Below are 72,089 nucleotides of genomic sequence, written 5' to 3' on the forward strand. Positions count from 1 at the left end.
GCGCAGTGAACCGTTATCCCGTTGTTTAAAGCACTTATGTAATCTCTGGGTGGAGAAGGACAAATGAATTCCAAATGTAGCACTTCATCAGTACATTCTTTTTATATTGACAACACTCAAACGACCCATCCAGAAAACAACACACTCCCGATAGCTCCCGAAGAGGTTTCAGTAATGCACTGGAAAAGGCCTTCAAATCCAGTAAGTCTTACAGTTCAAGTCTTACAGTAACTCGTTTCCTTTTCTTTGATTGCGGATCAAAATACTTCGGACTAATTGGACTATAATAACTAAACCATAACTGAAAGACTGGCTAATTATGTGGCTATGGAAATGAGTAAAGTGTTAAGAAGCCATTTTCTTCATGTCAAATAAAGAGAGTGCCTCATTGGTGTGGTGTGGTTACATCAATGAATTAATCTCTAACAAATCAATGAGGTGAATTCCATTATAGAAAATAACAGACAGTCACGCAAAGCTCATGTCAAAATATAAGTGTCACATATCTCTCTTATGCATCTTTTATTAGTCACACTTACTGTCACTGTAATTAAGCGGTACCTCACAAAAATAAACTGATCCACAGTCATGTTGTCAAAGTGGAAGGATGGACAGAAACAGTGGATTTATTCAGATAAGGAATTTATACCCCTCTATGTGACGCTTACTTTTGGCATTGGGCATGGTGACCTTAGTCTGGTCTTGCAGCTGCTCTACAGCAACCTGTTCAATTGGCAATGCATTTCTATGTTGTGTAACTAATTATAAAGCTGCTATTTCTTTAAGCAAAACTGGACAGCAGCATTTAACAATATACAGGCCCTATTATTGTGTTTGTTAAATTAAGAAACTTAAGTAAATAATTCAAATGTGCATGTGTGCATGTGTATATGGGAATTAACCAGCCCCACCTTGAGCAGTTTATTTTCCCAGGTTTTCACCATTTATTTTCCTCTTTTCTTGTCCTCTACTTCCACTGTAGCCATGAAAAATAAACAGTTCAGACACACAGATCCGCACGCTCATGCAGTGGCCTGACATCTGACTCCTTTTCCTTGGTTGGTCCTTTCACTGATAATGCAAAACAAAAAAATATGACAAGGTAAATGGCTAAGACATAACAGACGTTCAGTACGTTTAAACTATAGCAACTTATAGCACATCTGTTTTTAAGTTTATTAACTTTAGGACACCAGTGTTCATCCAAATCAAATTTCATAGTTTAGTATAAAGTATAAACTCACACTTTGTTTTGTAGCTTTGAAAACAGTAAACAATACATTTATTTTTAACTTCCCCAGAAGCTGGACCAGGCCTTTTTGTCTGGTTTGGACAGCTGTGGTTTGACCAGTTTCAATTTACAAGCTTTTGATGGTGGGTTAAAAGCTATAGACTGGGGCAAAACCTTGAAAAGCCTCTTAGAGTTTTGCGAAAAAAGGGAACATCACTGAACATCAGAACAGAATTTAAAGCCCTATTCAGACGGGATTCATTTTAAATGTCGAGGTGGAGTAACATAATCATTACCACAGTTTCTCAGTGATTTTAGTTCCCGTCCAAATATGCCAGGTCATTTTTAAGGACTGTGCACTCCAGCAAGTCAGTAAAGATTCCGGAGCCTGTTACCTTCTGTAAAACGAGCCGTAAAAAATAACTTCAGGTTATATTAATCCCATGTATCACACATGTAGGTAAATATTTGTCATATTTTGTGGAAAAGGAGTTTTTTGTGGCTTTAAATATGGAGGCTCTCCAGGAGGAATTTAGTTTTGTTGTGCGTGGCACAGATACCCCGCGCCATTCAAGTCTGTGGCAAACCTCAGTCAAACCCAGAAGATGCATGACGCTTCTGGCAGCTTTAGGTAAGTCATTGTGTAACGTAGCCTATAGTCTACATATGTGTTATGAACATGTAGATGCTAATGTTTTACACTAAAATGTCAGTACAGAAAATCTTTAGTGTGATTTGAAGACAGCAGTTGCTGCACACAAACCCAGAAACATTAGTAAACTGGAGGCCATTGCCCATGAGGAATGGGTCAAAATTCCTCAGGAACACTGCCAGAAGCTGGTGTCTGGCTAAGCATCATGTTTGCAGCAGGTCAGAACAGTAAAAGGGTTCTCTACTACGTACTGAAGATGCTCATCATGAAAGGGTCAAATCATTTTGAGAAGTCATCAGTCAAGTGGCATTTTTGTGTAGACTTTGCAGAGACCAGTTGTTTCATCAGTTGTATTGAGTTATTTAAATTGTTCCTGTTTGTTTGGTTTATTGCAAACAGCTGAAAGTTTCTTACAAACTTCATTTGTAATGGGGTTTTTGGATTTTTTATTGCAACTATATCATTCATATGTCCCAAACATTATGATGCCCTGAAATGAGGAGGACTATTTAAAGATGTGTGGCAATTTTAACAAAGTCAGACCAAAATGTTTGTAAATACCCCTACATTTTACAATAAATAACAATAAATGAAGGAAAGGGTCTTATTCCAAACATCATGTAGGGCACTGTGTGCCTCATCATTCCTAAGCATTGATAATAAAGTCCACAGTGCTTAAGATGCTTAAAACCTCTTTGTTTACATGCAAAAGAGCAGTCCACACTGGACAAAAACAAATTTTGTTCCTATGTATCATTGTCTGGCTGCAATACAGACCCACCAGGGTGCCATTTACAGCGCACAAGTGTGAGGCTGTCTCACACACACTAGCTAGCTTCCACATGCACTCTAACTTCAATAAAACACCTATGCTTACTTCTGGATGAAGTCAAAAACATCTTACTTCCAGAATGTCATCTATAGCAATGCAACATCCCGCCCAATCTTTAATTACTTCATATTAGGCCTATATCTGGCTCTGAATATTATATTTTCCAAAAGCTCCCTTAAGCTCCATATTATTAAGCCACACTTTCATGGTAAGTCATGGTGTATAAAATACTGATTATGCATTGTAATGTTTTCAAATCATTGCTGATTTATCCGAGTTACGCACCTCATGATATGTACATATTTGTGCTAAGCAGAATCATGAGGACTGGCAAGTGTCCTCATACAGTCATGTTGTGGCCTATTATTAGTGTGCCAGGAAACATGTTCTGACACCTGCATCTTTTATTTTGACTCTGACAGATTCTGAGGGCTGTTGAAACAAGCTAGCATATTTCACAACAGAAATCCAGGGTGGAATAGGAAAGCAAGCCTAGAGCTAAGCATTCTTCTCCTCACATTAATGAGGTCAAAGTGATAAAGTTTAAAATGAGGCTTGACACGAGCATAAAGAGCCTCTCACCTTGCACCAGGCAGAGTGTGTTGGGAACAGGGTGATTTACAAGTCACCCTGGCAGGAAGAGAATGGGGTGAGAAAGGTTGCACCTTTTGAGCAGGGTCGTCAAATTTAGAGACGTTGTTCAGAGACTGCCCCGCCTGTGTAACGCACCTACATTTTAATCAACAAACCCAGCAGCTGCTAAGCAGTAGCCATAACAAATGAGTTATCTACCACAGCTGTCCTCCAAAAGCAAGTGAAATGTACTTTTTTCAAGGTAAAAGAAGGCAGTCTGTCAAAAAGACTTCTAGGAACGTCTTTACTTGAACTCTCTAGAATTTCTTTTTTGGTATTATAGGAATATTAAGAGTTTATAGTGAGTATCATGATAAGAATTACTGGATTAATAGATATATGGTCATGTAAAATATTAGGACATTTCAGTTGAACAGTACTGGGTAATACAACTAATTAGGGATGTACCGATTTGATACTAGATCAGCTATTGCTCCTGATACCAATGAAATGAGCTGGATTGGGTATCAGATAATTAGGCAGATCCATGGGACCAATCCATGCAGTGAACCCAATTTCCATACTTAGGATTAGAGTAACCTACAAACATGGTACACATATCATAGCAAACAGCTTACTAGATCTAACTTACTACCTATACTTACCTCATCTAAGCAGCGTGGTGCCTTGACGTCAATTATTACTAGAGAGTAATCCAGCTCGGAAAAACAGCTAAAATCCACTTTCAGCAGCCTGCTCTGTTTACTCAAGAGTCTAAGAACACAAACACAAGACACATTCAACAAACAAAACCCTTTCAGTACAAATGAGGCACCAGTAATAATTGCCACACGACGAGTACATTTCACACAATTGGATTTCAGTCTGACTAACCAGAGACATGTAAATGCATATGAATTAAGGCTTACGTATGTTATGCATATGACTTAAATTCCGTAAGTTTGGGGGATTTGGGGATTTAGAGACCTCTCTGGTGAAAGTGTGTAATTGCACTGAGCCATTGAAGCCATTGGATTTTAACATTGGACGTTTACATTTAGTAGGTTTCTTTGGTTTGACAGTTTGTAAATAAGCAAATGAAGACCAAGATGCCGTTCTGATGTCTCCACGTTTGCAGTAGCCGTCCTGTTTGTTTCAGCAATATTAGCAGGATCCTATTTTTAGAGACTGTGCATATGACGCAAGTAAGTAAAAGCCTGACATGGTCAGGAAAACTCCCAGAAACCTACCAGACCACTCTACGTTTTTTTTTTAATGAACTAAGGCTGTCGAAGTTAACCTGATAATAACGCATTAATGTGATCTCAATTTAGGATTAAAAAATGCCGTTAGTCCTGCGAGTCATCCGTAGTTCATGTTGAGACTTGACCGTGCACGTTTTTGTTTTTTTTGTTTTTTATGCGATTAATCGTGATTAACTATATGAAATTCTTAAATTAATTGTGATTCATTTTGACAGCTCTAGAATGTATATATTAGGCTCCTGCAGGGATGGTCGCGCATACCATTTATTACAATATTTTCGACCCTCCCCACTCAGAAAGACTGCCACTCTCAACTGAAAGATAATCCTAAGGACTGCTGCTTTAAATGTTATTAGGATACAATGCATAACCCCCCGTAAGTGGGGTTCATCAACTTTTTTTTCTTTTCACTCAGTAAAGCAAAATATGTTGAAAATCCCCTAAATTTAATGAAATGCACCACAGACATCACTACTGCTACTTTTCTCATGTTTTCTCTGATTATAGCATTACTAATAAGGTCCACTCAAAAAGTGATACCAAATAAGCATTCGATGGAAGAAAATGAGCAACTGTGCAACTACATCATTATTCAATATATATGCAACATGCTGGAAATGCTGTCAAAAATATACATCCAATAAGATAGGAATTCCAGCAGGTTCTCCACTACAGAAGTACCGCATTACTTTTTTCTCCCTTCAAGGAAACATTTTAAGGGCACACTAAATAAGCACGTCAGTAATGTACTCTAATGTAACGTGACCCGTCAACTCACTGCAACTTCAGAGTTGTGTTATCCTTTGTAGCTTCATCACGTTTAGGTCCTTTATTCCTCAAATGTTATTTATGTCACTGAACCTACTACGGACGCCGTTGCCTCTCGTACAGGACACATATCTAGTGGTTTTAAGTTAAGTGATGACATGGCCTATTTTACTAGCTTGCTCTTGTGCCCGAGCTCTTAACTGCCCTTATCTTTAGGACGAGGCTTTCAAAGAACATGAAACCTAAAAACCAGCAACTTAAAAAGCAAAGCCCAGACCTATATCTTCAGGAATTCCGGCAAACGTATAAACACACGCCCATCAAGGGACCGCAGTTGACTTAACTAATCTAATGTTAGATGGCCGTCAGAGATTTTGGACCATCAGTGCTATCTGATGTGTCATTGGGAGGAAATACCAGAAGTATACGTTGACCTACCAATGCATACAGTTCTTCAGTTCAGTCTGTAACAACATCCGATGAATAAGACAATCTTTCCTTTACCACTCGCCTTTCTTCCTTCTTCCTAGCTGTGCAGAACGTTTTACCTTGTATTAGATCTGTAAGAGCTTGCTTTCCCACATTGTTCTTGCTCTGAAACGAGGAAGGAGAAATTAAAAAAGCATTTGTCACTTGAATGACAATATAACAAGATTTTATTCCAAGTAAATTTACATAAAGGTTATTGTAATGATCTTTGTTGGAGACGTTGAATGGGGAATTCTCTAGATTTCTAAAATTTCTGCATAAAAAACTTTATAAAGTGGTTTTTCAAAGTGGTTTGACATGCATTGCTCCTTTCCGGAGAAGCTCAGAAATGTTCACAGTGACAGGAACCAGACATATGAAGCCCTAATAACAACATTAGGTAGATGCTCTTATCTAGAGTCACTCACAATGTAATCACAAGTGAGGCGAATGTTGTTTTAGGACTCCTGCCCACACACTCTTATTGGTATTGCTGTGGCTGTGAGGAATCAAACCCCAGTCTGCCAAATGGAGGGCAGAGGTGTTAGCCACTAGGTTTGGGCATTTTTTTATTTAATTGTTTTTCATATCGTCATAGGTATTGCTGTGGTATACGGTATTCCGGAGGGGCTGTAAGTTGTGCAAACAGTGCAATGGTTCTACATTTACGTCTTTTCTGTACCACCTCAACCGGCCTTATTTTAAAGCTGAAAAATTATCCGATTCAAAGTTCAGTTTGCTCACTGGGTGATAAACTAAGTGGGCAAGCACAAGTTTATATCTAAGTGTTAATATGTTGAAAATTGTCAGTCTGACAACAACTGCAAACGTTAAACTGCTCTGAATCAGGAGAGGGAAGCTGGTTGGCATTAGCTTTGTTAGAAGTACAACAGAACAAATTCTAGTCTGTCTGACAGAAAACACACTTCTAAATGTTTAGAGGAGAATGACTCAGATGGAGCGACTGCTGTTGAAGGTTTTTCTACGTGGTTTTGGATCTTTAGCTCACTTAATAAGCTAGTCCTTGCTGAGCTAGCTCAACTACAGCTCCACCGAGTCTCAGACAGCTCGGTTCAGCTGCTGTTGACGAACTGCTGAGCTCCCGACATACAAGAGTTAAGAATAAAAACTTGGGTCTGAGAGTAAAGACGAGCAACTGGTGATGGGAGAAACTTAAAAAGGCAAACTGAAAGTCTGGTTCTGTAGTGTTTGGACTAGTAGTCAGTTCAAGCACTCTATAGCTATATTTAGAGAAGTTAGCTAACACGCTAAACACCACCTCACAGTCCGTGTTTCAGCTAACTGAGGCTCAAATCATACATGTAAAGGACAAAGCAGCATATCTGAGTTGAGGGAATGGTCTTAGGAGTGTTTTCCACTGTTTTCAGACACATTTATAAACAAACTCTGCGTGACGTTAACTCACAACTATGGTGGGCTTCTTTTTTCCCACCTGTTTTCAGAGTGTGACATCACCAATCAGAACTAGACACAGAACAGAAATCTAACACGTCAGACACATCCCAATACTTTTGACCATACAGTGTGTGTGTAATTATTTCTATTCTAATTGACTTGAATTATTTGATCATTTTTGGATTATGATTAAATTCGTCTTGTAATGACATCAGATAATAAAGTAGCAAAAGGGTGTATCCAAATTGGTAGTTAATGCACGTCAGCTGGCCAACAATGAAAGTCTTAATAGGGAACATTCAGGGCTTCCTGATCACATCCTCATCAAATTCTGTCCAACCTTTTGTCTCCATCCATCACTTCCTAATTAGTGAGTGGTTGCCCAGGCTAAGTGCCCAGGCTAGCATTTTGGTACTCAAAGCAATGTTTCAAACAAAGGAATACAACTCTAACAGCTAACAGGATTAATGAGAACCATCTCAATGAGGTAACGGTCATTGTGAGCTCTGAACTATGGAGGAGAGCGGGGAGTACAATCTGACTAAAATCCCCCATTTTAAATAAAACTTGGATCTGTCACAAAAAGTCTGTGGCCACACTGAAAAGCTAAGAGTTTTGTCATTTAAACCCAAAACCCTACAAACAACTACTGACAAGTAAAAATATTCTGCACTATTTGTAGATAAATTAATTTGAAGCAAATTAACAAGGAATAACAAGGTAATTACACTGGGCATATATATATATATATATATATATATATATATATATATATATATATATATATATATATATATAAAATACTATGGTGAAATGTTTTAGATATAATGTAATCGGAAGTAATAAGCTTTAGCTTTTGCTACTGCTAAGTGAACCAGTTGTGAATATCCATCACAAACATTTACGAATGGGGCAAAACAATACTGAGCTATTTCTGTGATACACAATGTTAACCACCTTTCCAGTAGGAACAAGACAACAATCTCATTCCTTTTCATGCCTTTCAACATTGCAAGGTCTCTCCACCAACTCCTCTCACCCTCGCCTGATCTAAGAATCTTTTGTTCCGCTTTTGTTGTTGTTGTTCTCTTTACATTTTGTTCATCAGATCTTGTCCTTTTGGATTGTTTCTCAGCAATCTATCCATTATAATGCGTATTGTTCAACATGTAGCTAGCAAGCGCCAGGTACACAGTCTCCCCTGCCTGTCTTCTGTGCACTGATTGGCACGGACGCCACATTCCTGACTGGCATTGTGTGTTTTGTGGCTCAACCTGATCCACCTCCTTTGTTTCCCATTTACAACATCAAGACTAAAGTATGAACACCATTCCTACTTTTTTCCTAGCACGCAAACAGGGCTAGCAAACTGTGAAAAAAGATACGTTGAATTTTACAGAGTGTATAGATTTGTATTAGTATACAGCACCTTTAAGGTAAAGTTGATGTTTTTCTAACCTGTTAATTCCAGCATTAATTTAATAAGTATACATCCAAATGTGCCCCAATTGTCCCAGGCTATCAACATTAACGTCAGCAACTTTCTTCAAAAGGATGTGTCCACTATGAGGTCATTTTGAATCACAGATCCTCTCAGTGAGTCTACTTTTAGACACTCACCACTGGCTTGTAACAATGGCTGTAGAAAAAAAAATGTTGTACAAATAAAACATATTTGCAATGGATTAAAAAGATAAGGCCGCATCGGAAATCATGGTTTTGGTTTTCACTTATCTTTTTCCACTCTAAACTTTTATGTTCTCCCAAAGTCCTGTGAGAGGTCACGGATATCAAGTTCAGCACAGTTGTATCTTATCAAGCAAAATGCAATGTAGCCACATAAATGGCTTATCGACTTGTTCCTACGCCTGCAACCATGCCCTCTGTCATATACGAATTCCCTATTGCAAATTACAGTCCATCTTAGATTCACATTAGGCATGTCATTTACTGAATGGAGTTGATTCACCCAGAGAGCTTTGCCCCCTCTGGCTTGCCATATGTTGATGTAATCCCCACTTCGGCACATGTGTTTCATTTCGTAGCACTGCAGGCCAAAGAAAACCACAGTTGTTTGATTTCAGATGAGTTAACCTCCTTTTTTGTTTCTAGCTACATTGCTGATGCAGCTTCTTGGCTTTAGCAACCTCAGATATTCCACAAAGTCGTCAAGGAGTAGAGTGAACAAGTGCCAAAGCAAAAATAGGTCTTCCAAAGATGTTTTCTTTCCAAAGGAGCTCAAGTCTTGGAGTAATAGGTTCACTCTTGCCATTCTTTATCCATGACATTGTGTTTAATTCTGTTTCTTTTGGTCAGACATCCTGATGGGAAACACCTATGGTGGTAGAGCCTACCTAGCGTATTGGATTTGGCTGATGTGGACGAGCAGAGAACTTCCACTCTGCATATTTCTGCACAATCTGATTTGTCAACAGTTTATGTTCAAGAACAGTTTAACCATGTACAGGAACACAGTGAAGCCAAATAACATTCCTCCGGGACCATGGACCAAGACTACATAAAGTACTCACTGAAGGCCCCATTCAGTTCACATGGGTCAGTGCTATAATAATGCATGGCGGTAAACACACAAGGTTAATGAAATGGACTATCAGCAGCAAGAAGTAACAACAGATTAGTACAGTTCCTTCAGTGTGTAGGAACAAGCACCTTCCTTAGGTCTTACCACACAGATTGGCGCTCCAGCTGATCCGGTGGTGCCAGTGTCTGGAGTGAAGTCTTAAATCTCATGCTGTCATGATAGTCCAGTTTAGTGTCCAGGGAGCAGACATTGAAAAGCAGGATGGATGGGACAGCTGGGTAGCCAGTGTTAGCTTTTAGCAATGCCATGGACTGGAGGCCTGGTCCATGTAGCAAGCCTAGCGCTCATATACAATATATCCAAATGTTTCTAATGAATGCATTCAGCTACTTTGAGTTGCACCCTTTGCTGACACAGATGTACAAATGCACACACACAGCGTGTTCACCCCTGTAGAGAAGTACTGCCAATAGAATCAGACTCTCTGGAGTAGATTAACATGACCCTACTGACACAGTGTCAATAGTGTGGGAGGTGTGGGAGAGGGGTATAGAGCCTACCCAGGACAATAAAGACAGTTATTCCAACAAAAGCTGTTTTAACGCCCTTGATTTTGGAAGAAGTACTGAATGAGCAGGTGTCCCAATACTTTGGCCATATAGTGTCGGTTCTCCAGTACTAATCAAAATAATAAAGCGATAAAAAACAACTACCACTAGATAAAACACACTGTGAAGGGAGGGGGGGCGGCTGTTTGGCTTAGCTAACCCTAGCTAATACAATTGAAGGGAGATTTGCTTGACTGGCTAACCAGTAGCATGATAGCTAGAAAAACTCTACTTCTCTTTCTGGTAGGCAACCATGCCAACCAACATCATGACAGCATGGTTACTTTTGATCATTTTTTTCTGGCAGAGGTTAGACTTTGCAATACTACATTATGGACACTAACATGTGTTCAACTGAGAGTGACTTCAGTAACTGCTTTTTTGACAGACATTGGTACGTTCATGCAGGACTAACAGCATAAACCGGTTAAGTCGACCACCCCTTTAACCCTAATACAGTAATTATTCACCAGCACGGTTCTAATATATACCGTAATACGTAGTGTAGCGCACTGTAATGCACTGTGACACTATATCTGCAATAATATATATTTTTCACATCATTCTGCACTATTGTGGTTCTAGATCTTCTGTAAAACTTTGAAGATCAGCTTTCCCCTTGCCTCCTGCTCTCTCCACCACTGCTTCCTGAATGTCTGATATCTGCATGTTTTTGTTTGAACAGTGGTTTGCATTGCATTTGCAAGGGGAAGTTGAAGTCCACCCCTGCCCAGTCTAACCACTTGAAGTCGCTGGACTTTACTAAGTGGGTGAACAAACATTTGATCATTTTGCTTTCTTTTCATCATCTCTGGGAGAGTTGAGGTACCCTGATGAAGGTATGCTGTTGTTTTAGTGCTGACCATGGAGACCAAGGGGCTTTCTAAATCCCACATGGGCCGCTGCTGAGGAGCCCTTGACCAAGGTGCTTAACCTCACTTTAGGTTCTGCCTCAAAGACGAATGAATGGGGCAGTCAAGGAATGTGAACCATGTAAATTGGAACCAACACATATCTCAGAAATGCATTTACTCACCAAAGTCAGAAATAAGGTAAGTGCTTTAATTGCTAGAAAGCTCAATTAAATACATGGACAGTGCGATGTGTGGAACACACCTGGGCCAGAGTCAGAAAACTGAGCCGTAACTGAGGAACATCATGCAAAATGTGTATCACTTTACCGCAGCAGTATTTTTGTATTCATCTATTGATCAAAGTGTAGTAAGTAGATCACAAAATACGACATTATTTGATACATCTATGAGTGGTTTATTTGCCATAGACTTGAATGCTTCCCAGTGATTGTTTAATCCACTTACAGTCACCTGCATAGCTCCACATGTACTCTGTTTTCCCTCCGTCTTTTCAACATAACTAGAGTTCTGTCTTCTCAGCAGATACAGAGGGTTTAGTTTCAATAGACAGATAATCTGTTTTTCAACATTCTTCTGAGATACATGACTAAACAAATCAAAGTCTGAGAGAAAGGCTGGACAGGCCAAGACTAGTGCTGTAGGGTGGGGGGCTCTGTCTCCAAAACCTCTTCAGAAGGCCTTAAAGCTTCATCTTTAGTGCTGTCTGCAGCTCTCAAAGCATTTCTTCTGTCTCGCTGGTACTCCAGTGTTATAAAAGGATGGGTCACTGACTGAGTGTTGTGTTCACATCAGTAATGTTCTTTTAAATAGTTGTAAACAACAAAGCCATGAAGCTATTTGGAATGTCATTATTTTTGTGGAGGAACAGTGGATTGAGACACACAAGTTGGCCAAGGTTTGAGGTACATACACATTTACAGAGCCTATATACAGCTATCGATTGTAAGGATAAACAAAAGACTTGGCTTTAAAGAGGTGAAGTTTGATTACTTCTTGTCCAATATGTGGCCAAAAGATCAGCAAATGCGAGGAATCCCTAAACACACTGTTTGTCTTTGTTATCTAAATCTTCCTTACAACCCGTGCTGCTGAATGTCCTGCACAAACGGAGAAACTCCACATTCCAAACACAGCTTGAGATGGTTTTACACTGCTGACATAGACATGGTGTTATTTTTCAATAACACGTAGCATGAGCAGCACAAGGCGTACAAATGGTCCTGCGTTACTATAAAACTGAAAAACGATAAAATACAAAGTTCAGATGAGAGTAGCTGGTTCGCATTAATTTAGTTAGCATTGTAACATTTTGTTCACCACAGAACAAATTCAAGTCTAACTGACTGAAATCCCACTTATAAACGTTTAGACAACTCTTTCCCACCGAGCCACTGCCGTTGGAAAGATCCCCCATGGTGTTGGGGGGGTGTTCTGTAGCCCACTCGCTAAGCTAGCCTTTGCTTAGGCAGCTCAGCTACAAACACACTGAGCATTAGACAGCTCAGTGCAGCTGCTGTTGACTAACTGATACCAGTCCTGATGATACAAAGTCAAAAGCTTTGCAAGAAAGCAAAGTCAAAGTTGGAGAAGCAAGGCGAAATGAGGCAGGTTCTGCCAGGTTGGGACTCATAGTTAACCAGCTAGACTTAAAGTTAGCTAACAGGCTAAACCCAGGGTTCTTTCTATCTGAGGCTTAAAGGTAAACCTTTAGGTAATATGAAGGGTCTGAGGGGTGTTTTCAACTGCTTTCTCTTTCATTCGAGCTCAGCACACTGCTAAACTCGCAACAACAGTGGGCCTGTTTTTTTTCCCACACCTGTTGTCAGAGTGTGACGTCACCAATCAGCGAGCTTCCACAGAGCCCCCACCCTGTGACTCTTTTAAATGCATATCGTTGTTGTTCAATGAAAACCATTCATGTCCATTTTTGTCAATTTTTAGTTTTCTCCCTGGTTTAAACTCTGTACACTGTGTAAATTACTCTGGAAAATGGACCAATAGAAATTGTCTAAATTGGAATTGGAATAAACTATTATTTTACACTGACTTAAATTCACGGCTTCTCCTGTAAAGTCACCATTTTTCATTGGACAGCGGCAATATAAATTAATAAGCTATTTTTACCTTGTAAAAGACACTAAACAGAAATTTGACACATCAGACATGTTGTAATTTTGAAATACCGTCATCATTTCTATATACAGCAGTATACACATGGCTCAGTCAATCAGAGGGCAGAGCCAGAGCTATACATTTCATAAATAAATAAAGACTGTGGTGATGACGGTAATGAGCTCAACATCACTGTAGGCCTTACATAACTGTGGTATTGCGGTAATATGTTCTCATTGCAGCCCTATTTATAACATCATTCGTGAAGCTGTCCAGCTCTCTTAGTCATTTTAGAGTCGTCTAACATTTGTTAAATTTTCTATGGCTACACTGTTAAAAATAAAGGTGCTACAAAGGGTTTGAATGATGTTATAGGAGGACCTTTTACACATAAAGAACTGTGGGTATGAAGAACCTTGATATTGGTAAAGAAGCTTTACACCGAATTCTCATGTTCACACACACACACAGCACACTTCTTTAACAAAATGGTTATTCTTAAGACAAATTTACACATACACACACATGTAGAAATCCAACTATTTGAACAAAGCATGGTACAAAGCAACCAGTAAATTTTTATTACCTGAACCTACATCTATTCCTAACCCTACTACACCTAAACCTAATTCCAACCTATACTTAGGCTAAACCTAACCTAACCATTTACATTAACATTTACATTAAAGGCATTTAGCAGACGCTCTTATCCAGAGTGACTTCACTGTTTACTCAGAAAATACCCTAGTTTGAACAGACTAGAATTCAAAGATACCTCTAAGCTTAGATAAGTCAATATGGAGACCATAATACTCAACATTATACTAAAAGTGTACTCAAGTATTACCCAAGTATTCTCAAAAGAGATGGGTCTTCAGTCTGTGTTTGAAGACAGTGAGCGACTCTGCTGTTCGGACACCCAGGGGAAGTTCATTCCACTACTTCACTGCCAGGACAGAAAAAAGCCTGGATGCTTGTCTTTGTCTTTGGCAAAACAGCACCACAGATGGATCGGAGAGCCTTGCGAATCATCAAATATGTGCGAATGTCTTCATGCAATGTCCTCTATGGCATCAGTCAAAAAACATGTTGTAGCACCTGAATTGTTAAGAGTGCATTACTTTGGAAAGCTATGACTAGCGTATTAGGATCATGTTATACACTTATCTGCAATTTTAAAATGGTTTAATATGACACCACAAAAGGTTCCATCAAACCCTTTTCCAGTACTACTTACAGCCTTTTTGCTGAGAGTGTAGATCAGACTATGTGTGGTTCTCTATAGGGCAGTTCAATGGATGGCCCATTGTTGGTCCACTGAAACCACTGTTGTCAATGGAATGTGCAAGTGTGAAGAACCTTTGAAGTTCAAGAAACTTCCACATAATAGAAAGGTTCCATAGCATTTAATGGTTTTCCTTGTGGGGCTTCTCAAAGCCGAGAAGAAATGTAGAACACTTTCACATTTTTCCTATTAGCCTCATGCTCAGTCCTGCTCCATAAATCAACAAAGTCACTTGCAAAGTCTGGTTCTCACTGATGCCTATTCTTGCACTTCCATGTGCTCTATTTGGCTGGGTTAATTAGGAGTCACCCACATTTACCACTGTTCTGGGTCTGATTAGTCTGGACTCATTAAACTCTCTGACCCCCCTGGCTCTGTGCTAGCCACTATTAGATCCTGGCAGGGGCAGTGAAGCACGCTTGTTTAGTAATAGGACATAAAACGGATCACTGACTTATCAACTAAACAAACTGATCTTTCAGGTCAACAGTTTCTAGCTTCTTCTTAGCATGAAAAGAATAAGATCCATTGTAAGAGAAAAAGGTTTCAGCAGACAACAATGGGGTAGTTCAACACCCTCCTTTTTTCTTCCAGTTCTTAAAACACTCTGGACTGAGTTATTAGCATGCTAGCGTCACTCACACTCATAATAAATATAGCCCCCTTAGTTTCAAGGGAACTTTGGTGAGGGCAAACGTCAGTGGAATGTCCTACTAATGCCTTTCTAATAGTGAGCTTGACATGGAGGGACAGGCCACAGGAATGTGTGGAGTTTGTTTTTAGGAAGTTTCCCAATGAAGCAGGCCACATCCAACAGACTGGAGGCATGCCAGAGGTCAGAGCCAGGTAAGAGGAAGCAACAGTGCGGGGACAGACTAGCTACACTCTCCGATCCAGCCTTGCAGCTTACTTATTAAAGAAGTAGCTCAAAGAAGCATGCAATGTGGCTTATCATTAGCCCCCTCCATTTATTTATTTTTTACTGTATTTGATTCTAACTGGGGTGCGTCTTCCCCGAGGTGGTGACCATGGTGGCCCCCTTTTCTACTGGATGAAATCACATGTGTGGATACTTACATTTATTACACAAATACCACAATTGGAATTGAGTTAGGGGAGACCATTTAGACAAGGCATAGCTAACAATCATTGTTTTATACATTCCAAGTCTAGTTCATTTCAAGAGGACCTTCTGGGTAGGATAGTATTTGCTGCATTTAAGTGGTGTCCAACATTGCAGAACAGTTCATTAATAATGAAATATCAAATAATAATATTTCTATATTAAGTTTAAGAGTTACATCATTTTAAACATCTACAATCAACACAGATTATTTTGCATAAAAATGAATGTATATTAAAAATATTATATTATAACAAATTATATTTATTTGTTACTTACTCAGTCTAACTACATGAACGTGACCAGGTCAGGATAACTTGGTTAAAACTTACTGCCTGAGATGCATTTGAAAGCACAGATAGCTGGAGTAAAAGTTACCCACAGACACTGCTCGTGTCCACAACTATTGTATATACTGCAATTACATAGACCCACTGTCCCAGTCGTGCATTCAGATATCCAGTGGGGGATTCAGCAAAGGCTAGCTAGCTAGATAGGTTTCCACTATCATTCTATAAAATATGCGAAATAAAACTAAAATGTACTAAGTAAGGTTGTGTTATGATGCATTCAGTTTACCTTGGAAGTCAGATGTCAGAGCTGGGAATGGCGTCAAACCCGAGTTGACTGTTTTCCAGTTAAACATTCTGTTTCTAATCAAACACTCTAATCAAAGTATGTCCCACTTTTTATGTCCCAGGTAAGCATTGTTAGCATTCTCCCAGGTTAGCATTATTACAGAGGCCAGTTGATAATGCATTGTACAGTATTTTGCACATCCACAGATGGACGGTGCTTGGACAATACTGTGTGTACAACTGATGTAATGAGACACCAATAGGTAGAAGAGATGATAAGTTGCATAATATTACTGCTTGGTTAGCCTCTCACAAGAATCCGACACGTGGGGGATGTTCCAGAAATTTATTTCATCTCATATCAGAAGGAAGGCAGCATTAGACCTAGGGGAGATCAGACTGAAATGCCTTAACCATAGATGCTACTATAAAGAAAAATGTAATGGGAGCTATTAACCATTATTAGAGGTGTAATGTTGTAATGTTGTGTAATTTATTCAACTACATTAGGACTTTACCCAATCAGTGACAATACATGTACTGTGTATCGTTTACTGTAAAATTTTATATCATTGCTAGGAACATTCCTCTTTCTGGCTTTACTCTTCCTTGTGTGCTGAGTGCGCAGCACTAAAAGTGAGAGTTTCGCATTTCTGTTGTTTCACTGCCAAACCAGGCCAAAGAGCCTATGATTAAATCTGCCATTAAGACACTTAATTGAAGGCTGTTGTACAGCCAGGCACCAATTGGTTGAGATGGCACTTACACCACATCTGGGAACAGAGTATAGGTCTGCATTGGTTAAAAAGGGCATTTTCTGTGGGCAGGCTGCTCTGGAATCGTTAATCACATCAATAAATTCAATAGTGAATAGGGGAACGAATGTAGCCCTTATCACTGCACATTCACTGCATCTAGATACAGTTTTTGTTAAGATTCCTGAGGCCAGAAGAAAGCCTGTGGTGAATTAAAGCAGTGGTGCCACCATTTAACTGGGACTCCGCATCTGACCCACACGAACAATAGTCACTGTGTGTGCAAAAATTCTTATGACCGTGTTTTATAGCAAGGCAGGAGTCTGGTTGGAGCGTATCTGATGTGTGTGTGTGTGTGTGTGTGTGTGTGTACAGGCCCCAGACAGAGTATGTTCACCTTAACCATTAAATACATGGGTGTTTTGCCAACTCCTTAAGCTGTTACTAATACCTTAGGCTGTTGATGACCTGGCACGTTTATTATTTATCTAACATATTATGAATTGGCTTATAACAATAACAAATAACAAAACACCAAAACAAAAAAAACGCTTTTTGATATTTTTTTGTTTTTGTATCTGGAAACAGTGGGTGAAGTAGAGCAAGTCCCAAGGAATGTATTTAAGGGTTAAAGTAAACCATGGCCTATTTTAAAGCATTATACCTTTGACAGTGTTTATGTTTGGGAAATCCTTTAGTAACTGGATATCAGTTATTACTCGCTCATACAATATTCAAACCATTTCTATCTTCAATTAAAATGACATTTGTGTTTATAAGAAAGGGAGCTATTTTATTATTATTATTATTATTATTACTTTGATAATAATAATAGTACTTTATTTAATGAAAGTCTTCTTTTCCATATTAGCTTTTTTCCTTAGAATTTTTATACACACATCACATGTAATGCTTCTGACACTGGGAGGGTGAGGACTGACATATGTGCAACCAGCCACCGCCTTTTTTCGAACTGTCGCAGATGCAACATGCTGGGAGGAAAGCACCAGGTACTCAGCTCTAAAGCATCGGCTAGCAGACACTCATGCCGGCCAGCATTACACTGGAGGGATGTGGGGAGAGAGAGAGAAAAAGAGAGAGAGAGAGAGAGAGAGAGAGAGAGAGAGAGAGAGAGAGAGAGAGAGAGCTACCCACCCTCTCAGTCTCCAGGTGGTAATGGCAGGTAGCATGACCCAGGATTCAAACCAGTGATCCTCGTCATATGAACCGCTGAGGTTTGAATTGGAGCTAAAATATTGAAGAAAAACAGTTAAACCAAATGATTCACTTTTTTGGTTGACCTGACAAACCATTTCAGCCACAGTGCAGAAAGGGTCAGAAGTAAGACTCAAAGCCTGTTGATAAGAAATGTTAATCAATGTAAATTATTCTTTTTATTCACTTTCTTTTCCACTTCTTCCTGGTCAGGATGTTCTCAAGCTTATTAATAGTGATAGACTCACTGATGCCCTCAAGTTATATACAATGTCCCAAAAATCCCGGAGTTTGAGAACAAGCAAGAGAGAGAGAGTGAGAAAGAGAGAGAGAGAGAGAGAGAGAGAGAGAGAGAGAGAAAGCTGGCCAATTTCTATACTTTGTCAATTTTCTCTGTAGGCAGAATTAACAGTCAGCCTCTCCCTTCAGTGTCCATCAGTTGAGGTTAGTGCCCTGCAGTGCCAAAAAAAACCCAGACTACACTACAGTTAACCCCTGACTAATAAGGGTCAGGAATAATAAGGTGACTTCACAGGTGTCATTTGTTCATTAGTAGTTCATAGTTTATTAGCTATCTATAACTATTTGGCTAGTTGTTTGCTATATTGCTGCTCTATTGATAATTGATAATGAGGCCCCTGAGGCCCCCTAAAGCTGCATTGTGGAGAATCGGGTTCTCTCTACAGACGGGAAGTGGAGTTTCCGTTTTGAGCCACACGTTTTTCTGGACAAGCTGAAAGACACAGAACTGTCACTGGAAGCGAAAGAATGTGGACCGAGACGGTAGAGTGATGTTACAGGATTTCGCAGAAATTTGAGTCGGGTTACGCAGAGTTACACAGTTCTCACAAGCTTCTCCACACTTCTCCAAAGATAGCACAGTCAGCAGTGCTCCGAGCCCGGAGTAGCAACGTCAGTGGTGCTATTCTCGCTGTTACAGGCCAGTGGAGCATTAACATTTATTTTGAAGGTAAAAATGCTACATAGTGTTGCTTTAAAGCTGTAAGACAATAAATAATAATGATGCATTGAGTTAAGTAATGTGATATGATGTAATAGATACATACTTAATGTCACTTTTTCTACATATTGCTTAACACAAAAAAGCTGATTATGTACTAAAGTGTATTACTCAGTAACTACAGGGACTTCTGTACAAACTGGTGGGCCTATTTTTTGGTAATAGAAGTTTGTAATAACACTTTCGGCCCTCCGGCGGCACATAGGCTGTGTAAGGGATTAAACAAAATATTACATAGGACAACAAAATGATATAATAATTAAATATAAAATTAAAACAGCTAAATTTGACAGATTGTACTCTAACATACCAGTGCGCCAGTCAGTCACAGTGATTTTAAACAATACGGAGGGGGAACTCCTGCATGATCTAGCTATAAAAACAGAATTAATTCATCTAATATCTTACCTGTCATTTATTTTGTGGCTTGTAATGAAAAGATCATCCACCACTGACATTTTTTTTATTTACAGGCTTTCATCTTTGATCGGGATTTCCACTCACATCCATCTCGGCCCACAACAGAGCAGCAGGGTGTATGACTTTTTCTTCTTGTTGTAAACACAGCCTTCAGGTGGGGGTCTGAGTGTGCGACTGTAGCACAAACACCTTAACAGGAGCACCGCATGTTCCGGCCAAAACCTCTGACCACTGCTCCAAAAGCACTGAAAGCTGCTGCACACAAATGGGCAGAGAATCATGCACCATACCAGCACAGCCGTGTCAAACTATGCGAGGCTGTGTCATGTGAAAAATATAGACTATACTTCAATTACAACCAGCTGTGTTGTTCTTTTTGTTACAGGATTTTATGTAAGTGACTGTGAAACCCGTCAAGCTCGAATGTCCTGATGCTTATTGTCACGTTCACATAGGAAAATGTGTTAGTTGAGGATTGAGCATAAGAAATGTGTGACACACAATTTGAGGGATGCCATAATAACCCTAATCAGTGTAGTGACATGGATTGGCAGTGTGCGAAGACGTTAACCTCTGCAGCCAGCAGCTTCTTGTGTATTTGCATGCTTGGGTCAGGAAGGAGCAAGATGGACTTAACTGGAGTTAAATGAGTCGCTCAAAGGCAAACAAAACACAGCCCTGCTTGGCGGAGTCATGTGTACACAGGAGTTCAGTTGGAGGTTTTGGACAAGGTGGAAATTCCTGAAACGTGATGCCTGAACGATTTCCAAGATGGGAAATGTTGATTCCATTTACTGGTGAGATTGTATGGTGAGACTTGCAGGCTGTGCAGTGGTCAGTGCTCGCCAGGAAAAGGCCACTGAGAGCATAAACCACTGAATTGAGAAAGTGCAGGTCATCAGTCTTTGACAGTGATTTCTTTTTCTTTGGCAATTCGTTTGGTTCCATCCTGCACTATATTAAAATTAAAATTACATTTGAAATAAATGTACAGCCATTTTTATACAAACACCTTCCAATTTAATTTGACTTGCATCTTGTCCAGTTGTGTGCTTTTGCATTATTATTTCATGCACAGGAAAACTAGTGTATAAATATGTTTCAGTCATATGCAAAGGCTTGGCATCCCTGTTCAAATCATGATATTTTAAAGATGTTTTATAGAAGCTATATGACCTTGATTGTGGCACAAAAAGGCCAATATGCGATTTACAACAGTACTACAACAGTACTGTGTTTTTAACATTGCAACAGTTTTGTAATCAGTGCTATTACACCATCAGCCGATTAGCCCAGCTAGCTCAATGTTGCTGCTGGGCTGGGTTTAGCTTTTAGCCTAGCACTCACTTGCGTTCTGTTAAAATCTATTTACACACTTTTTTCCAGTATGTTAAAATTAACCAATAATGAACAGATGTGTGTTCTTTGTAAAGGATATGTAAATTAAATTTTTTCACTTAGAAAATCATATGATTACGGGCGTCTGATGCACACAACTGTACACTACATTAATAAAATAAGCGCTATTCAGTGGCCTGAGGACTGAATAGGTCTGTAAGGTACGCCAACTTCAGCCTGCACCTTCTCTGAGTGTATTTCTCGCCCACTCAGGATTCGTAAGCCCAAGGTGTAGGAAAGTATGAAGCCAGATGTAATTTTCCAAAACAGAAGTGACTTACAACCACAGCTTATGGTCCAACGTGGAAGTGAATTCTTTCCTCTTTATGTTCACCGCAATTTTTTTTCACCCTCCCTCTCTATTTCTTTTTGGCCTCACCTGGCTCAAAGCTTTCATTTGAAAGTAGCGGAACATTTGACTTAGCAGTCGGCTGATTAGCTCCCATCAGAAACTGGGCTTATTTCTGTTAGGAAATATTTTTAGGTCTGCATGCTTGTTTTTTTTTGTTTCAGATTCTGACAATGTAACTTTACAAATGATCACATTTTTAAACACATGTCTAAATATGATTCAGATTCATCAGAGAATATTACCCATATGCATTAAAGTAGCTTTAGTTACCCATTTATTTGACCCAGACCATTCTTTACCAGAAGCAAGCCTGCACAAAATCAAAGCTAGGCCCCTGAATTTTTCTTTTAAATAGGTCACCTCCTCTGGCTTAAGGTATACCAGATATTATATTTTATTCATGTTGTTATTTATGAAATTTATTTTAATTTATCAATATTGAAAATTAATTAATTAATACTATGGCAAAATCACTAATGTGACACGTTGATTTTTCATATATGCTACTACTAGTTGCATGCCCATAGCTGCAAGCTGTAAAATTAGTACAAGTACAAGGATCTGTAATAGATTTTACGTTTAATGTCCCGAATTATTACCCGATCCATTATACCTAAAAGCTGTTGAAGTTGCATATCTAAATAATGCAAATTCAGCAATGACATTTAAGGCCAGATTATCATTCCCACAGTGATCATTCAGGGGTCTTAGAGAGTAAAATGTGTTAAATGGGTCCATTAATTGGAAAGCAGAATATTCCATTCCTTGAGTCAGACCTACCATCTGAGCATTGTTAAGATGCCAAAATGTGATATTCATTTGAACAGTCCACACATGAAAACTAAGCTTTAAAACAGCCCACTTAAAAGTACCGTTTTTGTGAGGTCACATTAACTGTGTACACTATACGGCCACCTATTCCACCTACAGCAGCTTAGGACCCATTCACTGTGGTTATAGTGTGGTTCGACCTGGAATGTTTTTCCAGGCACATTATTCATGTACATGAAATGACCTTAAAGGCACTACAACAGGATATAGGATCTTAAGGAATTTGAATGCACCGCAGGAAAGGGTCTTTCTCATACAACAGTGCTTCTACTATCTACTATCTTTGATACTATGATCTACTACCATTGTCTAGCATGTCCCTTTTAACAGTGAGAGCCATTATAACTTAAAAAACCTAAAGAAACATCAGTGAATCTTTTCAGGAGAGGCATGACTGCCAAAATATCCCTAAGGGTGCAGCAACAAATCATCCAGGAAGTCACAAAAGGTTCCAGGACAACATCCAAGAAAGTGAAAGGCAGTGTTTATGTAGGAACAGTGCTAAGCAAAAGTTGCATTCATGATAGAGCAGCATGGCAGAAAACACAGGTAACCAAAGGCAATAACAGTGTTCAATTCACATTTGGAAAAAAAACAACCTATACAATATTTGGGCCCAACCTGCAGGTGGGAATTAGCTTGACATGTTTAAATTGTGATGACATTTACTAAAAATATTAACCTTGTGTTGTTCTGGGGGTCACAAATTACCCTAGTCATTGGCCACTATGTTTGACAGCAGAGAAAACCCTCTTAATGGAATTCAGCTTGAAATGTAATGACCTTTCCTAGAGTGACCCCATTGTTCATACTTCCACGCTGTACACCACCAGGGTGCATAGATTGTCTAAGGGTCAGTTTTGACCCTTAGGATAAGGGGAGTTTACAGAATGTTAAAGCTATACAAGGGTTAAGCAGCTTCTGAAAGTCAGCACATTCACTGTTGAAGGTGAATTAGCTCATCATGACGCAATATGAGATGCAATATGAGAAAAAAAATCTTTCTTTAAACAAAGAATATGAGTTTAAAGAATATTTAAAAAAAAAAAACTCAAATAGCTTGAACTCAAATAGCTTACATTATTTCTTCATTTCGAATCAAATACTAAATATTGTGAATTGCTCCTAACAAAAAGGTGGAAGTGTACAGCCTTTCTTCAATGTAATGAGAGCTGTTTTAGCCCCCCGGAACGCTCATACACACCCGCTCTGTAGCAGCGCCCGCTCAGATAAGTTTACACTGTTTCTACATAGTGTTGCTTTAAGTGCAGAAGGTTGTGTAGTAAATTTGGTCCACACCTTCATTGCACACTCTCAAACCTGCATAGCTTACATGATAGCTTCACAGCAGAGTAATCCACAGTAGCTACTGAATACTGAGCCTTGAAGGCAGTCAGTCAAAAATTCAGACTATCTACATAGGTTAATCCAGTTGCTTTTAGTGGGAATATTTTTTAAAAGGTATAGCCTTATAATTTGGCCTGTGACACGCATGCTTTATGTTATCCTATAACACACTGCCCTGAGTGTTCTCATAACCTGAGGTACCACATTACTAAGCTAAACCCAACCTAATTACATTTACAGGTTCCTCAAAGCACCTTAGTAGGTTCCTCCTATTTTATTATTTGAAGAACCTCCACAAGTAATCATAGTAAAGGAATCATTAACATTAGTTTACATCAGGCACATTTTACTTTACATTATTTCTTCATTTCGAATCAAATTCTAAATATTGTGAATTGCTTCTAACAAAAAGGTGGAAGTGTACAGAGTGCAGGGCACAGTAGCACATGCCGTTTTTCAATGTAATGAGAGCTGTTTTAGCCCCCCGGAACGCTCATACACACCCGCTCTGTAGCAGCGCCCGCTCAGATAAGTTTACATAGCACAGCCAACAGAGTGTAACCTTAAGTCACTGGAATGTACTCTGTGATATAAGGCGGCATGTTCTCTCGTCAGTAACAAGAGTTTGTGTTTAGATGGGTGCCCTCTGTATTGTGTGTGTGCAAGTGTGTATGAATGTGTATACCTCTGATGGAGTCTTCCATGGTGGGCCAGAAAACAGCAGCAGAAATACAGGATAAAGATAGCGGCCTGCTAAAGAAAGCAGTAGGTACGACTACAGACGAGGAAGAAAAGCTTCAGGATCGTGGTCAATGGGCCAGTAAGACTGAGTTTCTGCTGGCTGTGGCCGGCCAGATCATTGGCCTAGGCAATGTTTGGCGCTTTCCATACCTGTGCTACAAGAATGGAGGAGGTGAGAGGCTTCATTCATGCACTCATCTATCAAACTTAGCTTAGAAAAAGGTAAATTGCATTTATATGGGCTAGCATTTTCCTGTGGGGTAAGCATTGGTGGTTCAGTGGTAGAATTCTCGCCTGCCACGCGGGAGACCCGGGTCCGATTCCCGGCTAATGCAGCAGTTGCCAGCTTTTGTGGGGCAGTGGTGGCTCAGCGGTTAGAGCGCCGGGATATCGATAACAGGGTTGTGGGTTCGATTCCCGGGCTCGGCAAGCTGCCACTGTTGGGTCCTTGAGCAAGGCCCTTTACCCTCTCTGCTCCCCGGGCGCTGGAGTTGGCTGCCCACCGCTCTGGGTGTGTGTGTGTACTCACTGCCCCTAACACATGTGTGTGTGTGTGTGTGTGTGTGTGAGTGTGTGTTCACTACCAGATGGGTTAAATGCGGAGGACACATTTCGCTGTACAGTCCACACTGTACAGTGACAAATACGTGTGCCTTTACCTTTTTTATTTTTAAAGCTTTACAATAGCTACATTAGCTTTTCATGGCAACATACACAAAACTGCATAAACCAAAGAAGCCTTATTCAATGCATAGTTAATTTAATGTCATTTTACAAACTAATATTGTAATAATAAGTCTTCACAAATGTTAGTGCCATTGTTTACAGTGAAGCCAGTTTAACATTGCTGCATTTACAGTACTCTACGCATCAACACACTGTCAGATCTGGCCAAGCGGCACATCAAAAACATTTGAGCCGAAACAGGCTTTTTGCAAATGAATCCAACCAACATGATGCATCTAGCCAATCAGAAGATTATCTGTACAATAAATGTCCACAATACAACATCTGAAACATTCTTTCCGTATATAAACATTCCGGTAAAGCTTGGAGGAAGAGCTCATTATTGCAGTTTCAGGGTTTCCTGTTCTTTTTGATACATCCCTGCCAAATACCTGGACTCTGACCAATGGTCCACATACTTATGCTCAACAGCATTCCCTCCAAAAAAAAATTGAGTGGGAAAACATCTGATTGGATGTTGATGTTCTATAAAAGCAGATGTTGAATACAAACACTAATCACCTCTGCCCATCACCCCAGAAACCAAACAATTTTAAACCTATACATTTTGAAACATTTTGCTTTTGAATTATTCAAAACCTAATGCATTTATTCATAAAAATTGGCCTTAGCAGTACATGCGTTCAGTTGGACGAAGCAGTGAACCAGCACTGCTCCCAGCGGACCACATACGCACACACTTAACTACACACACATGTTCATGTTCAGGGAATACTATGTGCAATACCCCCCCCCCCCCCATGTGCAATTAAGAGTCTTTTGCTGTAAATAATATTGTTTATTGCTTTTTTAATTCTTATTTATATTGTGTATATAGTGTAAATTATTTATCTAAATTTTTGTAACTGAGTGTCTTGCTATCCCTTTCTGCTGTCACACTGTGAATTTCCCCACTGCGGGACTAATAAAGGACTATCTTATCTTTGTTAACACCCACAATTGTGCAGAAGTGCATTCACACCCAGTGCTGCAGCGGAGCAATGTAAATGCAGCACAAGAGAGCGGTTCAAGAAAAAAAAGGCCCCTATCCCAAAATGAACACCTTCAACTCTAAGCCTGAACTGACAATTGCAGCTCACCACATGGACAAAGAAAAGTTTATGGTCAGATGAGACACAGATTGACAGAGGTTGTGTTTGGCCACAAAGGCCCAATTACACAATAAATGTATGTTTTGAGGAATCCCTCAAGTCTTAAGCATAACCATTGCTAGACGATTCAAACTTGGACACAGTTGGGGGTTTCAACAGGACAATGACCCAAAACACACATCAAAGGTGGTTGTGGAAAGGAAAAAGCAAGCTAAGCTCACGCTGACCTCAAGTCTATCGTAAATGTGTGGACTGTGCTAAAGAAATGTCATCAAATATCCCATCAGAAGTATATGTGTGTGTATGTGTGGGTAAATATATACATAAATCCGCTTTCTTATGTTATGCACTTTCTGCATGTTTTTTGCAGGAGTTTTCTTTGTCCCGTATCTCCTTTTTTTGGTGCTGTGTGGAATCCCGCTCTTCCTCTTGGAGACAGCACTGGGCCAGTATACCAGTCTGGGAGGAGTCAGCGCCTGGAGAAACATCTGTCCATTGTTTGGAGGTATATCACACATTCACACATGTACGTGCAATTGCACTCATATATGTACATGCATTCCCACACACCCTTGTCTGTTTATCTCGATCAATCTGATCATCTAGAACTGGAATTTACTGTCTTTACATCAGAGTCTGTGAACATGAATATTATGCTGCCAGATACGTGGAGGCACTCATTCATGAAGGTGCACAGTCATGCTGAGCAGCTGTCGCAAACCTAATCTGCATCAGACAAACAGTCGGTCCAATTTCTTGAACATTCTCTGAATTCTTTACCAGTGTTGAATGTTTCCAAACACCTTTGGGTTGCTCCTAAAAATGGGGCCTTTACACAAAGCATTGCGGTCTGACTGCACTGAGGTCCATAATCACATTCAAATTATTACATTTATTTATTTTATCTTTATATACAGGTTGAAAGCAGTATATTAGGAATATATATATATATATATATGAGGTCCATAATCACATTCAAATTATTACATTTATTTATTTTATCTTTATATACAGGTTGAAAGCAGTATATTAGGAATATATATATATATATATATATATATATATATATATATATATATTAGGACATATACATTGTATATTAAGATTACAAATGACCTATTTCTTAAACACTAGACAACCTGATCACACTCTCTGGAATCCAGTTATAGAGGATGTTGGAGGAGCCTGTCTTATTTGGTAAGCTTTTGATTGTTGAAGGGAGTGGTCTCACCATTGCCAGATTAAAGAGCTTTTTGAGGCCTTCAGAAAGAAGGTTGTAGCTGGTGAAACACCTGGCAACATGGCCAGGTCAAGCTGTCCTTGCAAAGTATATCCCAAGAGCACTCAGAGAACACTTAAAGACTGCACAAGTTAGATTTAAAATTTCATTTAAAATTTGCAAGGAAGAAACCCTTGCTGTCAAAAACCATCAGGGCAAGACTCTGAGGCCTTCAGAAAGAAGGTTGTAGCTGTGCACCTGGCAACATGGCCAGGTCAGGCTGTCCTTGCAAAGTATAACCCAAGAGCACTCAGAATATTGTTCCAGACGTCCTTGTCTTTGTCTAGGTGTTCTCTGCTAAACGTTAGTCTTAAAAAAGTAGCAAATAAATGTTGGGTGTCCTGAGTGGAAGTGAGTGGTATCCCCATGGTCCAGAGAGCTTTCTGAAAACTTCAGAAAGAAGGTTTGGGACAGGGTGGTCCTAGCAAGTTTAACTCAAGAGTTTGATTTTTATTGAAGGTGTGCAAGGAAAAAACCTATACTCTTACCTGACGACATCCGTCATTGCAGGCCTAGGCTATGCCAGTCAGGTGATGATCCTGCATGGCTGTGTGTATTACATCATCATTCTGGCCTGGGCTCTCTTCTACTTGGGCAGCAGCTTTCAGGCTGAACTTCCATGGGCCCACTGCAACAACACTTGGAACACAGGTAACACTGCTGACCATCAGTCAGAGCCACACTGCTTTCATAGGTAGAAAAGCCTAACCACTGTGAAATCAGTCATGGAGATGAAAGCTCATAGAAACATGAGTGCTAAGTTTAACAGTAAAGCGATTTCTGCCATGCCACATCTCGGCCGAAATGCAAGAAAAAACCCACCTCTACAAAAAAGTTTCTCCTATCTGCATAGCATATTAGCACTAAGGTAACATTTCAGGGTGGCAAAACTATCCAAAGTTTGCTGCATCTCAGACTTGCCATGCAGCACTGCACTGCGTCACACCCAAACACAAAACATAGCTAGCAGAGTAGCTGTTTCTCCCTCCAGTTAGTGCTATGAGTCCATTCCCTGATTACGGACACCTGCAGCTTGTTACGAAGACGACACTAGCCCCGCCGGCTAAGTAGCAAGAGCCAGTAAAGAACATGCTAGCCATCAGACAGTGAAAGCCAGTATAGAATACATATTTACACTCAGTGATGTATGAATAACTTCTAGAAGACTGAGAGTAGCTCTTGGTCCTAGCATTGAAAATGTTAATGGTTGATTCTACTGTAAAACATAGTTATATTTGTGGTTTACTCTGTCCAGCCCCTAAAGACCTAACCAATGAGAGAGCTAGCTGGGCTGTTTCTGCCTAGATGCTGCAGTGATTAGATCACTTTCTATTGAGGGATATAAGATCTGCACCTTTTTGTTTCCAAACAAACTAACTGAAATACAGTTCTGTCTGGTTACCCTACACTGCTAAAAGCATAAGAACCTTTGGAGGTTCTGTGGAGGACCCTCTTAGGGTGCTTTAAGGAACCTTCAATGAACCTTTTTCTTCTAAAACCCTTTTCTTAAAGGTTCCTCAACACACCTTAAAAGTTCCTCCACAGAACCTCCAAAGGTTTCTCAAGGATTTTACACATTTAACAGTGTAGGTAATGTCTTGCTGGTGATGAACATGTCTGATGTTTGTTCACTATAGATACCTGTGCAGTGTTTAAAGGTGAGAACATCAGCCAACTTCCTTTGAATGCGACCTCCCCTGTTATGGAGTTCTGGGAGTAAGTATAGCGGTTTATGTACATGTCTATGTGTAAGTGAGAACTTTTTTTTTTCTAAAGAAGCTCAATATCAGCTAGATTGCAGATACAGTGTGTTGTATTGATAGTGCCATTGGTGTATGTGCGTTTGTTTTCCCAGACTGGAGGTGCTGAATGTGTCCGATAGAGTTGGACAGTTGGGCTCTATACACAAGAGACTGGCTCTGTGTCTGCTGGCAGTCTGGGTGGTCTGCTACTTCTGTGTGTGGAAAGGGGTCAAATCCACTGGCAAGGTGAATGGGAAGGAACACACATATCCACAAACACTGTATGCGGACAATTTGGTTAAGGCCTGACTGTTCAAAATGTTGGTATGGAGGTATCTGTCTTGGTACTACTTTGTGAATAATTCCAGACCCCATAGAGTTTATTCCTTGAGTAATAGCACTAAGGTGTTATTTTATCCATGTTTGAGGCAAACGTGTTTTAAATAAGTGCTTTTAATAGTAGATTGGCACCACTAACAAAATGCAAAATGGGGCCCCTGACAACCATGCATGACCTGATACAGTATGAAAACTCCAAAATAAAAAATCTCTATTGGATAAACACCACCTGAAGCGTTCATCTTTGTGAGAAAATCTCCACTCTCACTTCAGATCTAACAAAACAGACCTTGAGCTGGATTTCTGAAGACGGTGCAGTATACATCTGTTTCTGGACTATACATTTAAAGCTAGAAATAGTCAACGTGCATCATAATAGTATGCTATAAACAAATTTTGTGTTTGTTTGGCATATGTGTGTGTGTGTGTGTGTGTGTGTGTGTGTGTGTGTGTCTAGGTGGTCTACCTCACAGCTACCTTTCCATACGTCATGCTGCTGGTTCTGCTGCTCCGTGGTGTATCCCTACCTGGTGCTGTAGAAGGGATCATCTATTACCTCAAACCCAACCATACACGCCTCGCTGACCCTCAGGTAAGACAGCATGACTAAAACATCAGAACATAAATTTATTGTTATAAGAAATAATGCAGTTTTATTACATGCTTTTTACATGATTACTATCTCTGTTTTTTACATTACATTCCCTGTCAGAATTCCATGATAAATGGGTCAATAGAATCAAAAAATAATTATGAAGGAAAATGAAATGTATGTGACGCTAGGTTTCCTTGATATACTGTATATACAAAACTATACAGCACATTATTTTAAACCATTTATCTCAGAAGTAGGAGAGCACATTAGAACACATGTAAGTAAACATATGTGTAAACAATAATTTTTCATATTGAAAAAAGATCCCGTGAGCTAGTTGGAAGAACAAAGCTTGGTTCCAGGTTTCAGCTCTAGTTCAGTTCCATTAGCAGCTCACCTGACTTAAGACAATTTAGCACTGATTTACCAAAATAGGTTTTAAATGATAACTATAAGAAAGCTTTTGAGATGTTGTGTAATAAGCACAGTAACCCTAACCCATTACTTTTTGGTATGAATTTTATGAATTGCTTCACTTACTAAGGAGTTTTTTTCATTCTAATATTCACATAGGCTATATTATTGTTTGAGTTTGGTGGACTAGCTGGTCTACCAGCCTGACCAACTTCACTAAGCTGGTTGCCCAGTTTGGTCAAGCTTGTCCTACTGGTCAACCAGCACGATCAACCTAACCAAGCTAGTCAGCCAGTATGCTCAAGCTTGTCGGTCAGTGTGACTAAGATTGTCATCCGGTATGACCAATGTGGCTGACCAGTATTACACAGTGATGCTAAACCATTACTTTTTGTCTGAATGAGTAAATAAACGATAAGGATGATAAGGAGCTTTTTCATTCTATTATTCCCAAGTACTGTATGACTGAACTGACTGTAAGAATTGGAAGCTTCACTATGAACCTTTTTTTCCACACTGGCAATACAACACAAAGGAATAGTTTGTGAAATTTCAAATGACTTACCCCCAGATGCAGATGTTGATCAGCCAAGACATGTTTGCCAGCTGAAGGTTGCTCCTCTAGTTAAGAATGGAAGATGCTAGGCTAATGTTGCTAACAAACACTGTACCTAGATTGTCACCAATCTCATCTCCATTAACACATGCCCAGCACCACTTTGACCTCAGCACAATAGTCAGAACACGGTAGAAGTACTACAGTGCAGGACATCATGCAGATGATAATAGAATTCCAGATTTAGCTCAGGGACACCCACGCCATTTCATTCTATGTTTTGCTTATGAAGCCGTTCATGTGAAGTGAAAACATACGTATTAGCTAAGTTGAGATTGGTGGCAATTTAAGTCCAGTATTTGTTGGCAACATTAGCCTGCAAACAAAAGAAGCACATTTTAGATTCCAAACATGTCTTGTCTGACCGTCTGCATCTGGAGTTTGTGATGAATTACGTTCATTTGATTTTTCGCCAAGCTGTTCCTTGAAAACGTCTTATAATCCACTGTAACAACAATTCATTACGAATGTGTTCATAGTTTCTTATAGACATGCTACACAATGAAACATTACCCAAGGACATTTAGACAACACATTTGGACTGAGTATGTAAAAGCATGGCCTCACGCAATAGGATGTCATGTTAGGCTTGACTTAAACTTAGCCCACTTAAACATTAACAAAAACAGATGTTCCTCGCCAGGTTACTACAACACAGGATAATTGCTTTATATTGTATTTAAGAAATGCACTTCCCCGACCAGCTCACAGGTCGTCACCTTCTCCCTCTTGTTCTCCTTGTCTGTAAAGGTGTGGATGGACGCTGGGACTCAAATCTTCTTCTCTTATGGTATTTGTTTAGGCAGTCTCACCGCTCTGGGAAGCTACAATAAATTCAACAATGACTGCTATAGGTACAGTATGTGACTCTAGCACTGGCCCATTAGGAATACGCTAAACGGTAAAATCAACAACCATCGGGTTCAGTCTCACTTTCTCACAGCAGATTGTGTTTTATGTAGAACATGAGAAAGTTCTCAGGCGTCTCCCCTGTTATTTATTTCTTTTTCAAAAGACGGCTTTTGAAGTTCAACTCTGAAAGGTCCAATCAGCAATCTGTTGAACCACAGAGGATTTCTAACAACAACACACCTACTTAAATGTGCAGTACATGTATATTTCCCAGGCCTTTTTAGTAAACTCACACCTAATCCATCTAATCCAGGGGCAGCTGTGATGTTTTGGGATTTCTGTATGTGACATTAAGTGCAATTACAGAGGTTGTGTGTTGTTCATTTATGCGCTAGGAGTAAAATTCCTGCTGGAAAACAATGGCTTGCTGGCATAATGCAGCTATTTTAGTGTTAAACAGATAACTGTGGGATGTTTTACTTTGAAATAATGTCATTGCATATACCGTGCCTTGATCGCCTTGCAGGTCTACTTTGCCGGTGTATAGGTAGAGACTGTATATACAGCAGGGCTGTGTTTATAATATCAATAATAATAATAATAATAATAATAATAATGAATAATGATGTAAATGAATGTAATAGACAGAGATCATTGCACAGGGGCCCTTCCACATTCCTTACTGTCTTGTTTTCATTACCTGCCACCACCATCACAAATAACTTCCCTTTGACCCTTGAATTTTGTTGTAGTTGTAATGGGTTCATTCTACGACTCGGTGTCTACAGAACTATCTGGAAACTCCTAACACGTGGAGCTTTTAACTGTGTGTCTGTGTTATTCAGGGACACCTTCTTGCTGTGCTTGCTGAACAGTGGCACCAGCTTCATAGCCGGCTTTGCCATTTTTTCAGTGTTGGGCTTCATGGCACAAGAGCAGGGCGTCCATATCTCCGAGGTAGCGCAGTCAGGTAAATGATGATGTCCATGTGTCATTCAGTGTGTTTGGGGTTGTTAAAGCGTTAGAGTACTGACATCCTGTGGTTTCTGCAAAATCCACGAACTAAGCTTCATTAAAAGGATTAAAGATGGGAGGGACTCTTCGGGAACCATTCAGGAGGGAAGGTTGGTGCTGTGATGATTGTTTCCTAAATGTCATTTGATCCTCTGAATTTTAACATTGTTACGAGTCAAAATACACCTCAAAACTATTAAATAACAACATCAGCTGCTTGATATATACTATAATACTGTCAAAGCATCTTAGCTTACCTCACTTGGTAAAGTCAGTTTTGTGTGGGGTATTTTGTGGCGGTTGCCAGTCTTAGGATGCCAGTTCAATGCACAGCAATGTTAGCCTGTATTGTTAAACGAATCATTCACCTTTGTTAGCCTGATGCTAAAATCCCACAGACCAGCTAGGTGGTCATTCATTTCTGGTATGAACTGGTCACAGATGACTTTTATAAGCTTTGATTACTAAAGTAGCGCAATCCATTCAGCAAGTGTTCTTGGTTGATTTACTACATGAGTGTAAATGAAAAATGCCTACAGTAAACAGATGCTGATGGGTGTCTTGTCTCTTAGGCCCTGGCCTCGCCTTCATAGTCTTTCCAAGGGCAGTGTCTATGATGCCCCTTCCCCAGCTGTGGGCTGTGTGCTTCTTCCTTATGATCATCATGCTGGGGCTGGACACACAGGCGAGACAGACACACACAAACACACACAAATAACACATAGATACGAATACACCCACAGTCAACCACATATTCATAATATCAGGCTAAAGCCCCCCAATGCATGTAAAATAACTAGAGACAACTGTAAAGTGTGGAGGTTTTGCTCATATTTGTCAAGGACAGGTTATATGTGACTGAGAAATTAGAGCCGGCTGTAACTGTTAGCTAGGTGTTAACTGTTCTAGTTAATGTTAGCTAGGTGTTAACTGTTCTAGTTAATGTTAGCTAGGTGTTAACTGTTCTAGCTAATGCTAGCTAGGTGTTAAATAGCTGTTCTAGCTGATGTCAGCAAGATGTTAACTGGTCTAGTTGATGCTAGATAGGTGTTAACTGTTCTAGTTACTGTTAGCTTGGTGTTAACTAGCGGTTCTAGCTGATCTCAGCCAGGTGTTAACTGTTCTAGCTAATGTTAACTAGGTGTTAACTGTTCTATCTGATGTTAGCAAGATGTTAACTAACAGTTCTAGCTGATGTCAGCCAGGTGTTAACTGTTCTATCTGTTATTAGTTAGGTGTTAACTGCTCTAGCTTATGTTAGCTAGGTGTTAACTTTTCTAGTTGAGGTTAACTAGGTGTTAACTAGCGGTTCTAGCTGATGTCAGCCAGGTGTTAACTGTTCTAGTTGATGCTAGATAGGTGTTAACTAGCTGTTCTAGTTAATGTTAGCTTGGTGTTAACTAGCTGTTCTAGCTGATCTCAGCCAGGTGTTAACTGTTCTAGCTAATGTTAACTAGGTGTTAACTGTTCTATCTGATGTTAGCAAGATGTCAACTAGCTGTTCTAGCTGATATCAGCAAGGTGTTAACTGTTCTATCTGATGTTAGCAAGATGTTAACTAACAGTTCTAGCTGATCTCAGCCAGGTGTTAACTGTTCTAGCTAATGTTAACTAGGTGTTAACTGTTCTATCTGATGTTAGCAAGATGTTAACTGTTCTAGTTACTGTTAGCTAGGTGTTAACTAGCAGTTCTAGCCGATCTCAGTCAGGTGTTAACTGTTCTATCTGTTATTAGCTAGGTGTTAACTGCTCTAGCTTATGTTAGCTGGGGTTAACTGTTCTAGCTGATGTCAGCAAGGTGTTAACTGTTCTAGGTGTTATTAGCTAGGGCTTAACTGTTCTAGCTGTGTTAACTATGTGTTAAATAGCTGTTCTAGCTGATGTCAGCTAGGTGTTAACTAGCAGTTCTAGCTGATCTCAGCCAGGTGTTAACTGTTCTATCTGTTATTAGTTAGGTGTTAACTGCTCTAGCTTATGTTAGCTAGGTGTTAACTTTTCTAGTTGAGGTTAACTAGGTGTTAACTAGCGGTTCTAGCTGATGTCAGCCAGGTGTTAACTAGCAGTTCTAGCTGATGTCAGCCAGGTGTTAACTGTTCTAGTTGATGCTAGATAGGTGTTAACTAGCTGTTCTAGTTAATGTTAGCTTGGTGTTAACTAGCTGTTCTAGCTGATCTCAGCCAGGTGTTAACTGTTCTAGCTAATGTTAACTAGGTGTTAACTGTTCTATCTGATGTTAGCAAGATGTCAACTAGCTGTTCTAGCTGATATCAGCAAGGTGTTAACTGTTCTATCTGATGTTAGCAAGATGTTAACTAACAGTTCTAACTGATGTCAGCCAGGTGTTAACTGTTCTAGTTGATGCTAGATAGGTGTTAACTAGCTGTTCTAGTTAATGTTAGCTTGGTGTTAACTAGCGGTTCTAGCTGATCTCAGCCAGGTGTTAACTGTTCTAGCTAATGTTAACTAGGTGTTAACTGTTCTATCTGATGTTAGCAAGATGTTAACTGTTCTAGTTACTGTTAGCTAGGTGTTAACTAGCAGTTCTAGCCGATCTCAGTCAGGTGTTAACTGTTCTATCTGTTATTAGCTAGGTGTTAACTGCTCTAGCTTATGTTAGCTGGGGTTAACTGTTCTAGCTGATGTCAGCAAGGTGTTAACTGTTCTAGGTGTTATTAGCTAGGGCTTAACTGTTCTAGCTGTGTTAACTATGTGTTAAATAGCTGTTCTAGCTGATGTCAGCTAGGTGTTAACTAGCAGTTCTAGCTGATCTTAGCCAGGTGTTAACTGTTCTAGCTAATGTTAACTAGGTGTTAACTGTTCTATCTGATGTTAGCAAGATGTCAACTAGCTGTTCTAGCTGATATCAGCAAGGTGTTTACTGTTCTATCTGATGTTAGCAAGATGTTAACTAACAGTTCTAGCTGATGTCAGCCAGGTGTTAACTGTTCTAGCTAATGTTAACTAGGTGTTAACTGTTCTATCTGATGTTAGCAAGATGTTAACTAACAGTTCTAGCTGATATCAGCCAGGTGTTAACTGTTCTATCTGTTATTAGTTAGGTGTTAACTGCTCTAGCTTATGTTAGCTAGGTGTTAACTGTTCTAGTTGAGGTTAACTAGGTGTTAACTAGCGGTTCTAGCTGATGTCAGCCAGGTGTTAACTAGCAGTTCTAGCTTATGTCAGCCAGATGTTAACTGTTCTAGCTGATGTTAGCACTGTGTTAACTGCTAGAATCTGATTTTAGATAGATGCTAACTACTCTAGTGGATTTTGGTTAGAAGTTAACTATTCTTGTTGCTATCAGCTAGAGTAGTTAACATATAGCTAATAACAGCTAGAGCAGTTAACATCTAGCTAATATCAGCTAGAATACCTGTTACCTAGATGTTAACTACTCTAGCTGTTTTTAGCTTGATGTCAAATGCTCTACCTGATGTTAGCTAGATGTTAACTGCTCTAGCTGATGTTGGGTAGATGTTAACTGGCTTACCTGGTTAGCCGGCAATATAAACATATGTTTCTGTACTTGATAAACAATGATGAACAATAACTCTCTCCATATTTGTGTGTCCATGGGTGTGTGTTCAGTTTGTCAGCCTGGAGGCTCTAATGACCTCTTTGACTGACCTGTACCCAGCGGTCATTCGTAGGGGTCGACGACGTGAGCTGCTGCTGTTGCTGGTGTGTGTGGCCTGCTTCCTGGTCGGACTGGTCATGGTCACACCGGTGAGTGACAGGAGCAAAATGCATCTGGGCGCCAGAGCCAAGAAAACTGGAAATGTGTATTGCTGTATTAAATATACTGTATTAACCCCTTAAAGTATAGGCTTATACCTCAATTAGTAACCACAATCATTATTATTCACTGAGCACAAAAATACACAAAACCTTTACCAGTGCATCAGTATGAGGTTAGCAATTCAAACATATCCATACTGGAATATTATTGTTGATTTTAATTAATAATAAAAATATTCATTAGCACACAACCTTATAAAGGGGGTTCTTCATGGGTTCTTTAGTAAATGCAATGGTTCCATTGAACATATACATTATATGTCCAAATATTTGTGGACAAGCCTTCTAATGAATGCATTCAGCTACTTTAAATTGCACCCATTGGTGATACAGATGTGCAAAAGCACACACACAGTTTGTCTAGTCCCTGTAGAGTCGGGGACTATGACCAATAAAAAAGCACTCTCTGGAGCAGATAAACATGAACCTTGGGCACCACGCGTAATGCTAGGCATGGGTTAGAGGGCTATGAAGTCTTCCAGCATTGAGCTGTGGAGCAGTATAACTGTGCTCTCTGGAATGATGGTTGGTGCTCCATCCAATACTTTGGAATGAGTTGGGGAGTTGGGGGGAGAGGTGGGGTGGTGATCATCCAACATCCGGACCTCCCTAAGGCTCTTGTTGCTAAATGCAACAAATCCTCATAATAGTTCTCCAAAATCTAGTGGGAACACCCTTGCCTGGACAATAGAGACAGTTACTTCAACAAATAGTCCAAAAATCTTAGTGTATCAATTTTATTCTCTGAATTTCACTCATGTTAAAACGGTTCAAGCACATGTATTCAGTGTATTTTTCAAAAGAATCCTGAATCATAATCCTGGACATTGTTATGTTATGTTATGTTCTTTGGTGTCTGACTCATCTCACATCGTCTCAGCTCCTGGCTCTGACGCTTCAGTGTAAGATCTCATCATTTGTTATAGTTTTTCTCTAGATTTTAGAAATAATTCCATATTGTATTACAAAGTTTAAAGAGTTTTGGCTGGTGGAGGAGAACATAGTCAGAAATCAGTGCTCTCTGCTTTATTTCTCTTCAGACAAAGAACACAATTTTTTTTTCCTTTGCAAAGCTACTGAAATTAAATTGTGGTGACTTCTGCGATATTGTGATTCACTGGATAATTCCCTAATTTACTTGAAGTAACTAGATCAGCTATTTACGCACCTTTCAACTACTATTAATGACACTGTAGCTACTGTTGTTTATAGTAAACTGGAGTTGTATTAATTCCTTCCTAGCCCACACTTCTTCACTTTCATAACTACATTATTGGCATAATTAACATCAGTTTAATAGGCCCTAAAATAGAACCCAGTGGGACTCCACAAGATATGCTAAATCAAACTATTACAAAACAAAATGAATAACTGAAGGAGTTATTATTCAAGAGTTCTCTCTTAACTTTTCCATCTCACTTGCCATTTTGCTTGCTGCCCCCCCCCCCCTCTCTCTCTCTTTCTCGTCAAGTGATTTCTTGCCATAAGTTTTCTCTTTGTCTGTGACTGCTTCTTTCATTTCATGCAAAACTATTTTTTTTCTTTTATCCACCTTCTTAAGCTGTATATCACCCAGACAGGGGAATTTGTCACTTAATGAAGATTAGAACAGATCTCTCTCTCTCTCTCTCTCTCTCTCTCTCTCTCTCTCTCTATCTATCTATCTCTCTCTCTCTCTCTCTCTCTCTCTCTCCCTCTCTCTCTGCAGGGAGGCCTGTATGTGTTCCAACTCTACGATCACTTCTCCTGCAGTGGAGCCAGCCTGCTGCTGCTTTCTATCTTCCAGTCTGTGGCCATAGGTTGGGTCTATGGTAGGAGAACACACACACACACACATGCTCTGTCACCTTAATATTCAACAGAATTCATAAAACAGAGAGCACCACACTGTACTCTGCTTTAAACCATTCCGTGTTGTTATATACAATAAACCTGAATCATGATAATATCATATAACCTAACACGCTGTTACTCAGGTTATGCCTAAGTGAATCATTTTAACTGCAGCAAAACCTTTCCCTTAGCACATACTAAACCACTGCACCGTGCAGTCTGTCATTTTGAGAGAACCTAGCTTTTTCTTATGGCCTTAGTAATGTAAATGTAGTCGATCAGCCAAGACAAGTGTGGCATCCAGTTTTCCACTGGAGCTACAATGCTAATAAAAGCTAATAGCCACCAATCAGTATTGTGCATACTGCATGCCTAAATCATCACACACTTGCCTCAAACCATATGTCTCATTAGTTACACCGATCAGCCATAACATTAATACCACCTGGGCCGCTACATCTGACTGACCGAGGCATGGACTCCACAAGACCTCTGAAGGCATCCTGTGGTATCTAGTACCAAGACGTAAGTTGTGAGGTGTGGCCTCCATGGATCACATCAATGAGTACTAGGTACCCATGATCCTGTCGCCGGTTCACTGACTGTCTTTTCTTGGAGCACGTTTGGCCGGTATTGACCACTGCATACCAGGAAAAAAAACACAAGACCTGCCTGATGTTTTGGAGATGCTCTGACACAGTCGTCTCGCCATCACAGTGTTTGCCTTTGTCAAAGTGGCTCTGATTTATTACGCTTGCCCATTTCTTTGCCTTAACACTTCACTTTCAATAACTGACTGTTCACTTGCTGTCTAATATATCCACCCCTGACAGGATAAGTAGGTTAGCTGAACTAGTGGAATTATCTAGTGGAATTAAGGTAGGTGACATGAACATACTGCTAACTCTGATTTAGTCTTTCTCCACTGCTAACTTTATTCATTCTATGTGTATGATCTAAAACACTGGTTCTCAGAAAGTTGGGAGAAACATTGGGAGTTTAAAGGAGCTTACAGGACTAAATCTGGCCAATCTGACCTCAAATCTAGCCAATCTAAATTATAATAATAAAGTTGACAGGGGCTTTAAGTAAATGTTTAGCACTCTGAAATATAAAATAATTGATGCCTTGCACTGAATAGGCTTTAAATGCTTGATAGCTACATGCTTAAAAACTTTCTGAGAACCAGTGTTTTAGATCATACATATACACACATAGTCAGCTTTTACACTCATCTATCTATTCTGCTCTGTACTTTGCTTTATCCTATTTATCCATCATTCAAGACCCCCTGCTTTCTTTCCCTGAGACCCACAGCCTCTCTGGGTAGCTGTTAATGGCAGCTTTGATGAGAAAACACACACACCTGGAGCAAAAAATTGTCTCAGTAGTCCATTCCATCAAATTAATTAATCAAAACCTCAGAAAACATGAGAGGCCGTCCTCATTCAGACTGCTTATAAAAATCTGAATGTATTAAATAAGGGATCAATCAGTGTGATAAGATTTAAAACAAGGTCATCAGAATGGAGCCAGTCATCAGTCTGTCAATAAAACAATAAAAACAACTAAAAGAGTAACAAACTGCCTTTCAGAGTCTGACTCAAATGCACAGACAAGTCATATAATAAAGTGTTAGTGGGAAACCTTATGTTTCTCAGCCTGTTAACTGTCTATTGGCTGTACTAAAGAACTTAAATGATAGTGCTCCTGGCTCTTTTCTGGTGGTCCTTTGTTAAATGTGGCATACTGCTATCTGGGCAGTTAAACCGCAGGACTAGTGGCCTCCTAAGCAGAAGTATTCCAGTCGTTTTATAGTTCCCTGGAGCAAAGGACTGCTTTCGTCTGAATCATCAGTCATGTCACAGGCCTCTGCTGACCCTTACTGAGAAAGAGAGTCTCCCCAATAGACCATCTTTCTTCCTACACTGCTACCACTTCTATTAACTTCTATAAATAGTTTCTTGTGTCATTGTAATGCGTAGTAGCTTATAAAACATTCCATTTTAAAGATCAGGGCACACTTTTTTGATGCTTCCTCATAGCTTAACATGCTGAATGATTGGGCTGAAATTAGGGTAGGGTAGAGAACACTAGGCTTTGAAAACTACTCTGTTACGAAGTGTTTTTTTTCTTTAAGAAATCCAACCCAGTTAAACTTAAACTGCTTTTCACACACTTTCCTTTCATCCAGGGCCAGACCGGTTCAGCAACAACATCAAAAGCATGATCGGTTACCCGCCACCTTCCACCTTCAAGCTGTGCTGGCGCTACCTTACCCCAGCTGTGTGCACGGTGGGTGCAGTTCACTCTCTGGCCTTTAGCGTTTAACAGAAAACATATGCATCATGTCCAGATTGGCCCTGAGACCTTCTAAAGCTCATGTACTGGTCATTCTTCTGGTTCCTCAGGCCACGTTTGTGTTCTCGCTGGTGAGTTGGTCACCTTTGAAGCTGGGGAAGGGTGTTGCCGCCCCAGCTTGGGCTACGGCTCTGGGTTGGCTACTGGCGCTATCGTCCGTGTCTCTCCTGCCACTGTGGTCCATCTACGCCTTGATGAACACTCCTGGTACCTTGATCCAGGTTGGTAAATGCTCATGGCACTTTGGGAAATGGAAATGGAAGAATAGCCCCAATCAATTAATAACGTCAGCTTATAAAATATTAGGCATGCTGGTTGCCCGGTGACGTTCATCAACGGCACTATGGAAAAAGAGGCGATTTCTGGCTCTGCACGTGTTGGTCTTCACCCTCCTGGTGTCGGAAGCATTACACATTATAGGGGGAGAATATGTATGGCTTAGGTAATAGGCGATTCATAGGCGATTGAGGAATAAGAAAAACTCACAGGGACCTCATTTTTGTGATTGCTTTATTTTCTTAATACCATTAAAGACCCTAATTTGACTCCACATACACGCTTGTTATCATTCAAATGTGCTAACAAGTGAAAAGACCAGCAGATATTGACAGTGGATACACTTTAAACTCGTTCCTTGACAGCTGAATTCAGGAAACAAGCGTTTTATCTGATTGACACATCTGGAATTCATATGACAATCTCTAAATAATCCCTAAACTCTCTAGCACCCAAACCTGACTTTGACACTCTGGATTTACACCATCTTGCCGTTCAAATCAGCCTAAACTTTCACGTCTCTTTTCCCCATCTCACAGCGCCTGCGAGCACTGTGCCGTCCAGAGGAGCACTCGCCCAGTGTCCAGAAACACCACACCAATGGTGCATTTAACGTTGGGCTCGACATCAACATCAGAGGAGGCCATGTCAAATATTCTGTAGCTGACCAAACGGAGACAAGTCTGAACGTTTAATAATCTCACTGCACTGCCAGTCTTGCAAAGAGAAGAGGAACAGTCTTTTTAACCCATTTAATGATTGTATTACCCTACAGGGGCATTTTTCTTCACTTTTTTTTAAAATAAGAGTTTCATGTAGAGTGTAAACATTGTTAAATGGTCATGTGGAAATATATTAGAACTGATTTGGTACTTGAACACAAACAACTGTCAGGAGTGGACATTTAAAATAATAAAATACAAGAAAAAATATAAAGATACAAAATGTAATATTACACCTATGCTATTAGTGAAACCTTAAAGGTGGCAGAGAATGCACTTATAATAACAATAATTAGTCCTGCTTCATTCATTATTAGTGTAAACACACAGGCCAAAACATTCTGCAACATGCAACACTCATTCATTAGACAAAACGTCCAAAGCGAGAATGAAACCACATTGTCTGCTCAAGTTAAAGGCAGTTGGACTCAACAGCGATCCATTACTAAATTACTAAAGAACCATCGGCCCATGTACAGCGACCTGTAACCAGGAACATTCAGCTAACTTCACAACTGAAATCACAACCGGTTAGAGGATAAAACCTCAAACCTGAGAGCACAGAGTCGAGTGAATGTTCTTAAGGGTGTTTTCGGCTGGTTTCAGGCACATTTAGTAGAGTGGTTCATCCAGGTATGCTTGCTTTCCCTTTTAATCAAACTTCACACATTGATACACTTGCAACTACAGTGGGCTTGGGTTTTTCCAAAGTGTGACTTCGCTAAACATTGAGCTCCCACATGTTTCGGTGCCTGGATTCCAGAATTGCAGCAATCTATTAGTTTCTCTTCTCTTTAGCGTTCAGTTTGTAAAAGCAGAGCTCTGAATTCCTGATGAATCTGTTTGTACAGTAAGTCACACAACAGCTCTTTATTGTTTTATGTTTTAGCAGCTTTCAAACTTTTTCACTTAATGTATTAATTGATGAATGAAGGAAAATTTAAGGAGTGAAAATGAATCTATAGTAGACTGTAGATTTTCCTGTAAGAATAGGCAGTGATTAAGGATTCTAAAGCCCTTTTTAGACAGAGAATGCCATGATCTCTTTTTGTATTTATTTTAGTATAATTTTAAAATATTTAATATTTTTATCTGTAGTGCCGCGTTAAGGCAATAAATAGTAGCATTGTCAGTTAGACAGTGAAGGCACCACCAGATCAGTCGAGTGTTTTCTGTATGATGACAAAAGTCCATCATTCAAATCTTGTACTTACACTTTAAAACATGGCTTAAATGTGGTAAAGTGTTAGATAAATGTTATTTTGCCAAAACTACAGAACTTAAAGAAAGTCATTGCGTTGATGTAACATATTGTATTCATTTACCACATTTAAATTGTGTAAATTCAATGTGACAATTCTTCAGTGCATCTGTGTTGGATAAATAGATACAAAATGCAAGAAAAACTACAACCAAAAAACCCTGGGACTAGAAAAAATTGCAAGCTAGATGGCCTATGAGGACAACTGACTGCATTAAAAAACAAACCATTTAGGGGGTTTAATGCCTTTAGGGGTGTACATTACTTTTTTCAACAGTAACCTTTTCTCACTCTCTTATCCCCATTGCTGTTTTCCATTGTTCCATTGCTTTGGAAAATTACGCCTCATGTGCTTTGCATGACTAAAAGGAGACTTCTTTTGGCATGCATGAGAAAATTACATACTGCATATGTGCAGGATAAGCACATACCTGGACATGTGTGTCCTGAATATAGAAGAAATAACACTGACATAAAATTCCAAAGCTTCCAGCCTTGTGATTAGCACTGAGCCGGCTCCAGAGCGGACGTCAAAACAGACCCTGGAGTTTAGGAAAGTCAAAGTGAAATCAAACTTAATCTGGGTGTGGGAGTGAGAGTGTCTTGTTTACATGATACATATATTGGCATGATGTCTAAATAATTTTTTCCGCTTTTTACAATTGCTGTACAGAATGTAATAAACAGTTTTAACCTGACGATAGGTGTCCTTTCTTTAACTTGATCAGTTGCTTTAAATAAGTGAAGTGTTGTATGAGTAGTGTGTGTGTGTGTGTGTGTGTGTGTGTTTGGTTTCTTTAAAGAAATACTGCAGGAGTGTTGTTTGTACTGGATTCAGAAACTAAGAAGCTGTTTGCCATTCACTCTGAGAAGGTCACATCCTGTTAACTGGGACTTAAGGACCCAATTTACACCTGGCCTGTGTGATTAGCCCAACTGGGCACAAGAAAGTTTTTTCCATGGGTTCCATGTTGGTCCCACATATGGATGCCCACCAGGGTCAGTGATGGGACCAGTAGGCGTTAAACATGGGGCTCAATTGGGTTGTACACTGCACATGTGAGATTAATGTGTCATAGTGGGGCTTATTTGGGAAGCCCAACTTGGTCCCGGTAACTACACATGTACAAACCCAATCATTGCCCATGCCCACCTGAAACCTATACCTTTGATCATTCCTGAGCTGTGCTGAAGAAGGTTGCTGTCTTAAAATTGGCAATTTTACATGTTGTCATGCACCTTCCTCACAGACACAAATCACATGCCTAATGGCATACTGCATGGGGAGGAGGTTTGGTTGTCAAATGTGTCAAATGTGAGAGACGTGATGCGTTTACACTGCTATAACCACCTGAATTGGTTTGAGTGATCAAATTTGTATCTGGTTTAAATGCATCTTGGGTGTGTTTACACTTTTGTATGTGTCTTGACCTAATTTAGATATACAGTATATACACAAAAAAGTATTCAGTCAGCTGCTGATTGGGCATGTTCTCCTACTTAGAAAGATGAGAGAGGTCTGTAAGTTTCATCATAGGTACACTTCAACTATGAGAGACAAAATGAGAAACAAAAACCAGGAAATCACATTGTAGGATTTTTAAAGAATTTATTTGTAAATTATGGTGGAAAATAAGTATTTAATCAACCACAAACAAGCAAGATTTCTGGCTCTCACAGCCCTGTAACTTCTTTAAGAAGCTCTTCTGTCTCAAATCCTGCAGTGCCAGGCGTGTCCCCCTGCTTTTAAGCCAGTGCATGTCCAGGCCTGTCTGAAGTTTGCCAGAGAGCATATGGATGATCCAGAAGAGGATTGGGAGAATATCATGTGGTCAGATGAAACCAAAATAGAACTTTTTGGTTAAAACCCGCAGTGTTTGGAGGAAGAAGAATGCTGAGTTGAATCCCAAGAACACCATACCTACTGTGAAGCATGGGGGTGGAAACATCATGCTTTGGGGACAGGACGACTGATCCGTGTTAAGGGAAGAATGAACTGGGCCATGTATCGTAAGATTTTAAGCCAAAACCTCCTTCCATCAGTGAGAGCTGGAACGTGGCTGGGTCTTCCAGCATGACAATGATCCCAAACACACTGCTTGGGCAACAAAGGAGCAGCTCTGTAAAACGCATTTCAAGGTACTGGAGTGGCCTAGCCAGTCTCCAGACCTCAACCCAATAGAGAATTTGTGGAGGGAGTTGAAAGTATGTGTTGCCCAGCGATAGGCCAAAGACATCACTGCTCTAGAGTAGATCTGCATGGAGGAATGGGCCAAAATACCAGCTACAGTGTGTGCAAACCTGGTGAAGACTTACAGGAAACGTTTGACCTCTGTCATTGCCAACAAAGGTTATGTTACAAAGTATTGAGCTGAACTTTTGTTATTGACCAAATACTTATTTTCCACCATAATTTACAAATACATTCTTTAAAAATCCTATAATGTGATTTCCTGGTCTCATTTTGTCTCTCATAGTTGAAATTACAGAATCTCTTTCATCTTTCTAAGTAGGAGAACTTGCACAGTCAGTGGCTGACTAAATACCTTTTGGCCCCACTGCACATCCTGATATTCAAGAGGGATGAAGTGACCAGGTGTAAATAGGGTCTTTGGCCTACATGTCACCAGTAAAAGTGTCCTGTTAAATTTCCCATAAGGCTAGAAAAACCAAGACATTATCTGCAATTAACAGGTCAGCAAGTTTCAACAACAGAGTTCAGTACATGTATGACAGTTGTGAGACAATTAGTAGCAATCGTGGGTTTAGCAAGTATTTAGCTACACCAACATGTTCCTTAGGTATAGCATTTATGTCAAAGGGAATTAAGAGGCCACAATTGATTGTGTTTGCTAGTAGAAAACAAAATTCAGTCAAGGACTCCACAAGAACTCTTAAGGTGTCCTCTGTTATCTGACACCAAGATATCAGTTGCAATGTGGAGTCACAATTGCCTTGGGGGGACCCTGTCACCGGTTCACTGGTTGTCCTTCCTTGGAGCACTTTGGGTAGGTACTGACCACAGCCTACCAGGAACACCCCATAAGACCTGCTTGATGTTTTGGAGATGCTCTGACCCAGTCATCTACCCATCACAATTTGGCCCTTTCAACACATCAGCTTCAAGAACTGACTTGCTTGTTGCCTAATATGTATATCCCACCCCTTGACAGATGCCATTTTAATTATATAACCATTTCTAATATAATTGTGGCTGATCGGAGTAGGTGTGCCTCCGACAAAAGAATGGCTAAACTAGCATGTATTTCACCAGCAAAACAAGTGTATGTTTATTTTGGTATGTTTATCCAGGTCCAGACCAGCACCAGATCAGCATAAACCAGCTTAGACCATTATTCCAAAAATGTATGCTGGTCTAAGCTGTTGTCTTCAGGAAGAACAGTGTTGGCATTAGAGAACGTGAGAGAAAATTAGCTGCTATAATATTTAGCTATGATAATCCAGATCACAGTATAGCTGTAGCGTTACGCAATGCGAGAGACAATGCCAATTAATGACTTTAGCAGAGCTCAGTAGCTATAGCATTAGCTCATATGTGTGTGTGTGTGTGTGTGTGTGTGTGTGTGTGTGGTGTGTGTTCGCAAGCAAGAGAGAAAGAGTATCACTGTATATCCCCTACAGAGAGGTCCATGTTACACATGTGCTCTAAAGTTCACCCTCAAACAGCATCATCTAACACAGCAGATGCTGAAAGATGAAGGACATTAAAGCAGCCGCTAAACTTTGAGCGCTGTAGGTGCGTCAGGCTGAAGGTGATGCAGAAACAGAGATTAGTGTGATGAGAGACTAAGTGTAATAACAGTCCTCCACTATTACATCAACTCTGACAGTCAGGAGCATGGGCTGCTACTATGTGAAGAATGTGGGCCTCTTTAGTGTGGAAGGTGTCGCTAATATGGCCTAGCTTTTAAAGAGTATTTTTAACCTGACACTTATAAGAGGTCTATTATGCATGAGGGTGTGTGTGTGTGTGTGTGTGTGTGTGAAAAAGAGACAGAGAGATAGAGAGAGACCGTGATAGTTGCAGTGCTGTAAAGATGCACTAGCTTAGCTTTTTAACCCTCCTGTTATGTAAATGGTTCCGCTTTCAATTAGTGCTATTGGATGTGCTCCCTCTGAGCGTGTGTGTATGTGTGTAAGTTCACACAGCATGTGTACCCTCTCTCGGCACGTGTCCTTGCATGCATGTCCATATGCACGTTTTTATAGTGTGTGCTCTATATTTAGAGAGTGTGTGTGTGTGTGTGTGTGTGTGTGATATGAGTGCCTGGCCCATGTCCATATGGCTCCCTGGCAAGCTTCTCTGTTTCAGATGATCAGGATTATATGTAATTCTCTAATGTGTGCTGGTGTTTGATGCTCTATCAGTGTAACTCTGCCAGCCAAAGTAGGGGTGGGCTATGACACGTTGGGCCATGTGTGCCAAAGCATGCAATGTTTTTTTGTGTGTGTGAGTGTATCTTTTTGTCCATGTGCCATACCCTTTCATCCAGCGCATTTAAACACCGCCTTCCTCTCACTTTCTGTCTTCTAATCATCCCATCATTAGCCACAATCCAACACTATCTTGTGCACTGCTCCTCCTTTCCTGCACATTCTTTAAAATAAAGGTGCCAAAACAGTTCTCCTGCGTGCTGCCATAGAATATTTTTTAAAGGACTGTAAGCCCATTGACCTCATCCGAAATGCCACCAGCATTATGGACGACCTAATAGTATTTGGCTACAAAAACAGAGTTGAGTATAGTTGTAACATTAGCATGTAGGGGATTTGAGAAAAATTAGCTGCAGCTAATGTGTATAGGTAGTATTTCACTATGTTATTATAGCTAAATCCTATATACACACATTAGTATTTAGCGAGAAAAGCACAGTTCAAGTGTAGCATTAGAATTTGAAAGAATTTTGTTGCAACTAATATGTATAGAAAGTATTTTGCTTTGTTATGATAGGTAAATATTAGCTATTTATATGAGTATTTAGCAATATTGCACAGTTCAGGTGTAGCGTTAGCATTTGAGAGAAAATTAGCTGCAGCTAATGTGTATAGGTAGTATTTCTCTACATTATTATAGCTAAATACTATATACACACATTAGTATTTAGTGAGAAAAGCATGGTTCAAGTGTAGCATTAGAATTTGAGAGAAATTTAGCTGCAACTAATATGTATAAAACAGTATTCCGCTATGTTATTATATCTAAATTCTAGCTATTTACATTAGTATTTAGCATTAAGCACAGTTCAGGTGTAGTGTTAGATTGTGATACATAAGCTGTGCAAGTGCATATGTGTGCATAGGTAGTATTTCGCTATGTCATTTCACATTATTATTTAGCTATAATGGAGGTTTCAGGTGTAGCGTTAGAATTTGAAAGAAACTTTCAGAGAACCTGAGCTCATTTGTACAGCTCCCAGATAGTAAGGTGATGTTGATACGTTGATGATTTGTGATCAGAACCATCATATTGGTTGAGGTGGAAATTTTCATATCATTATTATGTTGGATCAACAATGAATTATCAGTGAAAGTTGCCAGTTTGTAATGTTGGCAGCGATGACTAGCAATATACATTGAGTCATAGTTGACCGGGAGATCATGCGACAGAGGACAAGAGGTCACTTTGGCAATTCCAACAGACCCAAATAAATGTTCACAGCAAACTGCTGCCTCTGAGATAAGGAGAAAACATTTCCCAACATATATATGTTAGTTTCTGAGAGATTTTTGGTAATACATAGTTTTAATTGAATATGAATCATTTTAAAGCATTAGCTAAATTACCTTTACAGTACTTTGTGTCTGTTTTCTTTCCCTATTCTGCTTTTTACAACATGTCCCTTGCTGTAGATAAAGCGAGGTTGATTTAACACATTTTCCTACAGTAGTATGATTCTTAAAGGTTTAAAGATGATTGAAGCAGTGTTGGTTTTCAGTTGATATTTTGTTACAATTTCAATGTGCAAAAGTGATAATAAATCAGCATCAGATTGGAACGTTGATTCAGTAAAGTTAATGGGGACAGTTTACCTTGATTTAACATCTATTCAACGACTGATGTCTATCGTATCGTGATGGGCTTGTATTTAGCTATAATAACACAGTTCAGGTATTTCTTTAAAATTAGAGAATTTGAAAGGCAATTTGCCTAAAGCCACTCATCCACTAATTTAACGTTCCATAAATTCCAGCTCTACCTTGTCCACGTGTCCATATCAAGTCTGCGCAACCGTCCACCACCCCGTCACCTCCCCTTTAACCCTGTCATCTATCATTCCTGGCTCCACACATCAGAGTGGGGACTTGGCTTCCTACCACAAAGCAAAGCCACCCGAACTCCAGCCCAAAATAGTCCTCTGAATACACCCTCCCTCTCTCATAGTCTCCTCCCAGGTCATCTAGCAAACTAGCATTTTACTATAAAAACCCTGTTCAGGTTTGATGTTAGATTTAGAGAATTTGAGTAACAGTTAGCTACAATTGAAGACTTTACTTAGTATTTAACTACAATATGAGAGTTGAGTATAGTTATAACATTGTAATTAGTATTGTAATTAGTATTGTAATTAGTTCACAGTTAATTGCTTTTTTTAGTGCTGCATAAAAAATGTACAAGGATTCGTGTTGAATAGGTTCCTGAGCAAGAGTCTGAGCTCCTTCGTGCAGTTTTTCAATAACAGTAATGATAAAATCATGTGTTTTTTCCCCGAAATCCATACAAATCCATGTTCATGCCAATTTGGTTGACCAGCATGACCATGCATTTTCTGTGTGGTCATGCTGGTCAACCAGCAAGGTCAAGCTTGGTCATTCTGGTTGTCTAGCTTGGGCAGGTAGATCGTGCTTGTATACCCGCAAAGGCCGGGATGTTTTTATTGTTAAGTAAAAATTCCCGACGCTAAGAAAATAAAACCATATGAATGTTTGGCCATCATGATGTAATATCCATGAGGGGTCAAAAGGGGATAACCACCAAAGTCGAAAAGTTCAATTTTGATAAACAGGTCAATTTTGACAAAGGGCCTCACAATCCAAACATATACCGTACTACAGTATGTACTCTCATGCTGCTCCCCCCACTATCCAGAGCTCCATAGTCTGAACAAACATCCTTGTGTCAAAGGACACTTGGCAGATGAGCCTGATACCTCCTGGGTACGGCGGCCCACTCTCTCTCTCTCTCTATCTCTCTCTCTCTCCCTACACACTGACAGCTAGGTGAGATGCCAGAGAAGGGGATGGAGGGCGAGAGAGGCGCCTCTTCAGTGGGGTTGCATAAGCGGGAAGTTTGGCCCACAATGAAAGTGGAACAGCTCTTGCTGAGATGATGGGGACATCTGATGTTTAGCTGCTCATGTATTATTCTTTAGATGAAATCAATTCAGGAGCTTGACTTTATGAACTTTCAGATAACATTCCTAATATACACTAGTCATCTTCAGCAGAGAGTAATCTGCTCAGTAAAAGGACTGTCTGCACAGCTGAAGCGTTGAAGAAGACCAGATCATCATGCTCTGTGTCATCCTGTACACTGTAAACGTAGAGACTGAAGTGGACTCTTCCATTCAGCCCTTAATAAAGGGAGATCATTCAGCAGGAGTGGACTGTACCATTTTAGGCTTTTGTGAACACATGGTGTTGTGTTGTAAACAAGCGTTTAGCCCCTCCTACACACTCACGTCATACAGCAGTGGCTACAGAGCTGTACGTGTGTTTTAGTGGATGAGCAGTGGCAGCCTGGCACACGTTGGCACAATGATGCAGCGGTGGCTACAGGGCAGACTGTGATATGGGGAAGAAAATACATAATGAACTATATATATATATATATATATATATATATATATATTATTACTTTGAATTATTATTATGTATATTTTTTCTTTTATCATAATTATTATTACTGTTGCACCGTTTAGTACCGTTTTTCTCTGGATGTCTCGGGTTCTGGTGATTTGCAAGGTCGTTAATGCATTATAATAGAATTAGCACAGCTAGCACTGTTTCCCACTGAGCTGACATCATTAGCATGGCAATCTAACCAAAATACTCCAAACACAACAGAAAGCTTGAGGTTCTGGTTGAGGAAATTGAGGTTCAGGGGTTTGTGGCAGTTGTAAATAGCTATATATTAACAGTGTTAAAGTTTAATAGTCGACTTACATCTGACATAATTTCAATACACTGGAGTTTTAGTCTGCTTGCAAAAATCATATTTTGACTCCTTAATGTTGCTGTGATTGATCCGGCAGGATCCGGTGACATTTGGGTGGAAAATGTGCATAGAAGAAACTAAGCGTGGCCATGTCGGTCAACACGATTGGTCATGCCTGGTTATGAATATTGGAAAGGTGTGATGCAATCTACCTAGCTAACAATTGTTAACCTTTTACTTTAGATCAGATTTGACTTACTTTTAAGCTAGCAGATGGCAGAATGAAAGAGCTCAGGGTTTGTAGCTAATGGAGCAGCTAATCTAAAAGACCATACAGTGTTCAAAATTTCATATTAATGTGAATATAAAATTTATTCTGCAAAGGACAAAATACATTAAATACACTAAATACTTTAATTGGATCCAATTTAATAATAACAGGTGTTACAGTGGGACAAACATTTTGAAGTCATTAATTTGATAACATTTAAATATTAAAGTTGAGAACTGTAATTCCCGCTTTGAGCCACCCCTAATGGACATGCTTTTCACATGCATGTCTGGACAAGCTGTGAAATAAGCTTGTGGCCTTTCATTCGAATATGACTTGGGTTATGCAGCAATACTTAGCCCTTGCTAGCATTGTCCTGCCTGCTTCACCAAAGTTCCCTAATGCAGTTAGCTAACAAGATCTCAAAAAATCATACCCCAAAAATTAGTAAAATTTGATATCTGATATTTCTGACATATTTTATTACTCACACTACAGCTCCCATTTACTGGGGGCGCTGTTTTGCCATATACACACCTGTCTGTCAGAACGGACAAAACAGTGTCGCTACAACTACCTTCGTGCTATTTTTCTTCGTTAAAGACGCTTCTTCTGCATGTCTGGGTTGCGTCAGTACTCGTGCATATGTACGTCGGTTGTTCTTTATTTAGTACATATTGTGCGAATCTGAAAATGTCTAAAAGTCTTTTAGTCGCATATGTGTAAATTTCTCCTGAGACAGAGTAGCAACGATAACAGTAGTAGATGCAGTACAGGAAAGCAAATTGAAGACAGAGAAAAAATAACCTGATTGTAATAAAGATTGATTGATTTATTCCTCGGTTTTACAACTGGGTGTCCACTGAAGATTTGTGTTTACCATCTTTTTTTGTACCACTACATCAATGAAGGACACATCAAATACCATGTTAATAAAAAAAAGAAGAAGCAAACATTTTGACCAAAGTCTGTGGGCAGTACATAGTGCATAGTGCTTAGAGATTGAAATACACACTATTGTGTGTCTAATGAGAGAGAGAAAGAGAGAGAGAGGGAGAGAGAGAGAGAGAGAGAGAGAGAGCTCACAGTTACGCTCTGACACTTAGGCCTACTCTCACTCTCTCTCTCCAAATCCTCTGTCGCCTCCCTGTCACTGACTCAGTGCTTTTGATGGACCCTGTGGGACGGACTAGTGACTGACTCAGCCGTAATAATAAACAAACACTGGGTGAGAGATGCATGAAGTGTAATTTCATTTTTTGCGCTCGGCAGGTAGCGTTTAGCCAGCTCCCCAATGCGAGTTTGAATGAGGCCTGATATTCCATCAAGCTAAAACACGGACTGAAAGATGAAAACGCTGGGAAACAAAGACAGACTCCTTTTCCCTAAAGATGCAATAAGTGTGTGTGTGTGTGTAGGGTGTCTGTGGCTGCAGTCTGGAACATCAATATTCAGATTGTGCTGGATGTCCTAAGAATACAGCAGCTGCAATACTGGTCTTGTACTTGATCTGAAGCTTAAAAGAAAACCAACCAAAGTGGCATGTGTGGACCACTCGATAGGACTGGATCAGAGCTGCTGTTAGTAAAATGTACTTGATTGGAAGCAAAAATATATGCTCAGTTGGGTTTTTTTGGGGGGGGGTGTTGTTGTGTGTTGTGGGTATGTTGTCACTTCAGGAATCTTTGCTAAAGGCATGGAAGGCCCTGACAGTTGCCTGGTGTTATGTTGAAGGTCGCATGTTTTTTATTATGTTGTTTATTATAATGTTATTAAGTAAAAGTACACACATGTAGTTTGTACACATTAATAATATTGCTCTGTTGACATTTTACCTGAAGTGAAATACAGAACGACATGCTTGCAGTACTGGTGAGTTCTAACTACTACATGTATTTTACATTCTTTTGGATTTCTATTAAGATCTCTGTGACCGCACACATTATAAACAAAATGTATTCATTATCAAATGCATTATTTCTGCAGAAACAAATTACAGTGGGAGGGGTTTATTGAGAGGGGTTTATTGAAAAGTCTAATATGATTGGTTAACAAATCACTTAACAAGTCACACAGACACTTGGAAAAGTTCCTAAAAGTAATGAGTACAATTACTTAAGTATTTCCCATTACATTTTGGAATGCCTTTCTCTGCACTTAATGTTTCTTGAATGTAAAATCAAATAAGGTGTACAAGGCGTGTGTGTGTGGGTGTCTGTCCCTGTGTGTGCGTGTGTGTCTGTCCCTGTGTGTGTGTGTGTGTCTGTCCCTGTGTGTGTGAGAAACGTTCTTTTGTGGATGCACGCGCTATGAATTATCCATCTCTTCATAGCTCTTAAATTTACACAGAGACGTGGAGACAGGGAAGGGGTTCAATAATTAAAGCCTCGTAGAACAGCCCAGGGTGCAGCGACAGTGTGTACGACCACTTGTTCGGTGCAGTGGGAACGAACGTCAGGATGGTCCCAGTCTCATTTCGACGGTAGTTCTGCTGTGGTTCAACACTCTCCCACTCTTCACCTTTACCTGCACCGCTTTCCTCACTGTTCCAGAGAGCAACGCTCCGTCCTTTTAGCACCTGACTTCACTTTGATACCCAACACGAGACAGGGGGGAGAGGGGGGCACTGATGGAGAGAGAGAGAGAGAGAGAAAGAGAGAGAGAGAGAGAGAGAGAGAGAGAGAGAGAGAGAGAGAGAGAGAGAAAGTTGAAAGAGTAGAGAGAGAGAGAGAGAGAGAGAGAGAGAGAGAGAGAGAGAGAGAGAAAGAGAGAGGAGAGAGAAAGAGAGCGAGAGAGAGAGAGAGAGAGAGAGAGAAAGTTGAAAGAGTAGAGAGAGAGAGAGAGAGAGAGAGAGCGAGAGAGAGAGAGAGAGAGAGAGAGAGAGAGCGAGAGAGAGAGAGAGAGAGAAAGAGAGAGAGAAAGTTGAAAGAGTAGAGAGAGTGAGAGAGAGAGAGAGAAAGAGAGAGAGAGAGAGAGAGAGAGAGAGAAGAGAGAGAGAGAGAGAGAGAGAAAGAGAGAGAGAAAGTTGAAAGAGTAGAGAGAGAGAGAGAGAGAGAGAGAGAGAGAGAGAGAGAGAGAGAGAGAAAGAGAGCGAGAGAGAGAGAGAGAGAGAGAGAGAGAGAAAGGGTGGAGTGGAGAGTTTAGCGCAAGGGGCCGGACTTCACCCCCTCCTCTCTCTCTCTCTCTCTCTCTCTCTCTCTCTCTCTCTCTCGCTCTCTCTCTCTCTCTCTCTCTCTCTCTCGCTATGTCTCTCTCTCTCTCTCGCTCTCTCTCTCTCTCTCTCTCTCTCTCTCTCTCCTTCCCGGCGCTTTAAAGACCAAAAACTTTGTGTTTTGTTCCTCAACTTCAGGCTCACTTCTCTACCCCTCCGATTCCGGCTTCTGTTCCTCTGCTGCTTCTCTCTCCTTCCATCACTTGGGTTGTTTTGTTTGCTTTCTTCTGTCTGTCTCTCTCTCTCTCTCTCTCTCTCTCACACACACACACACACTCGCTCTGTGTCTCTCTGTATCTCTCGTCCTCTCCCTCTCTTTCCGCGCTCGTCTCTGGATCCTGACCCGAAGATGCTGCCCCACAGCAGCCCTCCTCACGCTCGAGCTCCAACTCTTCTGTAAGAAACAGAACAAGAGGAATTACTTCAGTTGTCTGAAGACTCTTTGCTTTCCTGCGCGTTTTGTTGTTGTTGTTGTTGTTGTTGTTGTTGTTTTTGTTTTCACTGCGCGCGCGTGCGAAATCGTCATCATGCTGCCCGGGATTATTTGTTGTTTTTCTCCTCGCTCCACGTGTGTCGCGCGCTTCTTCCCGCCCCTGCCCCCAGCTCGCGCCCCGCCGCACCTGCTGGCCGCGGCTCTACCGGGCTCGTCCGCTCCGTGGACCGTTGTATCGCGGGGGCGGGCGCGCGGGCTTCCTTCTGGACATGGACGGCCGGCGCTTCCAGCTCGACCTGGAGAGAGACGAGAGCGCGCCGCCGGCGCTGGAGCGCGCGCACGTGCGACGCCGCTGCACGTACCGCGGCGCGGTGGACTCCAAGCCCGAGTCTCTGGCGGTGTTCGAGCTGTGCGGCGGGCGCCTGCCGCGGCTTCTTCGCGGTAGACGGCGCGCGCTACACGGTGCGCGCGCTCCCGCGCTCCTCCGTTTACTTCTACAGGCGCGAGGGCTTCCACTTCGAGGCGGCGCGGGGGGCGGAGGCGCACGACAGCTGCGGCACGCGCGACGCCGACAACGACGAGGAGCAGCCGGTGCCCCGTGTGAGGACGAGGGGGGGCCGGGGGAGGAGACGCGGCAGGTCGGTGTCGCGCGCCCGGCACGTGGAGCTGCTGTTGGTGGCGGGACGAGAGCATGGCCAGGAAGTACGGCACCGAGCTGCGGCACTACCTGCTCACGCTGGCATCCATCGCCTCGCGACTCTACGGCCACGCCAGCATCGAGAACCCCGTGCGTCTGGCTGTCGTCAAGGTGACGGTGCTGACGGAGAAGGAGAAGGGCCTGGAGGTGTCGCGGAACGCCGCTGCCACGCTCAAGAGCTTCTGCAAGTGGCAGAACCAGCAGAACCCGCTGGATGACGACCATGAGCACCACCACGACGCCGCCATCCTCTTCACCAGGCAGGTAAAAAATATAAGAGGCCCGCGTGTGCAGCCCGTGTGCTGTGATTACAGTATTTCACATAGGAAAAGATCACACATCATTCTTTAGTACAGAAGAAATGTGCGTCTTGTGTGTGTGTGTGTGTGTGTGTGTGAGCGCGCGCGAGTGTGAGTGTGGTACCAAAACTGACAAAGTGGAACAAGTGCAGGAAGTGTCACTTGCATCTAATGCACCCACGTGGGCCGTGGGCTACAGGTCATGTTGGCTATAACAAATATAGAAGTAGCTATAATTACTACACATCAGCTCGTGTGTGTGTGTGTGTGTGTGTGTGTGTGTGTGTGTGAAAGAGAGACAGAGAGAGAGAGATAATGTAATGCCAAGTGTAATACAATGTACAAACAGGCAGGTTCCAAGTCCACGTGTGCTGCCTGTTTAACATTAATATTAATCAATATAATAGAAACTGATATCCACAATATCAAGATGCTGTCACATGCATGTGTGAGCCGCTGATGTTTCACTGTAATATCAGTCATTATTGGATAAACTGGTATCATCAGTATAGGAGGAATCTGTATGAGCTAGTGTGTGTGTGTGTGTGTGTGTGTGTGAGACTGTACTTTGATGTGTGAGTACTTTGTGGCACCAAAGTAGTTTGTGGGGTTCCAGGTGCAAAAATGACACTTACCTGCATCACTGACGCATCCGCGTCAATATCAGAGAAACTAACATCAACAGTATAAGGCAGCGGTTTCCATCTCAGCCATGGGAATCCCATTTGTGTGTTTGTGTCTACTCTAACCCTCCTGATCCAGCCCGCAAAGAGCTTGTTGAGTCAGGTGCGCTAAAAGTGTTGGGTCCACAGGTCTGGGATAAGGAACCCCAGCTGGGAGAAGGAACCCCTGCTTTTCCTCATGAAAGAAGTCACACCTACTAACTTTTAATAGGCTAGCCTTTTCCCTCACTCTTTCTAATCCGCCCTGACCGATTTCCCCTTTTCAGAAGAAGGGGACACCGACCTCGGCCTGCTGAGTCCCACTCCCAGCCCGCCAGCAAATGTGTGTGCTTCCAGAACGCGCGTGATCTTTCTCACAGCGTGTGCACATTCCTGCACAGCCGACAAGTCAGCATTCAAATCGGTTTCTGGCTGAGATGTAAAGCTTTTTTTTTATATTACAAACCACAGTCCTCAAGCCTCCCTCTTGCTCTCCCTCTGTAGCGCTTGAGCTGTCAGGAAAACAAACAGATCCACCATTTGAAAGCCCATCCATGGGCTGAGACCACACTCATCTAAGTTTCCCCTCTTCTGACAAAACCAACACCGAAGTACAAAGGCTCGTGCCTCTCTTGCACCTCTCTCATGTGGTTAGCGGGCTAACCCCTCCTCTCACCCCCCACCCCCCACAGCTTATAAGTCATGCAAGGTCTTGTCAAGTTCCTTGCTTAACTGTGGTTCTCTTGGCATTAAGATTTCGAGCTTAGGAGAGGTTCTCTTGGTGCCCAGCCTCCCTGTGGAATTCGTTCTTAGGTGCCCTCGCTTGGCATCAAGCGAAGCGATGTTGACGTAGCTTCCTCTTGGCAGGTTTTGCTGCACCGGATTCCACTGAGAGGCAGCTTCTCTTGGCAGTGTCACACTGCACTGGCCTTCCACAGGGTAAATGGGTGCCAGCGGTGTGTTCTCTGGCAGAGCAACGCTTCCACACCTGGCGGGGCTGCCACTGAGCATGTGTGTGTGGTAGCTGTGGTTAACTATGTCATGTCAGTAGGCCGTGGTGGGCAGAGCACAAGGGGAGGAGCAGCCCAGCTGGCAAGCTGAAGTGTTGAGTGTGTGAAACAGATTCTTGGAATGATCACCATCCATTTCCTCTTGGCTTTTCGCTCACAGTTCGCAGCTTACTCACAGCGACGATAGTCATTGACGTTAACACGTTTGTTTCCATGGACGGGTCCACCGGTATCCTGCTCCAGTCAGCGGAAGACTGATTAGTATATGTGAGAAGAAAATGCATGTATTCACTCTAAGGGAAGTGGTCAGCTCCTCCTGGTGCTGTAACGTCCTGCAGATTTCACCTCCATCCCATATCATTCCATATCAGCAGATCAGCTCAGATCAAGCTCAGATAGGGCTGCAGCTAAAATCTGCAGGGGAGTAGATGTCCAGGAGCACAGTTGGTGACCTCTGCTCTAAAGGAGACTGGAGACCTGTCCCAGGTCTATACCTTGAAAAACCTGGTACTGGATTAGTTAACGTATTGTAGCACAGCACATGAAATTATTGTGTTCATGGAAAGCATGTTAACTAGTTGCTATGATACCATACAATATGATGTGCTGCATTGTTACTCCGGGAGTCAACAGTTCCCTAATCAGTCAGCCACAGAAGCTGTCCCTGATTCTAGCCCTGAATATATTCCCTTCTGTAGGACACCCACTTCAACTCAGGGGGGAGTTGTGAATCAGCAGCTTAGCTGGATCGGGTGAGTTGGGAAGAACAAGGAAAAAACAACAAATGCAGTTACTACAGGCCTAGGATTGGACACCACTGCCTTGCAGGCTCTGAAATAGTTCTAGACCAAGATCTGTGGTTCCTTTAAAAGCTTTTATTGGTGTCAAAGCAGCTCACTTACAAATCTCTGTTACTGAAGTGAATGAAGAGCACCATGCATTAAGCATCCCAGAAGATCTCGCCTCCTCCCTGTTCCTTGGTCTCATCTTTCAGTCTTCCTACTGTTCATCGAAGAAAGGGTTTATAAGCAACCATCACTCCAAATACCTCATTTATTTTAGTACATAGCTTTCAAGGGCTGAATAGCTCCAGATTTAGTAACCTCTCACTAACTGAACCTCAGTCTTTTTGCTCCAAACCTCAGGCCAGTTCAAAGCATAATCTGAGATCTTTTTTCAAATTTGATGTGATTCTACAGAGGGTTCCTCATTTGGAGTGGGAGAAGAAAGCCTCCTAAAGAATGCAGTTGGGACATGACAGCGTTGGCATAGCCCTCACCAACACGTGCTTTACATCACGCTCTCTATTCCCTAGCCATCCAATCCACACTGCTTAATTCATTCCTATAATGAGAACCCGAAAGGCAGGCACCGCGGCATTGGATCTTTGAACCAGGCTGTAGCGTGGAAAGAGTGGGCAGAACGTTTTGTGGACACAAAACAACCCCCCCCCACACACACACACACACACACACACAGACACACATATACAGTTCCCAGAAACCCTGTGGCCCTTTTTCTGTTTCATTGTGAGTTCAGGCATGTGGAGATGCCCATGGAGCTGGACGCATACCAAAGCATCCCGGAACAAGAGGCACATTGAGAGGGGACAGGCGTTTTTGTAAGCGTGCGTTTATGAGATGTTATATCACAGAGGGGACAGATATGCCACCACTCTGACGCTGCGGGTCATTGCCGGAGACGGAGGACAATGCCTTGACTGTCACCCGGGACGGACAATCACTGTCAGCCTGTTTAGGGGACTGATTGAAGATGAGAATTGGAGTGTGGTGAGATGTGTGAGGCACTGTATTTCAGAAGGGAGTTTGTATGCAGTTGGGTCCTAAAAGGACTTTCCAATTTTGTCCAATTTATTTTACCCCAATTTGATTCATTTTTTTACCCCAAAGTGCCATTCTGATTCAGATTCAGATTCAAAAGTTCAAGATTTTATGCTTGATGTGGGAGTCATACTTGATGTGGCTCAAGCACAGCGCTATTTGGACATTTTATTACTATTTGGACATTACACATACAAAAATATTTATTTATTTAATTGTTTATTTATTTATTTATTATTGTAGAGGTGCGGCCATTAGTCAACATCATCATTCACATCATTTATAATTATATATTTAATTATATTTTATTTAAAGAGTAATATTTAGAATATTGATAAATATTTAACCCTTTAAAGCAGCATTATGTGAGACTTGATATTTTTTGCTCCTGTGTTTTTACACTAATATGAGGTTAGACAGTGTGCTGAGTAGCAACGATAAAGGCGGTATCCTCCCTATTACAGGTCAGTAGAGGACCACAATGATTTTGAAGGTGCTATTTGAAGGTGAAATTAGTATTGTTTTAAACTGCTGCTGTTTACTCCACTCTTCTGCATTATGTGATTGCTCAATCTGCTGTGGCACGTTTTTGAATAAGAAAACATAAATAGGAATGTACTTGCAGGATCTAAATACTAATACTGGAGGCAGCAACAATATGTAGCATCTTTACCATAAAATAACAGCTTCAAAATCATTTTGATGATCCACTGACTTGTAATAGGGAGAATGGCATCTCTTTCATTTTTACTCTAGGCTCAGCACGCTGTACTATGGAACTTTAGTGTGCTGGGCAGGGCAACACTAGGGAGAACTGTGTAATGCTGCATAATCTGAGCATATCGGTGTAAAGCCCTGTAATATTACCCTACCATCCTAGTCCACATGCTTCTTCCACTTTTAGTGACAGGTCTGTTTCTCTCAGCTTGTCCAGAAATGCCCGTATAAGTTCTCTAAAGGTGGCCCAAAGTGCAAATTACACCTCCTAACAGTAGGAGGAGCACGGGAGCCCTCAATTTTTGGATAATGCTGCTTTAAAGGGACAAAAATCTCTTAGACTGATGGGGTAATCGCATTCGCAAAAATCTCAAATTCTGAAACTGTTAAAAGCAAAAGTGCAATAATTTCTAATAAAGGTTATAAACTTGTCATATTTGCCCCAGACATTTTTAGCATTTGTTTTTCAGAATTAAGTAACAGTACTTTTGATCAAGGGTCATCAGCTCAGGTCCTGGAGTCCACCAAACACCTATGATAACCCTTGCTTTAGGTTTTTAGTAGTGAGCCCTAGTAATCCTGTCATAATAGAAGACTACACTGAGTACAGTGTTGGGATGTTTTACAACAAGTAATAAAACACTGGTAGGTCAGAAAATTCGGCCCATTACTTGTCACCTTTAAATAAAAAGCCTGCATCAGTTTAATGTAGTTCTATTTACCTGCAATCCTGCTCAGTAAACCTATCAGTATGCCTACTGGCATCTCTAGCTCCCCCTCTGTCTCTCTGTTACACACAGACATACACACATTCACACTCAGTGACTAGATGAGACATCCATGGCATGTTCAAACATACTCTGAATTTTCCTACTTCCCTTGACCTTATGACCTATAGTTGCGGTCACAAACTATGTACTGTACATTCGTACATTAGCACATAGCTGTACTGTACATAGAGCTTGGGTATGCAATGAATGTGTGTTTATTTCTGGGAGACAGTGTGAGAAATACACTTTATGCGTGTATCAATAGCAGTAGGGAATCCTCAGGGCCTTCCTGGCCATTCAAGAAGACATAAGGGTTTCTGGAAACTAAAAAAGCGTATCATAGTAGTACTCTTATTTTATTGTTGCGTTTTCATTGGGAACAAAAGTGCTCATTCACTTGGACCTGGATAGTTTACCCCCTGGTATCTAGGTGGATATGGCAAAGATTAGGAATTCAGGAGCTGGACTGAAGGCCTTACTTGTTAGAGTAGACAACATAATTAGGAAGTGACCTGTCATGAGGAATCAATCTATTATGTTTTGATATACAGTATGTGGGACTGATTTGTGAGATCATTCTAGGCCTTTTGGAATTTATTATAAATATGAATGACAGATTGTTAGCAGTTGAAATGGTAAAATACTGGATATATGTTTATGTCTGTTTATAAAAGTTTCAGATAAACCATAGAGAATGTCTTTAACAGCTTCATATGTATGTCTAGAATGGCAAGTGTTTAGCTTAGTGCTAACACACTATTAAAAATCTCACAGGGGCGCTAGCAGACACTAGCATGGGTGTTTTTTTTTCCCATTTTCTTGACTGAGAACTAAAGGCCTAGCTCTACCGGTCATGGTTCACCACTGATCCATAGCAAAAGTATTCAGAGTTATGAAGAATTCAGTTGGAGAGCAAACACAGTTTATGTGCATGCATGTCTGTTCATTCCTGTCGCGGCGTACCCTGAAATACTGAGAAAGCGAGGAGAGATTTAAGATTGTCTGCCCTGATGTTTGTCGTAGTCGGCTGGGGTATTTCACACATCCTATGTTTCGCTCCCTACACTGATCTAGCAACAAGCTGAAATCCTCACATGAGTCTAGGACGGGCTCCGTCCATCCGTGACGCCGGCTGGCTGGCTGAGAGATCTGGGGCCAGGGCCAGCGCCGGGCAGCAACACCGCAGGATCAGTTCCGGACACTTTTGAGAAATTCAATAGGACAAGAAGTTTGTTTTTGACAGCAGCTGAGCTGGTTTTGCTCCCATTTCTGTGTTGATGTAAAGGGAGGAGGTCCCCCTTTATGAGCTTTACTTGACGATATCTATCGTTGAGAAGATATACAGCAGCTGTGCACTGTGGGAACATGTTCTAGTTGTTCAAGTCTCCAGTTGCTGTTCAGAGGTCAGTTGCAGTAATGGTTTATCCTCTTAAGCCGTATGCATATTGATGGCTTGATAAGACAGTTCTCATTTTTTGCAGTTTCTGTCTGCTTGATTCAGTGAGTGAGTGAGATACAAGTCATACCGAATTACATCCAATGCTTTTGTTGTAACTGCAACTTCTAAAGGGCGAAAGCTAAGTAGTAAGCCTTTGGTTTAGACAGAATGAGGAGGAAACAGGGCCGTTTTCCCAGCCCTGAGAAGAACAACAAATCAGAACCAGCTGACAGAAACCCATAGTGTGGGTCACACCTAGAATCGAGTATCCAGAGCTCTCTCCACCTCAATTCCTTCCTGTCTGTCTCTCCTCAGTGTGCTTACTCTGTACTGATGCCAAGTGTGAGAGTCATGACCCATCATGGGATGGTGCTATGGGATCTATGAGAAGAGTTCCCAATTCTAAATTAGCAGCTTTACTGTTAGGCTGTATTTTTACAGACATCCTGAATGATAATTCCAGTTGACTCTTATTATGCAAAACATTGCCTTCCTAGTGACTATTCTGTTACACAATTAGGATCAAATGAGCAGAAATCGCTTGGTCACCTTACATCCTTGACAGCTTCACTGGTTAGCAATATGCTAAGTTATGGGGAGCAGGAGGGCCATCCTACTGACCCAGAGAGAGCATGGCCAGCTATTTATGATGATAAGGCCAACATTTAGACCCTTGCTCCAATGGGTAGCCGGATCCTATTTTTGAACCTCAAAAATTGTGACTTTGTGCTGTGTAGATTTTTTCTCCCATCCTGGAACCTGGGCTAGTTGGGTTTTAGGTGGGAGTGGGCTCTGAGTGAGTTTTTACATGTGTTGTACCCAGTGTACAACCCCTCCCGGTGAGCATGCATATAGGAGGCCAGCATAGAACCCATGGACAAAACTTTCTGGTTCCCAGTTGGGTTCCCCATACAGGCCCTACATGGGCATGGTTAGCAAGTAGGACTTAATTATATGAACAAGCAAACTTAGTTAGGGATTAGGGATTGATAGACAGAATTTACAGATTGCCAGAACATTTACAAGCAGCTGACAGCCCTGTGTACGAGTGAAGTCATGTTTGTGCATGTGTGATCTCTCCAAGCCCTCGTTCAGCTGTAAACTATTCCCATCATCCTTCATTTGTCACCACTATTACTTTTCCTGCCCAAAGCTGTTTTGATTGGCCTCTCATCTGCCTCCACCAACTACCTCATTAGTCAGCTTTTGTGATTGACAGTCACTGCATCACATCCGATTGGCCAAATTGCCACAGCCAGTCCCTGAGGCTAACGAGTTTGAAAGCATGTTATATGTACATGGGCAGGAGGCTGTTATACAAACTCTGTAAAGGCATGTACCACCACTGACCCAGGCACCCCGGCAATGCCAAGACACTCAGCCACTGTTTTAATGGTTGCCTGACCTACATACCTCTCTATTGGATCCGCCAATATTGTTTTCCCTGAATATTTCCTAAACTTTCATTTCCTCGTGGCCTCCCTCGTCCTCCTTCTGGCTGACTCAAGGTCCTTGGTCGGCAGCCAAGAAAATTCCTCAAATCGCTGTCTACGCATCTGTCTCTTTCTCTCTTGTCTTTCCATCTCCATCTCTCGCCATTGCCCCCAGCCTGTCTGTCTGTCTCTCTTTCTGCTTGTGTCTGTCCCTCCCTTAGTGTCTCTGCACGGACACGTCTAAAAAACTAAATAATGGGTACACAAGAGGAGGTACGCAGCCTAAAACATCTTAAAAGGATAAGAAACAGCTTTCTGTCAGCTGTACACGGCTGTAGGCTTAAGAGTTCATAGACCCCAGGCCAAACAGCCAGTGGTCTATTTAACCCTTGTGTAATCTTACCATTCTAAATACTTCCCAAATCCTAAGGGTCCAGAGGCCCAGAGACAATCTATGCACCCTGGTGGTGTACAGCTGCCATGGAGGTATGAACAAACATGTTGGGGTCACTCTAGGAAAGGTTCAGGCAGAAAGAAGATCATTTTGGTGGTTTTCTCTGCTGTTAAACAGCTTTTTTGACCCTTAAGAACACAAGGCTTCATGAAGGCACTAGCTTCATGCCAATCTGCATAGTACCACATTAAATAGCAAGTAAAAAGCGTGCAAGACCATTAGAAGCACATCCATTAGTGTTGTATGTGAAGTTTAGAACGGCAGCTAATATGCAACCGCCTGCTGAAACCCCTGTGAATGCCAGTGCAGTGCAGTTTCAATTTCTGTTTTTCTCATTAAATTATCATTAAACCAACTTTTCCAAATGTAAATCCTTTTTGGTTTTTTTACAAGCTTCATAAAAGAGGTGGATAGAAAACCCTGTTATGGCAGAATGAAGAAGAAGAAGAGGAATAGAAGAAGGTAGAAAGTAGGAAGAAAGTTCCCTTTTCAATGTGACATCACACAACAGAAATATCATTAAAGCTACATTATGTAAAAAAAAATAACATTTTATTTTTTAAATAACAACATCAAAATCGATGTCACGCTCCACTGACTTGTAATAGAGATATTACCATCTCTATTGTTGCCGCACCAGGCTTGGCACGCTGCTGACTGCACTGTGTAATTTAAACCAAGTCAAATGACTGTAAAATCTGGTAATACTCCTGCATCGGTTCACGTGCTTCTTTCACTTTCAGCAGTGGTTATCTCTCAGCTTTTCCAGTAATGCATGTATAAGTGTGTCCACAAGTTGTGTGGACACAAGTGTCCACAAGTGTGTCCATTAGGAGTGGCTCACAGCGCAAATCACACTTTCCAACTGAGAGCGGAGCCCAGGAGTGATCCCAATTCAGTGGAGCGTCATAATAATTTTGCTGTTATTTTAGGGTACAAATGCTAAAAGTTACCTTATATAGTGCTCAGGTGCCAGAATGTAAAAATTTAAGTTGGAAGTTTGCCACCATCACTGACTTCTTCGACAACGGGAAAATAGTGTAACTGTACTGTACAACTCAGTAGTTTATTAAATGAAATGAATGTGAATAAAAATGTCAAATGCATAAACCAACATGAAACTGAATTTAAAAGCTGATAGCTACATAAGAGTTCTTAGGTCATTTGGTAAGTCATAAACCAAATAATCAGTACTTTGTTTTAATAATTCATAGATTATTCGACTATCATAATAGTTGTTTCTTGCAGCCCTATTAGCCTCCTCCTCTTGGTTCTGAACGCGCTACTCAGTGCTGGCTTGTACTGATGTATTTCCATTAGTAAACTAATAGTAAACTACTTTGACTATATTGTCTCTGTCTCTGCAAGAAACATGTATCTCCAAAATGGTGTCTGTTCTTGATACGTTCTTAATATCTTAACAAGTAATATGGAGCATTTCTATAGGTCTGTTCTATAGGTCTAGAAGTATTAACACAGTATACAGAGCAGCAACAGGGTTCAAACCATGAAGAAAACTAAAACCAGGCAAAAATAAAAATACATATTTTTTTATTGGACAGCAGCAATTTACTGTTTTGTTACCTTTTGAGAACACTCCTTGCCCTCCTCACTACTGCAGGCTGTGAATAATGACCATTAGTGGTGCTTTGGGGGTGATGGAGGGTGCTCTGAACTCAAATAGATGATACACAATCCATTAAATATTCTTGGATTGGTCCCAGACATGTCTAATTTGAACCACTAAAAGTTGAACATTGCACACTGCTTTCGCTTAAAATAATAAAAATTGACCTTCAAGGCTGACGAAAAAAAAAAAACCTAAGCCAGTCCCAGGCCTGGCCTTCAGGCTGCCCTCAGACTGGCCTTCTTCTCAACTGAATATGCATTACACACGCTCTCCGCTGATGTAATAACCCAAACTTCACATATATACCCAAACTTTGTACATGTAGAATTTTGACTTGGCCTCCAGAGGCCTTGGGATTTAAGAGGGCTGTTCTCTAATGTGGCTAGGTGTGTGTGTCTAGATATACAGGTGCACGTGCGTGTGTGGATGAGAAGTCGCAACAGACTGCGGTTTGTTTCCTCTAAGCATGAGTAAAGGTGTAAATACACACCCAGAAAGACTTTCACACAGTGAGCTGTCCCGGGCCATCCTGGGAAAAATCCTCATGCGCTGGTGTTTGTTTGTTTAGCTGTGGGTGCATGTGTATGTCTGCTTGAGCATTTGGCCCACGTGTGAATCAACATGCCACTTCTGTATGTCGTGTGCCTGCGAGCATGCATGTGTGTGTGTGTGTGTGTGTGTGTGCCAGTGTGTTCATCTAGTTGTGAATTCAAGAGCACATCGGGTTGATTGACTAATTGATCTCTCACAGCAGGACAGTCATTTTGCCCTCAGGGCATATTCACATAGATCTGTGTGGGAGAGAGGATAGATCCATAGCTATCAGCCTTGAGCATTAAAACACAGGGGGGAGGTGGACAAGAGGATCAGCTTTTCATTGTACTCGGAAGTCCAACATTTTCTGAGTCAGTACACCTGGCTTCCGAAGTAAACGGATGTTTGCATGACAAATCATGAAATTTGAGCAACATTAAAGCAACATTGTGAAGCATTTTTATCTTAGAATAGCAGCTGCAAGTTAGCTGTGGCTGGTAATGTTAGCTGCGGTAACACTGCATAGTAATGTTAGCTATGGCTAGTAACAGTAGCTTTGGCTAGTAACACTAGCTTTGGCTAGTAATGTTAGCTGGGGCTGGTAATGTTAGCTGCGGTAACACTGGATAGTAATGTTAGCTATGGCTAGTAACGTTAGCTGGGGCTGGTAATGTTAGCTGCGGTAACACTGAATAGTAATGTTAGCTATGGCTAGTAACAGTAGCTTTGGCTAGTAACACTAGCTTTGGCTAGTAATGTTAGCTGGGGCTGGTAATGTTAGCTGCGGTAACACTGGATAGTAATGTTAGCTATGGCTAGTAACGTTAGCTGGGGCTGGTAATGTTAGCTGCGGTAACACTGGATAGTAATGTTAGCTATGGCTAGTAACACTAGCACTGGCTAGTAATGTTAGCTGAGGCTGGTAATGTTAGCTGTGGTAACACTGGATAGTAATGTTAGCTATGGCTAGTAACGTTAGCTGAGGCTGGTAATGTTAGCTGTGGTAACACTGGATAGTAATGTTAGCTATGGCTAGTAACGTTAGCTGGGGCTGGTAATGTTAGCTGTGGTAACACTGGATAGTAATGTTAGCTATGGCAAGTAACACTAGCACTGGCAGGTGCAGGTGTAGGTGTAGCAAAGAGCGTAGTGCTCAGTGGCCTAAACGTTCTATGGAACTCAGTGTAACGTTTCATTTGTATTAGCCAACACTAAGATTAGTACTGAGTGCTATTAATTACATTATCCATCAAAATTTGGATTTACATAACCGTTGAGCTTCCATTCAAGAAATGCACATGCAGGAAGGCTACCTCGGCAGAGTAGCTAGCTTGCTTTGGTTAGCCTTTACTGGCTGTGTTGTTTGTCTGACTGAACTGAGAGAAACTGAGGCGAACGCCTAGTTTAATTAAAGCTGTGTGAGCAGATCAAACCACATCAGCCTTGTGACTGGCGTTACATAAGCCGTACTTAAGAGTAGGACCAGTTCACAATGAGACGGAAGAAATATGGTGCAATATATCAGACATTAATTGGTTATTGGAATGTTATTAATGCAAACGAATTGGTATGTGTATAATGTCTGGCCAAGTTATGATCCAGCAGAGCAAGCAACAGTACATCGATTTGGTATTTTGCCTGTTCGTACACAGCAGATTCAGTGCATCTGCTAATTATTAACCCCTAAATGATCTTAGAATCAAGGCATGGAAAACACCAATGTCTTTGGCCTTTCAAGACCCCTTTCACCCCTTTGCACAGCTACTGGCACCCCCATGTTAAATTATAACAGTAGTTAGAGTTTAACTGATAGAGCTGCTTTGCACTGACCCAACACTGAAACAGCTAGCTAGCTAGGTTGTTATCTGACCATGCTTCAATCTAAGCGAGGTTAAACAGTAGCACCAATTGTGCACATGCATTTATCAGTGTGACTGGGAGTGATATTCCCAGTAAAGATTTTAGGAGCACTCGAGTCACGTGTGTATTTGTGTTTTTCTGTGTCTGTGAATGTGTGCGTGTGTGTATGTGTGTGTGCAGGACCTGTGTGGGCATCACTCGTGTGATACACTGGGCATGGCTGACGTGGGCACTGTGTGTTCTCCAGAGAGGAGCTGCGCTGTCATTGAGGACGACGGCCTGCACGCCGCCTTCACCGTCGCCCACGAGATCGGTACGCACAATCAAAGCAGCGGTGTTCAGTAACAGTTCGTTCAGAAGCAGGATCATGCTGTGTCATTATTCTCCTGTTCTGAAACTCCTAATTGAGGAAGCAGAGCTGTTGACTATTTGATGAATTGGATAATTTGGGTCAATGATTTCCAGATCTGATCTGGCACTTTTTACTGTTTTCCCTGCTCTGATGCACCTGACCAAGCTAATTAGCTTCTTAACAAGTCTTGTCGGCGTTGAAGTGTGGGTGTTAAAGCAAAAGGAACAAAATGTATACTCCTATGACCTGGCCTAAAGCAGGACTGGTGAACCTCATAGTAGTCCAAAACAATGGTGCAGAGGGAAAATGGTCACACAATTGCCTTTTCTTACTCTATTTTCATAGACATTTGACAACAGACGGTTTTGAGGGCGAGAGAAAGATGGATCAGACACAACTGTGTTGTGAATGGTTATAAATCTTGGATTAGTTAAACATAAAAAAATAGTTCTGAACATTAATATTTAACTGTCAAGGCATTTTGTATTGGATGCATCAAAGTATTGGAATATTTCTGAGATGTTTTTATTAGGTTTGTTTTAGAGTAGAAAAAAACATAATTTGGCCCCCATACATCATCTGACATTTTGGAAGTTTTCTAATTTATGTGTCTTAGAAAGCACAGCCTAGGGAATACTCATTCTTCCCAATGATTCTGAAGCGATTTACTATAAACAAGATTTATTGTGAAATAACGGTTCTCTAATGTGGTTTGTTTTCAGGGCACCTTCTAGGCCTGTCCCATGATGACTCTAAGTTTTGTGAGGAGAGGTTTGGCTCCACCGAGGACAAAAGACTCATGTCGTCCATCCTGACGTCCATCGATGCCTCTAAGCCCTGGAGCCGCTGCACCTCGGCCACCATTACCGACTTCTTCGACGACGGAAATGGTGCGACTCTACTGCACAACTTTTTTCAAAGTGTTTGAAGTGATCAAGTGACCAAGACAGTGATTAACCCTAGTCCTGGACTGTGTTAAATTTTTTATGGAAATTTAATTGAAATGAAAATACAGTGCCTGACTAGACTTATTCCTGTCTGTGAAACCATCCATATGTCATTCATCAGTTTGTGTACACCTCACATCAATGTGTGTTTCATATCTGGATCATATCTGGATCTACTGAGCCAGATTCCATTTACACTTTTCAGCATCAGTTTTTAGATTGGTGAAAACAATTTATGGCTGGTTTCATCAAATTCATATATTAATTTGTGGGTTAGTGTGACACTTTTGTGATTGTTTGTGCATATAAAATACTTATTCTGTTTACACCTGTGTTGAATATGGACAAGGTCCATCTCTGTCCGCCTGTGAATGTGGTTTAAGTGTTTGTAATCCAATCACAGTGCGTCCAGGGTGTGTTTACATATGATTAAACAGTCTCACAGTGTCAGGACCCAAAAGCAAGTCTTGTTGACATTGCTTAATAGCATGGTTTAGCATGCAGCTTGTACAGTGCTAAAGCTATCTACAATGCTGATTGTCTAAAGCCAATGTTAGACTGAAAGGCCAATTTAGACCATTTGGTATATCACCATTCTTTGATATACCAATATTTTCTTATACCCCTAACACCCTCACTTGAACATCAACACATAAACTGGTATCTTCTGCAGGCTTGGCACTTTTGCAGATTTTACTTGCATGTACTTTTATACACAAAACACACATAGGTCAACCAAGTTTAAGAAACCAAGGCTTGTTGGTCTCTTCACATGGTAATTAACTTCAGAAACTTAAGGAATCCAACTCTGAGTCACACTAACAAGCTAGCACCTCATTGTGTGTTAATTCCTCATTCCCTTTCTCCCGACTACAGCGGAGTGCTTGCTAGATATGCCACGCCAACCTATCCTGGGTCCTGAGGAGCTCCCTGGCCAGAGCTATGACGCGGTGCGCCAGTGCCGGCTAGCTTTTGGGCCTGAGTACACGGTATGCCCGGGCATGGACGTGTGTGCCCGCCTGTGGTGTGCGGTGATCAGGAAGGGCCAGATGGTGTGTCTGACCAAGAAGCTGCCAGCCGTGGAGGGCACACCATGCGGCAAGGGCAGGATATGCCTGCAAGGCAAATGTGTGGACAAGACACGCAAGAGGCACTATTCGGTGAGTTTGGTAAGGAGGTGTGGTGGGTTGAAGAAGATGAGGAGAGAGCGTAGGGGGTCTTTGAACATGAATACATTATGTTTAAGGCTCAAAGCTTACTGCTTATAGGAATATGCTTTACTATTATAGTTATTGTTGTCATATAAATTCCATATAAACTGTTTCCACTTGTTAGATGGCTTTGGGCCAGTAACTATACAATACCTACTTCCAGCAACTACCACTTATGTTTGGTTAAGGCCACACCCACTGCTATATCATATATATATGATATATATGAGAGTACTCTCACAATTAACCCTGAAGATTTTTTGTACCATGAAAGTTTGTTTCATCATTGAATTCAGTGTATAGGCCTCCTGGTAGGAGTAATACTGGCTAGTCTTTCTCTGCGCACCATCAGGCCCCTGCATTTAATCCAGAATGCAGCGGCACGGGTTGTTTTCAACATTTCTAAATTCAGCCATGTAACTCCTCTGCTGCGTTCTGCAGTACTTGATGGCAATGGTCAAAAGCCGATCAGTACCAAGAGCCCTTCGAGCTTCAAGTATGGCTCGGCTTGACCCGCTATCCCTTAAGATCCACAGAAGACAAGCATCCAGGATTTTTTCTGTTCTGGCACCTAAGTGGTGAAATGAACTTCCCCTGGGTGTCAGAACAGCAGAGTCAAACGACTAAAGACTGAAGACTCACCTCTTCCGAGAGTACTTTGACAAAGTGTAATGTAGAGTATTGTGGACTCCACACTGACCTTTGTATTTAGTAGTATCTAAGCTAAGTTATTTTTGGATCCTAGTCTATACAAACTAGCTAAGGGTATTTTCTGAGTAAACACTTTTGTAAGTC

The 72,089-nt window shown here is 41.0% G+C and overlaps 2 protein-coding genes, 1 long non-coding RNA gene and 1 other non-coding gene across 4 annotated transcripts in view; 3 read left to right on the plus strand and 1 right to left on the minus strand.

Annotated features, from left to right (window-relative positions):
- Positions 1 to 1,035: 1,035 nt before the first annotated feature.
- Positions 1,036 to 5,878, minus strand: LOC140535420 (uncharacterized). The gene is made up of 3 exons (XR_011977538.1): positions 5,760 to 5,878; positions 3,954 to 4,062; positions 1,036 to 1,071 (listed from the first exon to the last, which is right to left on the minus strand). It is a non-coding gene; the product is annotated as an uncharacterized lncRNA (long non-coding RNA).
- An 18,464-nt stretch (positions 5,879 to 24,342) lies between these two features.
- LOC140536271 (sodium- and chloride-dependent GABA transporter 2-like) lies at positions 24,343 to 42,060 on the plus strand. The gene is made up of 14 exons (XM_072657989.1): positions 24,343 to 24,580; positions 26,617 to 26,751; positions 28,036 to 28,176; positions 29,163 to 29,241; positions 29,381 to 29,513; positions 30,064 to 30,198; positions 31,982 to 32,085; positions 32,929 to 33,053; positions 33,670 to 33,782; positions 36,686 to 36,823; positions 38,604 to 38,706; positions 40,923 to 41,023; positions 41,140 to 41,310; positions 41,905 to 42,060. Exons 1-14 carry the CDS (start codon positions 24,343 to 24,345, stop codon positions 42,058 to 42,060), a joined length of 1,872 nt encoding a protein of 623 aa, XP_072514090.1.
- On the plus strand, positions 24,673 to 24,743 carry trnag-gcc (transfer RNA glycine (anticodon GCC)). Its single transcript has one exon. It is a non-coding gene; the product is annotated as a tRNA-Gly (tRNA).
- Positions 42,061 to 55,174: 13,114 nt separating the features above from the next.
- adamts5 (ADAM metallopeptidase with thrombospondin type 1 motif, 5 (aggrecanase-2)) overlaps positions 55,175 to 72,089 on the plus strand; it is a 27,359-nt gene continuing 10,444 nt past the window's right edge. Inside the window, 8 exon segments of the mRNA XM_072657416.1 lie at positions 55,175 to 55,546; positions 55,549 to 55,668; positions 55,671 to 55,864; positions 55,866 to 56,120; positions 56,122 to 56,400; positions 68,965 to 69,097; positions 69,859 to 70,026; positions 70,960 to 71,243. Coding sequence (XP_072513517.1) covers positions 55,534 to 55,546; positions 55,549 to 55,668; positions 55,671 to 55,864; positions 55,866 to 56,120; positions 56,122 to 56,400; positions 68,965 to 69,097; positions 69,859 to 70,026; positions 70,960 to 71,243 — 1,446 coding nt within the window. The 5' untranslated portion in view covers positions 55,175 to 55,533.

Source organism: Salminus brasiliensis, chromosome 15, assembly GCF_030463535.1.
Source record: "Salminus brasiliensis chromosome 15, fSalBra1.hap2, whole genome shotgun sequence".
NCBI lineage: Eukaryota > Metazoa > Chordata > Actinopteri > Characiformes > Bryconidae > Salminus > Salminus brasiliensis.

Bases quoted from the DNA above. Each gene is read 5' to 3' on its own strand.
- LOC140536271 (XM_072657989.1), top strand. From the start codon at position 24,343: ATGTGTATACCTCTGATGGAGTCTTCCATGGTGGGCCAGAAAACAGCA. The intron at 36,824-38,603 runs GTGAGTGACAGG...CTCTCTCTGCAG, and splicing joins GACTGGTCATGGTCACACCG to GGAGGCCTGTATGTGTTCCA. The intron at 38,707-40,922 runs GTAGGAGAACAC...CCTTTCATCCAG, and splicing joins GGCCATAGGTTGGGTCTATG to GGCCAGACCGGTTCAGCAAC.